The following is a 72,089-nucleotide window of genomic DNA, read 5'->3' as shown; positions in this document are numbered from 1 at the left end:
TCCTGGGCGGTGGTAGTTTTTCAGGTATTATAATTTCCCTTTCCCCATTTTTATTTCCTTTCCCTTAATCCTACTGATCCCGTTTGTGTTGTTTCTTTTTTAAGTTCATTCTTGTGAAAATAAATCTTGTTCTGTTTTGAGGGAGGCTGCCAGTCTCCTTCCTTGCCCCAATATTGCAGCAAGCCACTTAGCTAGCGCTCCCCAATTAAAAATTGATCCCCACAGGAGGAAGGCATAAATTGATATCACTGGAATTTTGTTCACTCCTTTCCAAAGGAGACATGATTCTTTGAAGGGATCCAGAGAAAGGGCCATAAGACTGGCTTTCTTTGAGGAGGAAGTATTCAACTAGAAATATATCTACTTTGCTTAAATAGTTTAGTTTGGGAAAATTATTTTTTAGGTTCAATTATTTCCCTCGGCACTATCTCTTAAAGTAGAAAGGGCATAGCTTGTATCTAAAGACTTGTTTCCTTTTTAACAAAATCATATCACAAATAGGGAAAAGAATAAGCCTATTTATCTGAGGTAGCAAATAGAAATCAAGGAAATTATATAGATTAAAATATACTGGATACCAGCTAGTGTGAATAATAATAACCAATGGAAAACAAAAGTTTTAGCAAACACTCCCACCGGAAGTGTTATAGCTCATCTGTTAGAGAGAGGGGGAAGCCTTATTTAAACTTAGAGAAACAATTTGGAAGTCAGAGATATGGCCAGATGACAGCACTTCTACATGTCTGCTACTTCACAAAGTTTTCTTATTCTCTCTCTCCCTTTCTCTCCTTCTGTCTCTCTTTCTCCCTGTCTCTCTGTCTCTCTGTCTGTCTCTCTCTGTCTCTTTCTTTCTTTCTTTCTTTCTTTCTTTCTTTCTTTCTTTCTTTCTTTCTTTCTTTTTTTCTTTCTTTCTATCTGTCTGTCTGTCTCTCTCTCTAGATTTTGAATCAGGAAAAATTTGAATTCAAATGCAGCATTTGAGACTCAGTTGTCTCATCTATAATGGTTTATAAAATTCAAAAGCCATATCTGTATGACTATAGATATATACACCCACATACATGTTATATGGCTATATGTATATGTATTTAGAAGTGTTTCTGTGTATATGTATGACACGTGCATCTATGTATAAGAATGCATATGTTTGTATACATGTATACATACACACACAAATATATACATATATACACATATATACATATATAAATATATGAGTAGGACACAATCTGCCTACTCATTCTAGTTTTCTAATTCTGTGGTTAAAAGTTAGAATGAACAGGGTGCTATTAGAAAAACCTGGAAATACATAAACTGAAGCAGAGTGAAATGTGCTTATACAAAATAACAGCAATAGTCTAAAATAATCTGCTGGGAAGCACGTGGTTATTTTCAGCAAGACAATGATCCAATATAACTCTGAAGGGATTATGAAAATTGTAATCCATCTACAGAGAAAGAACTGATGCTATCTGAAAAAAATAGAAAAAGTTTTTTTGATGATACCTTAATCTGAAATTTTCTTTTTAAATCTGTTTTCTTGCAAAACATAGCTAATGTGGAGATGTTTTCCATGACTACTCATGTATAACTTGTATTGAATTGCTTGAGTTCTTGGGGTTTGGGGTAGGAAGGGTGGGAGGAAGAGAAGTTGGAACACAAAGTTTTAAAAAATTAATGTCAAAATTTGTTTTTACAAATTTTGGTAAATAAATTTGGTATTTTGGTAATTTGGTAATTTGGTAAATAAAATTCTAAATTTGGTAATTTGGTAATTTGGTAAATAAAATTCTAAACAGAGGGAAAAAATAATACTTGAATACCATCAACTAAACTTGTAAATCATTGTGGAATTTAAATTTATCATGGATATCTCTTTGTTCTTTGTGCTTCATTTGGTTGGCTTTTCTATGACACTTAAAATGGGAAAAAAAAGAAAGAAAAGGTTTTAAATTAATGTCAAAAATACAAAATTCAGTTTGTTGTATTGTACATTTCATGTATGTAGTGAACTTTTTTTTTTCAGTGAAGAGTTTACTTTAACCTCTGGCTGAAGTAGTAATTTCTATCCTGGACACTTGGCAAATATGTCTGTCCCTGAATAGCTTCTCTGAATTGATTAATATAGAAGTCTGGCCTTTCTAAATAAGAAGCTTCCTTTCTTTAGATAGGTTTTTTGTTTTTGTTTTTTTTTGTTTTTTTGCCCTTCGGATCTACATCACCCTCTTCTAATGAAACTTGTTCTCTGATCTGCACTTGAATATGGGTTGACCTTTAGGTCTTGTAGGTGTATCTACCTCCACTGGGCATTGTCTTCTAGTATTATGGGACTTTTATCACTTTTTTTCATAAAAGTGTTAGTTTATCATCGTACTTTTCTCTGCTGAATGCTTTAGAACCTAGAAACATTTACCTGAAACAGTTTCTTTCACTGAATGCCTTCACTGCTGTCATCTCTGGAATGGGCATAACAAAGGAAATGTACAACATTTATTTAGGTTTACAGAAGGCAAATTAAGCCATTTTATTAGCACCAAGTGACCTTTTTTAAAAAAAAATAGATGTAATAAAAGTAGAATATAGGCAATATGCTTTAAAAATAATCATCCTTATTTCAAAAAGCAATAGAGAATGAGATCATTCATATGCTATTGAGAACCATTATAATAAGGTTACTCAGATAAGGAAATAAGTAGCTAAGTCCATATTTATGTAAAATAAGCACAATTGTATCCATAGATCAATTGCATTTCAAATGGTTCAGGAGTCAGGTTAACCAAACTGCCTCTGGCCATCCTAGTTATTTTCTTTAATAAAAATAAAAGTATTTGGGAGAAGCCATTGCACTTTAGATGGAAAAGTTTTTCAAGAGGTGAAATGTTTTATTAACATTGCTTAAACACGTGAAAACAGCTTTGCTTCAATTCCTTACATTTCCAGTCCTCCGGACAGATTGGTTATGATTCTTCTCCTCATGATCCTGCATATGGTGAAGAATTCTACCCTCTATGCCCTTCACATTATTTAACATCATGATTATCTAAAAGTCATCAGCCTACTGCATCAATAATAGAATTTTAGCTTTTTAACTTCCTGACAGTTTATTTTAAATATCTTTTCTGTGAAGCATAGACATTCATTGATTTTGTTGCAGAGTAATCATGAGTATAACATAAAATTCTATGGGAACATGGGAGGGGGGAGGAACTATGCAAAAATAAATAAATAAAAACAGCTATAAAATCTAGATTCTTATTTTTGGAAGAGAATTGAAAGGCCAACATATACCCCCACAGAGCATGTATTTTATATATACCAGTATTGGACAATACTGGAACTACCAGTTATAAGTACTTCAGAGTTTCAACATTAGATCATTACTTTAGATAACATTCCTGATTTTTTCAGATGTTTCTGTTGACTTTTATTTTCAGTTATTTCAATACCCTCTTGAAATTTCTCATCTGTGATGTTATACTAGGATTTAAGTAATTGCTGTGATAAAAATTGGGTACTGCAGGAAATTCGCAATGGTATAGGAAAAAAAAAAGTGGTGGTATCTATTATGATTCCAAGGTTTAAGAAGTTGTACAGGGCCCAACATGTATACACATTCCCTTAAGTAAATGTGGTTATTTAAGAATGAAATAAAATATCTTGGTTTTTTTTTTCAGTTTAGGTATATTTTTTCAAACATTTGCTAAGTTGTAAGGACATATATAATTATTTATATGTGTGGAGCTAATAACTTAATAATTAGACCTATTAGGTATTTCTTTTGGCCTGGAAGCTCTGTGAAAAAAAAAAAGCTGAGAAACTGAAGGCACCATGAATCAAGAAAGACTATGGATCTCTGCCCAAATATAAGCCCATTCTACTCTTAAGAAGCTCTATTTCTTAGCAAGCGTTTTCTTATACGAAGCTAAAATCTGATGCTATACAACTTCCACTCAATGTCCCTAGTTATTCTATCTGAGTATGAGCAGAACAATTCTAATCTCTATTCCACAGGACAGCCCTTCAAATATATGAAGACAGCTGTCAGGTTTACTCTGTCTTCTCTGGGACAAAAATGACTAATTCATCTTTTCTTCTTATAAGACATAGTTTACAATCTTTTCATCAAACTGGTCACCTTTCTCTAGATCCATTCAAATTTGTAGACTGCTTTCTTAAAATGTGGTACCTAGGACTGAATGCAATACAAAGAGTAGCTACTTAATTGATGCTTTCTGACTGATGATCAAGTAGTTAATGTGATCTGACCATTTTTTGAGTATAGCAGTAATTATAACTTCCCTTAATAAGGAAATCATGCCTCTATTGGTGTAACCTATTTGTACTGTGAATGATAGAGTGGTACAAAAGCTAAAAAAATGACCTTGGAGTCATTAAGGCATGAGTTCTAATCCTCATACTGATTCCTAACTGTGAAACTCTGAGCTTAAACTCTCTCTACTGAGGCAATTTCTAAAAATATAAGTTGCAGAGAAGCTACTAATCTGTACTGAGAGAGAGAGATTGCCAATTTACTTTGGTGGAATTGTCACTAGAAGCTCCCTAGACTCATGAAATTATAGATCTGTCCAGAAAAAAAACAAAAAAGAATTGTATTATATATTTTGGCGCACTTGTAACATCCTTAACTCCCATTGAACATGCAATCCTTTAACTTGTCTGGATCCCAAATGAACTAGCTATGACTGTCCTATCATATAACCATGCATAGAGCATCCTTGAAACTATACTTTGTTACATTTATCTTTAATAAACTTCATCTTGTCAAAGTTAACCTATTCTTCTTTTCTGTCATGATATTTGTGTTACCTGTCTTTGTCACTCAATGTATGAGCTTTATGATGCCTGAAAATTTGAAAACCATGAACTGGATACTTTCATCAAAGTCTTTAATAAAAAATTTACTTCAAAGGTTCATAGCAAGATCCCTGGAATACTACCTTTGAAGCCTGCTACCAGGATGACATTAATTCATTACTAACTGTTCTCTGGATCCAATCCTTCAATCATTTCCAAACCCACCTAACTAGTAACATCTAAACAGTATCCTCAGGGAAGTTAGGTAATGCAGTGGATAGAATACTGGCCCAAAGTCAGGAGGAACTGAGTTCAAATCTAGCCTTAGACACTTGACACTAGCTATGTGACCCTGGGTAAGTCACTTAACCCAATTGTCTCAAAATTTTGGTGCCATTTTCAGTCATCCTGATGTATATCTTGCCACTGAATCCAGATGGCTAAGGAGGAGAAGAGAGTGAGCATGGTGACTTTGCTCAGCCCACTCTCATTTAAATCCAATTCAATGCAAGTAATGACATCACCTGTTGATGTCATGTCCTCTTCAAGAATGAAAGACAAACAACAACACACTACATCATTTTATAATGTCCACATAAATAGAATGTGAGACATGGCTCAATTTCTTTTTTTTTTCAATTTTAATAGTACTTTATTTTTTCTAATCATATGTAAAGATAGTTTGCAACATTTTTTTTTATAAAATGAGTTCCAAATTTTTCTCCCTTCCTCCTTTCCTTCCCCATCCACAAGAGAGTAACCAATCTGATATAAGTTATATATGTACAATCATGTTAAACATATTCCTACCTTACTCATGATGTAAAAGAAGAATCAGAACAGGGAAAAACCTCAAGAAATTAAAAACAACAACAAAATGAAAATAATATAGTTCAATTCACATTAAGATTCCACAGTTCTTTTTCTGGATGTGGAGATCATTTTCCATCATGAGTCCTTTTGAATTGTCTTGGATCATTGTACTGCTGAGAAGTTAAGTCTATGTAAAGCCTAAAATTCTAGCTGTGATGTTTAAAATCTAATGTGTGGTCGCCTTAAATTAGAAAAGCTTTAGCACCAGTCTTTAGGCATTAAGCATTTATTAAAGTATATTAGGAGTTAGCAAAGAGAGAGGGAGAAGAAAAACAGCCTTCATCTAGCTATATAAGAGAAAGAGAGTGTTCTTCCTGCCAACAGCTGGTTCCTGCATGAAAGAACATGCTCTTTTGCCACTTCTCCCAGAAGCTCCCTGTGACATAGGAAGGCAGGCTATCCTCAAACACAGCTCCAAGCTAATTAGCTGGTAGCACTGATTGACTTGACTCACAGGTGGCAAACAACTTCCGGATGCCAATCTGACCTTCAAACCCCAGAAAGGTCACCTCATGCTTTCTCCTCAGGGTAGAGCTTCCCTGCAATGTCTTTCTCAGCAGGTTGGTGGTGCTCCAATTCCCACATCTATCACAGCTGATCATCACACAGTGGTTGCTGTTACTGTGTACAATGTTCTCTTAGTTTTGCTCACTGTGCTAAGGATCAGTCCATGTAAGTCTTTCCCGGATTTTCTGAAATCTGTCTGATCATCATTTCTTATAGCCCAATACTATTCCATTACATTCATTTACCACAACTTGTTTAGTCATTTCCCAATTGATGGGCAACGCCATAATTTCCAATTCTTTGCCACAACAAGAGCAGCTCTAAACATTTTTTGTACATATGGGTCCTTTTCTCCAATCGTTATCATTTTCCTTTTTTGTCTTATTAGTCAATCTCATGGGTTTGAGGTGGTTCCTGAGAGTTGTTTTCATTTGCATTTCTCTAATCAATAGTGATTTAGAACTATTTTTTTCATATGGCTATAGGTAGTTTAAATTTCATCTGATCATTTCTCACTTAGAGAATGTTGGTCAAATTTCTTGCTAAAATAATTCTACTATATTCTGTCTGTGGTATTCCTCCATCTCCCCTTATTTACTAGTCCAATGGACTAGTGGACAGTGATCTGGATTTGTAGTCAGAAAGACCTGAGTTCATATCCAGCCTCAGACTAGTTGTGTGATCCTGAAAAAAATCACTTAGCCATATTTGCTTCAGTTTCCTCATCTATGAAATGACGTAGAGAAGGAAATGGTAAACAAAAGGGTCACACAACTGAAATGACAGAACAGCAATAAAAACAAATCTTTCAAGAAAGAGACATGACCATGGAATAGTGGTCTGATTTTAGAATGAGAAGATTTCAGCTCAAATCCCAATCCTACTATACTAACTGTGTAACCTTTGAACAAGTTACTTAACCTCTCTTATACTCTGGTTCTTCCCCTTTAAAGTGAGGGGTCTGGCCTAAGTGACAGATGAGATCCTTTTTGACTTCTATGATAATATTACCTCTTTTTGATTAATTAATGCTGGCTCTCAGCAGTCATTAATTCCTTTTCTCATCTTTCTCTTTGCATTTTTGCTATGTGAAATAAACAAAATTATCATTTTTATTGCTTATGTTTTATGAATGAAGGGGGGTGCTTGGACTGAGAGACAAGATTTAAAATGCTGACTGGGGAGGGGGCAATAGAATTCTCTATTAGAAAAATACTTCTGAGCAAGAACAGGATATTATTATAAATACAGAATTCAGTCAATATGTGTTTTGACTGCCCAACGAAACAAAGCAGACTACAGTGGCATCAGAGGATTATGTATATATACTTCAGAGAAACTGTCTAGACCCCTTGGTTGATGGCATGGATATAGATACCCTGTGTCTATATATATTCCTTTATGTGTAATTAATAAAGCGACATGCTGCATTTCTATAGCTTTAAGGAAGACAGCAAATAAGCTGATGTAGATTACTACCACTAACATAGAACCATATATGACAAGGGATACCTTCCAATATAGACAATCAAAATATCAAACATAATGGGAATAAGTCAAGTGAATTTCTTATTCCTCAAAGAAAATATATACTTTTTCTGTCCAAAATGATATTGATATTATATTCTTAACAATTGTTTAAAGAAAAAATTTTATACTGTAGCTCAATGATTTTTAAGTCACAAAAGTATTTTATTATTTTCTAGTGACATGTAAAGATAGTTTTTCAATATTTGTTTTTTATTCTTTCCTTCTTTATTGAAAGTTTTGAGTTCCAAATTCTATCCTCCTCTTATTCCCTCCTGCCCTGTACTCGCCCTTCCTTGAGGCTGCAAGCAACCAGGCATAGGTTATACATGTGCAATTATGTAAAACATTACCATATTAGTTATTTTATACAAAATTACTCATTAAAAACAAAGAAAGTGCAAAATAGCATGCTTTATTCTGTGCTCAGTCAACATAAGTTCTTTCTCTGGAGATGGATAGTGAGCTTCATCAGTAGTCCTTTGAGATTGTCTTGGATCATTGTATTGCTGAAAGTAGTTAAGTCACTCACAATTGTTCATAGAACACTACTGCTTTCATTGTGCACAACGTTCTTCTGGTTCTGCTCACTTCACTGTACATTAGTTCATATGAGTCTTTCCAGGTTTATCTGAAATCATCCTGCTTGTCATTTCTTATAGCACAATAATATTCCATTACGATTATATAGCACAGCTTGTTTAGTCATTCCCCAATTAAAGAACATTCCTTCAATAGCCACCACAGTTACTATAAATATTTTTGTACATTTTTTCCTTCACTTTTTCAATTACAGTTGTTAACTGTTTCCCTCCATCCTATTCTCTTCCCCATGATATTTATTCTATTATCTATCTTCTTTCACCCTATCCCTCCTCAAAAGTGATTAACTTCTGACTAACCCCCTCCCCCAATATGTTCTCCCTTCTTTCACCCCTCCCTCCTTATCACCTTCCTTTCCTACTTAACTGCAGGTAAAATCAAAAAGCTCTCCATGGTGACTTATGAATGAAATGAAACAAAAATATGTTTACGAAGAAGCCTCAAAAATGGGCAAATAATATGGAAACAGGTTTATGACCACAATTCAGAATATATTCATTATCACCAGAAACTATATAATGGTTATCTTTTAAAAGTGCAGACTTAGCAATCAAATGGGAAAGGTGTAAGGAAATGGTGGAAACTGTGCAACACATTATAAAGGATGTAAATGTTTACTATCTACTAAATACTGAGCAAGATATGACCTGGTGAGAGGAACTTTTCACTGAAAATATATTATTCCCTTTCATTAACTTAGAGACATTTCCCTCTGCAATAAATTCAGACCTCAGATTAGTCTGAAGAATTCAAATAACTGCACTGGATCCCTAAAATTATCATACACTTTGCTTATAATTCATAATAGCATAACTGATTCATTTACAAAAAGAATAATGTTCTTAACAGATGTTACCATCCTTATACTCATGATCTCCAAGCTAATTTAAATAAAAAGTTTTCAAATTTTAAAGCCTGAAAAGATCAAAATAATGTGGGAAGAGGATGAAGCAAATTGAGTACCATCTTTGTCATGCTGTCTTCTACAGGAGTTATACTAGGAATCTTTTCAGTGAACCTACAGAAGATAAGTCTACATCATAATCATTTTTCTTAACTACAAAAAAACCAGTAATTTTACCCACCTATGCAATAGTCTTTCAAATAGTGAATATGAAGAAAGACTTATTTGTCCCAAGAATCTTTCTATCTAAATTCCTTTGAAACAATATGATGATGGTGATGATAACAAATAACAGTTAAATAATAGTTAGTATGTGGCAGAAATTGTGTTCACCACTTTAGAATGATTATCTCTTTTGATGCTCAAAACAACTTGACAGTATAGGGTAGGCCTTCATCAGTCGCTGTCGACCATGGATCAGTGCCTTGAAGAGCCACAGGCCACAGTGTGGCTGTGCAGTCCAATACGGGAGCCGCAGCTCCTGAGTGACTTAAACCGGTAACTGCTGTATCCCGTGTTGTATCTACCCCATGGGGAGTAGCTGGAGTGTTCTCTCCAGGGTGCAGGCCTGGGCAGATCAATTGGAAAACAAGCTGTTGCCCATTCAGCAGGTTTTCCCTCTCTGCGACATTAGTGGATCCAAAGGAGAGGCAGAGCCAATACAGTTTGGCACCAGTGCTGCTGCCGCAGGACTTTCCAGAGGGATGTGTTGTCCAACATCCAACTGCCTAAGGGACTCCGACTCCTGATTTTTCCTCAGGGTTAACTCCCAAAGCCTTTCCCATATATGGGTATAGCCACAAGAAAGCGGAGGTTTAAAATCAGGGTTTCCTTCCCCTAGCCCCACTTGGCAGAAGTGACTGGTTTTAAGGTGCCAGTGACTTGTCTTTGCCCCTTCTCCTGTTAGTGGAAACAGTTCCACCACAAGAAGGCCAGGAGTTGGGCTTCGGTTGTCAGAGGCTATTTGAGCCGCCCGCTATTGGAGCATTTTATAGAAAGTAGGAGCTTATCCCTACTCCCACCCTGGCATGACAAACCTTTGGAACCAAAGTTGACAGTATAAGTGCTATTATTATCCCTATTTTACAGATGAAGAAACTGAGGGAAACATAGGTTAAGTGATATACCCAGGGTCACATGGCTTAAATAAGTGTCTGAGTACAGATTTGAACTCAGGTCTTCTTGACTCAAGGCTGGGTGCTATATCTGTACCACCTAGCTTAATAATAATAAATAATATTTCGCAGGTATGCTGAAGCTTAGCAGTCACAAAGCTCTTTCATTATTTCTTCTTGAGAAGTAAGTAGCACATTGTCAATTTTTAGATGAAAAAAAGTGAAGTTAGTGCAGCCAACTTAGTGAAGCTAGTAAATGACAGTGCTAGGACTTGAACCTCTGTCATAAATCCAAATCATGTTTTTCTGGAGGATCAGGTAAAAGACTTTGCTGCAGGAGGATCCCTAAGGTCTCTAAAGAGTGATATGGTAGAAAGATCACTTGATATAGAGTAAGAGGACCTTGGATCGAACCCTCATTCTTACTTTTTGTGTGACCTTGAGTAAGTCATTTTACCAAGCCATATTTCAATTGTCTCATCCATAAAATGTAGAGATGACACTAGATGACCTATGAGGTCTCTTTCTGTTCTAGGTTTGTGATCAAATGAACCTTCCAGCAATAAGATTCTGAATGACTGCAAATGAGAAAAGCTGGGGGGCCGGAGTACATGATATTGATTATAAAGGCCGTAAAATATAAAGTTATAAGCAAGAATGGTGAGTTTAGGGGCATCTAGGTGGCACAGTGGATAAAGTACTGGCCCTGGATTCAAGAAGACCTGAGTTCAAATCTGACCTCAGACACTTGACCCTTACTAGCTATGTGACCCTGAGCAAGTCACTTAATCCTCATTGCCCCACCAAAAAAAAATGGTGAGTTTGATATTTACATAAATGTAACAAATTTCCTCTAATAGAAACTACTCGAATTGGCTTGTATAAGATTTTCTCCTTTGGAAATCTTTGGGGAAAAAAAACTCTTGTAAAATCAACTTTAAATAAAAAGAAAATTGAGAAGGTATATGAAATTGGCTCAATTACCTTGAAAGCTGAGGCAAACTCTACTATTCCCCAAATCAAGGGAAAAAATTCAATCTATCAATTTTTCCAGCACATGGAATTGAAATACAAAAAAAAAAAATTACTTCCTAAAATAAAAATTCATTCCTGTTCAGCAGCTATTGTTCTGTAATTAGTGGTAGAGAGTCTGTCGAACTGGAATAGATGTGTGTTTATGAAAAACCATCTCAGGCACTTCTTTAAAAATTCTTAATGCCTCTTTTCTTTTCATCAAAGTCATTCATGGAAAATGCCCCTCCTTAAGGTTTAACCCTTATTTACAATAAAGAAAAAAAGTAATAGCACTCAATATAATGATTGCATTGGGTGGGGGTGGGGGACCACTAACAGTATCAGCTGCTGAGTAAAAGTAACATTGCCAGGAAAGATGTGAGCCCTATGTAATGGAAGATTTGGGGAGAAACTTAGTACTCTGCCCTCCAGTAAGAGCGAAGTAACTGAGAGTTAGGTGAGAAGGTATAGTGTTGAAATCTAAGTTACTCCTTCTAGTGATGATATTTCAGGTGATCAGTTTATACTGAGGAGGTAGGGTAGGGGTGTTTTCCCCTAGAATCAAGCCAAGCAGTGATTTTTGATATGTTCCTTGAAAAATTCTAAAATGTATCATTAAAGAGATATTATGCTAACATCCAGATCCAGTGTGACTTCAAGAACAACCTCTCTCTCCTTTTTTGACAGGATTAATACTCTGGTGGATCAAGGGAATTCTGTAAATATAGTTGACTTTACTTTTCATCTCTTTCCCTAGAAAAGCTTAGGGGGAAAGCCTCAAGTAACTTGAATACCTCTGCCCAGCCTCCCCATAGGAGAAATACAGGGAATGGTAGATATTTGAGGAATGATTTGGGAAGCTCTCTTAAGAACTTAGACACCTGAGACTTGCTGAGATGGTACCTAGCAAACATCTTAGAATATGAGGCTTAGCACTACAGAAAATGTAAAAAAGGCTCTAAAATAGAGGCACCTAGAAACATGTTTTTGAAATATTTCACAGATGGGCCACAAAATCTGGAGATGGAGACTTGATCCCTTGGGAAAGAGAAAACTGAAATATTTTAGGAGCTAAGGATAACTGCAGGCAGGTGGGCTGTGAGCAGAATGTGAAAAGAGCAACAGAGAACAGTGAATGGGAACATCTGCAAGAGTTGCTAGCAACATGGGGTGTAGGAGGAAAAAAATCTGTGCAGCAGATATGGGAGCTTCAAAGGGAAGCACTGATTTGAAGGAATAACCCATGCCTGCTCTCTACTGAGGTACTCTTAGGAAAGAATTAGAAATGAGAGATTGGATAAGGTTCTTCGTGAAGTGAAGGGAAGAAGTGGAGAAGTTTGCTCATTAGGAGGCATGTGTCTATGGATTCCTCTTTGTTTTTTTTTAAATTTATTTATTTATTTATTTAAGTTTTCAACCTTTGTTTAGATAAGATTTCCAATTTCAAATTTTTCTCCCTCCCTCCTGTCCCTTCCCCCTACCCTAGACAGCAGGTAATCTGATATATAACATTAAACATATTTCTGCATTAGTCATGTTATACAAGAAGAATCAGAGCAAGAAGGAAAAACCTCCAAAAAGAAAAACAACAGCACCAAAAACAAAAGAGATAGTATGGTCCAGTCAGCATCCATATTCCACAGTTTCTCTTTCTTTCTTTCTCTCTTTCCTTCTTTCTTTCTTTCTCTCTTTCCTTCTTTCTTTCTTTCTTTCTTTCAAAATAATGGAATATTATTATTTCACTAGAAATAGCAAAAGAGATAGAAACTTAGAAGTATTTGTATAAACGAATGTAGAATGAAGTGAGTAGAACCAGAATAACAATTTATCAATGATTTATCATTGTATAGGAAAAGAAGTGTGAAGGGCTCAGTATAATGATAGATGTAATTATGGAACACAACTTCAGAAGATCAATAATTAAATAATCTTTCTAATTCTTACCTGAGAGGGAATAGAATAAAAGTGAAGAATTAGATGTGCATTTTTAAACATAGCTAACATATAGATTTGTTTACTCGATTTTATTGCTCAAAAGGGAAGGTTTTAATTTTAGGTGGTAGAGAAATTAAAGGCAATAGGTGATAGTAATACAAACAAAAGGAAGAAACAAAATTTTCAATGTATCAACAAAAAATACTAAAGAGAACACAAGAAAGTTCAGAAAAGGATTTAAACAAGTAGCATAGTGTTTGAACTAACATTAAATTTGAAATAGAGTTGCACAGAGTGGAGACTCATAGTTTCATATGAAGTTGTCTTTTTCTTTTCTTTGTATGGGGGATATTCATGTTTGTTGATATTTGTCACATTTATGATATGAAAAGGGAAAATTATTTTTAAATATATATATAAGAATTGGAAGATAACACCTCTAGAAATGGAAATAACTTAATCACCAAGTATTTTTTTATCTTGATATAGTCACCCTGTTTGATGTTTTCATTTTTCTCTTTTTATAACTTATAGAAAGTTGGATATTAGAAGAAAACTAAGTGAAAGATGCTGAAATTGGTGAGAAATCTGACAGTTTAACAGTAAGTTTTAAAAGCAGCAGAGCACTGTAATAACTCCTAAATGTAAATAGACAACAAAAATTTTGAAAACTGAGTTAGTTAAAAGGTCTTGAACAAGCCACTTGAAAGGACCTGTTAGGCTAATGTAAAATAACTGAGGTGAGTTAAAAAGTAGAATTGAACCCAATTAATCATATTTAAAATACAATATGAGGCTGAGAATAAACATTAATGGGTTTTTTTGGTTTTTTTTTTTTGTTGTTGTTGTTGTTTTTTGTTTTGTTTTGCAGGCAATGGGGGTTAAGTGACTTGCCCAGGGTCACACAGCTAGTAAGTGTTAAGTGTCTGAGGCCGGATTTGAACTCAGGTACTCCTGAATCCAGGGCCGGTGTTTTAACCACTGCGCCATCTAGCTGCCCCAACATTAATGTTTTTTTTTTATTATTTTTTTTATTTTTTGCAGGGCAATGACATTTAAGTGACTTGCTCAGGGTCACACAACTAGTAAGGGTCAAGTGTCTGAGGCTGGATTTGAACTCAGGTCCTTCTGAATACAGGACTGGTGCTTTATCCACTGTGACACCTAGCTTCCCCCCTAAACTTTAAATAGAAATTTTGCTTAATGCTACTTGCTTTTTGCTATTTTAAAAGTCATTTTAAGGAGAAAAGCGAACATATTTCTCCAAATTATTCAGTATAAAACCTGTACTTTTAAAAATTATGTTGGCAACCATTATTATGTAATGGCAGTATATGTAAATTTAGGGCTTTGTTTATTGTTGTTATTTTCTTTTTGGGGAAATGAGTACATTTAAACTGTAATTTAGAGAGGATCCCACTAGGAGATGATAGTATCCAGTATCATGATCCATTCATTTTGTGTTTTGCTTAAGATAAAAGCATATTTTAGCTAAATATTCAACTAAAAAGTTATGCTTTTTGAAGTATTACAAAATCAAATTATATTATTGAGGGGAAAATGTTTTGGTTATTTTTAGAAAGCTATGAACTCTTTCAGTTCACAAAATATGGTTTAATATACATAGTCCAAGTGGGAAGCATTAATCACTACAGCCTATTCCTCCCTAGTTTGTTATTCATGTGAGTAAGTACCTTTGGAATGGCAACGCTAAAGTCATTATATTCACTGAATAGGGAAAATTTTCTACAGCACATGATGATTCAGCATGATATTTCACAGCCCCTAGTTAAAAATCTCAGAAGAAATCAACAAGTAAGAATCATTTAGAATAAAAGAAATGTGTACACATGGATAACTACTGATACATGTATGCTTAAGATGTATTCATGTATGTGTGTACACATGTATGCATATTTCTGCATCTGAATAGTGGAAATATACCTCTGCTTGCAAATATTCTATGATACTTATCAAGGTATTTCCTTCAATTCTCATCCAAATATTTCATATAACCTATGTGTCTTTGGTATGAAGAGGAAGTAAATCACAGTAGAAAAACTGAACACTGGAAACAAAAAGTATTGTAATTTGGTTTCCTCTTATCATATTTTCAATTCATTCAAAAATTAGTTTATGGGGCAACTAGGTGGCGCAGTGGATAGAGCACCGGCCCTGGAGTCAGGAGTATCTGAGTTCAAATCCGGCCTCAGACACTTAACACTTACTAGCTGTGTGACCCTGGGCAAGTCACTTAACCCCAATTGCCTCACTAAAAAAAAAAAAAATAGTTTATGAGCCTACCATATATAAAGTGGTATGATAGGCTAAGGAAGAGATACAAAAATAAATAAATAAATTATGGTCATTGCTTCAAAGACCTTACAATCCATATCAATGTGTATTAAGTGCTATTATGTGAAAGGCTATTGGCTAAAATTCTGGAGATACAAAGAGGAAAATATTATAGGCCCTAATGAAATATAGAAGAGGAGATAAGATACAAATAATTATGATACAAATTGGGATGTTACAGATGCATTATAAAGAAATCTACAAGCAATGATTTTGTTTGTTTTGGTTTGGGGTTTGGTTTGGTTTGGTTTGGTTTGGTTTTGCTTTTGGTTTTTTTGTTTGTTTGTTTGTTTTTGTCAGAATCACAGAACAGAAGACTACCATTGATCAGAACTAACTGAAGCAAATCAACTATCTTCCCAAAGGGAAAACAATCTACACCATGCAGAAATCAGAAGACCAGTAGTTTCTCATTATTACTATCCCTAACCCAAATTCTCTCTTGTGTGTGTGTGTGTGTGTGTGTGTGTGTGTGTGTGTGTGTGTGTGTGTGTGTGTGTGTATAATTAGCAAGGAAGATACTAGGCTTTTTTTTTTCTTTTTGGTCTCTCATCTGGTTTCTTTCAAAATGTTTTTATGTTAGACTTATTCCCTGCATTTCATTAAATGGTTTTTAAAAAAATTCCAGCCACAGAAAATAAAGTTCTATTGTTAGGGGTTTTAATCTGGAGATAATAAAACTGATTTTGCCCAAACATGTCTGCAGGGAAGGATCATAGGTTTCCTACTCTAAGTGTTGAAGTCCACAGGAAAGAGCATTAACAAATGTCAAATAGCTGAAAATTTTACTTTGACTCAGTATGAATTTAGAATAAATATGATGTACTGAAAACTGTTAATGAAATCATGGTGACTTGTTAGCCAAACTAATCTAATCTATTTAAATTATATATGAAATCAGTTGTATACAAATTGAGTTCATGAGTTTCACTCTTCTCTCAGGGGAAAAAAAAACATATATATATGTGTATATATATATACACGCACATACAAATATATACACCCATACACACACACACACACACACACACACACACACACACACACACACACACACACACATATATATATATATCATCAGTAGACATCATTTTGATATAATAAAAATATGAGCAAATATTATCAATGCTAAGCTCGGAAGTTACATTTCTCATAATGAAAGAGAGCGAGGAGAGAAAAGACAGAAACTGAATTCCAGCTGAGTCCCTATATTTCTTTTTATTTTCTGGCTGGCTGTTGAACTGTCTGCAGAAAGTGAAAGAAAGCAAGCACCAAGAAGAAAAGGGACAGAAGCAAGGGCACATACATAACTCACAAAAGAGAAAAGGAAGAAAAGAATGATACTTGAGTCCTCAGGAACACTTCGGAGGTCAAAAACAGTCATTTATTTTCATTTGGGGGTTAACCTATTGAGAGGTTTTTATCTTCTATCCTAAGGTAACTGAGACAGAGCAGAGAAGAAAGAAAAAGAAAAGAGAAATTAATTCTATTCTTATGATCTGAGGCTTTGGTAGGATTGATTCACTTGAATATAGAGGGTAATAGTGACATATACAGTAATATCATAGAGGAAAAAATGTTAAGTTTGTAATATCATAAAGAAATTAAATCAAATTATAAAAGGTCTTCTTTTTATGGATATATTCCTTTGTTTTTTTTTCTTTCTACATATTCCCTTTTCCACACACCAGGACATTTGTACATCTCTTTCCTATGTATTTCCCTTAGACATTTTTGTCCTCATCTTAAAAAATGCTGCTACCCCCAAAAAACAAAGTTGGATTAAAGAAGTAATAAAACTGATGATTTTCATTAGTTTTGATGGTTAGGGAAAATTCTTGATAAAGTAGTCTACTTAGCCCAACTTGCCCAGGTTTAGATACTAAGGTCAGACAATTAAAAAGAGAGAAACTTTGTTTATGTCATTATTATTTTGGTATTATCATATTACAATTTTAATATTGAGTTAGGGACTGGAACTGGGATTTTATTCATATTTTTTACAATGTGAGAAAACTCCCTATACTAAAACTGGCATTTCTTTTGAAACTTAAAGTTTGAGAATTATAGGCATCTAAATTTTAATTGGTCCAACTGTTACCATGTGTCAGATGTGGAACTTCCTCACTTTGAGCACAGCTTTTTATGCAGATATGTTTGTATATAAAACCTGAGGTTACAAAGCAGCATGGTCAGGGGGCAGCTAGGTGGCACAGTGGATAGAGCACCAGCCCTGAATCAGGAGGACCTGAGTTCAAATTCAGCCTCAGACACTTGATACTAGCTGTGTGACCCTGGGCAAGTCACTTAAGCCCAATTGCCTCACCAAAACCAAAAACCAAAAGCCAAAAGCCAAAAACCAAAGTAACATGGTCAGAATCACTAAGCAAACTTTTATATGCATGTATATGTGTATATATGTGTGTGTATATGCATGTGTGCATCCACATATATAAATGTCAGTACATGCATGCATGTATTTGTATGTACACTCAAATTTGTGTATATATGTGTGTATGTATATATGCACATATATACATACACACATGCATACATGTGTATACACACATATACACATATTAACTAAATTATATTCTCAAACCTATCAATTGATCTTGGATCATTGGTCCTAGAATTATTCACAGTCTCCCAAATCTAAAGAGTCCATCTAATATGGCAACCATACATCTAAATATTTCCATGTATACATGTATATCTATATACATAAATGCATATGTATATATGCATACATAAAATACATATGTATGTGTGTACATATATAATAGATGCGTACCTGCACACATGAAGCAAGGCCCTTTCACAGCCAGTGAGAAACTGTGATGTTTGTCTTTATTTGTATCCTCAGCACTTACCATGTTGTTTGGCATATAGTAACACTTGTTAAATCCTTTGTTGACTGACTGACTGACTATCTGATCAAGGTCATTCTTTGAAGGAAAACTGAATGTAAGATAGGGAGGTAGAATTTCCTAGTAAGGGTTTATCAAGGTAAATCTTTTCACATGGCACCATTTTTGTTATAAATTCAACATTACAATTATTAATCCTTTAGCATGTGTCTTCTGAATGCATGAGTCAAGATTAAGGATTCCTTTCTCTACCTTTGATTATCCCTGGCATTGGAGGATCAAAGGAGACATCATGAATCCAAGGAGAAGTAGAAGAGGAAAAAGAAAAATAACCTTTTTATTGCTACTTGTTCTAATATAAATATGTTAAAGGGGAATTTTAAAAAGGAAAAAGGATAGAAATAATAGACATATATGGGAAGGTATCAACTACAACTCTCTTAAATAAATAAAGTAAACTTTTTAACATGCCTCAGCTAGGGTGGTCCCTACAGTGGCAGTTTTTGGCCTTTCAATCATAGCGGTTTATTTGGGGAATTAATTTTAACTGGAACAGTTCTGGATATTGGAATATGTTGGGTAAGTGACTGATCTGAGTCCATTCATTATATTCATTTGAATGATGATTTTTTTTGAGCATTAGATTTTTTTAAAGTAATTAATTTCCCATACCTATTTCATTGTCTATATTTGGTAGCAATAGTTACTTCATATGACTGATCATGTGTAAAATCAGCATCTGCATTAGGGAAGCAAAAAGGAGCAGATTGACAGATAAGACTTAAATGTCCAAATGAGATTTAGAGTTGTTCATTACAGCTTGTAAAAGATAGTAGAGATGTAAAGGTCCTCGAAGTCTACCTCAAGATTTGTAGGGTGGTATGGTAACATCCAAGATGGCTTCTAGCTCTTCCGTACATACCTTTTTATAGAAAATTATTTGTTTCTAATGAGTTTAATGACTACTCCTTCAGGTCCAAGTTGGTGATCATTGTAAAATAAATAGATGATCTGCTACTTCCACCTTCAGACCTACATTAGGATTTTTGAGACCTATAATCTGTTTAAGAGAAACAAGAGAAATAAAGACAAGTGGGGCAATAATATGACCCATTCCATAGCTGACTCTTAACCTATTCTCTGAATGTAGCTTGGAGTGCTCCTCCTAGAACCTCCATATTTTATATTTTTTAAAGTAAAGTGATAAATATTTACTGACATTAATAAATATTTAATAAATGATATGTTTATTGACTGTTACAACAACTCAAGAGTATTATTTTGAAAGCATGAAGAAGGATATACAAAAATTTATCATCAGGTAAAATCCCACAGTTGTGAGGGCCCACAAAATCCAAAATAAACTAAACCCTTGTGTTTGAAGAAGGGGATGGTAAAGTCATTAGCAATCTAGTAATGATATTTAAACAACCTCTCATATAACCACGATGTTAGGATATGTGAGTTCATTTAGGTACAATAGTCTCTTTATCTGTTTATTTTTATCTTTTCTCCCAAAGTCTCTAGGAGAGATTAGGCACATTTCTGTCATATGCTTGTTAAGATCCAAGATCAACATCATATAAATAATGTCCATGTAGTATTATAATTTTTAAGAGTTTCATGTTTCAGGATGAACACATTTTCATTCGAAAATTATAGCTAGATGCTCCAAAAGTAATTAGTGATATCCAAAGCAGATACAAAATTTTAGTTGAAAGGATAAACCTAAGAATCTCTGCATAGTTTATAACCTTAAGGACAAAGCTGAAGAAACCACTTTCAAGTTGTAGGATCAATGATACAAGTTAATGAATTAGGTAAATGACCTTGGAGTAGCCTAGAGAGCAGTCTTGAAGTACTAAGGACAAATACTTAATATTGGCTTCCTGTTCATTGGCCCTGTCCTTTTCAATGACAGGGTATTCTTTATGTGTAACTACAAAGTTTCTATTCTAATATCCCCTTTCACTAATCCTTCCTCATGTCTCTTCCTTGCCAAAATCTCCCTCAGGAAAAAGAAAAAAAAAATTGGGCTTAGTTTTCTTTATCATCATGCACACAACAGCCTCATCAAATAACAATGGCCATTAGACCCTACTGACAATGCATTATGTTAAATTCTAGCCCTAGACAATTGCCTGTTTGCTCTTTCATGGGTATAACAATCCCTATACATAAAGCACTGAACAAAAGTCCCAGAGTAATAGTAATGTATTCTTTGTTAGTTAATCACACAGTCAAATATTTATGTACCTACTACATGTGAAATATTGTGCTTTTGTATCTGTAGGGATACAAAAAAGAGGGGGAAAAAAACAGTCCCTGTCCTCAAGGAGTGTACTTCCTCTTGAATGATTAAAACAAGGAACAAATATCTACAGATAATATATGTACAAGGTAAAAAGGAAATAAGTAAGAGAAGAAAGTGCTAGAATTATGAGGAGTTGGGGAAATCTTCCAGTAGCATTTGGGATTTTGATTTGGACTTAAAGAAAGTCAGGGAAGTCATAGGCAGAGATCAGGAGGGAGAATGTTCCAGGTATGGGGGACAAAAAGAAAAAATTCTCAGAGCCGAAAGATAAGAATGTCTTTTCATAAAATACTCAGCCAGGAGGCCAGTGGAAATGGAATGAGGAGTATATCTTGGGTATTAAAGTACATGAATACTAGAAATGTAGGTAGTAGCTAGGTTTTGAAAGACTTTGAACACCAAACAGAAAATTTTGAATTTTATCCTAGAGGCAATAGGGAGCCAATGAACCTTATTGAGTAGGGAGGTGAAATTGTCAGATTTGTGCTTTAGGAAAATAATTTTGATGATTGGAATGGATTGGAGTAAGGAAAGACTAGAGGCAGGCAAACCTTCCAGCCAGCTAGTACAGTAGTCTAAGTATGTGTGAATGAGGGCCTCTACCATAGTGAGGGTGGAGTCAGAGGAGAGAAGGGGATAAATTTGAGATATGTTGAAAATGTGAGATTCACAAGCCTTATTAACACATTGGATATGAGAGGTGAGAAATAGCAAGAAATCAAGGATAAAACATAGGTTATGAGCAGAGGGACTGAGAAAATATCCTCTACAGTAATAGGAAAGGTAAGAGGTAGGTTGGCTTATTATGGAAAGAAATATATTATACGCTGGTCAAGTAAAACATCATGCTTAGTTCATTTGCCTGAGATTGTCTTACCTTTCAAAGCTAGGGGTCATGACTACTGGGAAGTTGAGAGTTCTACATCTGACTCTAAAAGACTCACATCTAACAAGAATATCAATTCTTGTAATAGAAGAGTTCTCTCTCTCTCCAACTGTCATTGGGAGGAATAATGATGAGGATAATGATAATATCTAGAATGTATATAGTGCATTCTATGTACCAGGTACTGTGCTAAGTCCTTCACCATTAGTATTTCATTTGATCCTCAACACAATCCAGGGAAGTATTAACTATTGCTATCCTCATTTTATATATGAAGAAGCTGAAACAAACAGAGTTTAAGTGACTTACCCAGGGTCACATTACCATTTAGTGTCTGAGTTTGGATTTGAACTGAGATCTTCCTGACTCTGTGCCCCTAGCTGCCTTTTCATCTTGTATATTGCCCCTCCTGTCACAGTTCCCAGCCCCCATGCAAAGGAAGAAAAAAAAAAAGAGTCAACTTTTTCCTAGTCCTGATTATTTTATTACCCCCCTTGCCCCTTTCTATTAGCTTTCTGCTAGTGTCTGATAACTTTCAAACGGAGAAGCAAACTGGTTTTGGTAAAAACTGTTCTAAATCTGGACACACGAGATGAGTCTTCCAATCCCAGTTCTAATAATGTTTAGCTGATTTAAACTCTTTGAACTTCAATTTCTCTATCTGGGTAAGAAGAATGATATTTATAATGCCTACCTTATAGTACTATTATGACGAAAGGGCTTTGTAAATCCTAAACTGAAATAGAAGTGGTTTGTTTTTGTTGTTCAGTCATTCGATAGTGTTTGACTTTTCATGAACCCATGGAACATAGAACTGCAAGCATTTCTATCCTTCCCTATCTCTCAAAGTCTGTCCAAGTTCATGTTTGTTGTTTAGTGATTATTATTAACTCATTACAGAAGAAACCTCACCTGGACAAGAACACAAAGGGAAACTAGATAGTTTGTTTTTACTTTTGTTTGAGGAGGGGTGCAGGTTTGTTGTCACACACTCTCTCTCTCTCTCTCTCTCTCTCTCTCTCTCTCTCTCTCTGTATATATATATATATATATATATATATATATATATATATATATATATATATATATACAGTGAGGCAATTGGGGTTAAGTGACTTGCCCAGGGTCACACAGCTAGTAAGTGTTAAGTGACTGAGGCCGGATTTGAACTCAGGTACTCCTGACTCCAGGGCTGGTGCTCTATCCACTGCGCCACCTAGCTGCCCCTGTTACTCTATATTTTTAAGACACATTGCTGATATTTTCCTTACAGATTGCACATATTCTCCACCAGAAGTGCCTGATGCAAGCAGATAATTTACATCTTGTTTCCTGTTGACCCTGAAACACCATGTTCTCTGCTCTATAGAAAATTGAATGATGTCTACAGTGATTTTCTGAAGTTCAGTGTGGATATGACTACGCTATTGAGTAGTTTCATTCAGGGTAGCAATTTTTGGCCTTCCTTAGTTGTTTCTTTTGATAAGAATTATTCCCCCTGTTTTCTCAAGGTCTATAACATTGGAGTTATGTTTGACTCTGAGTTGCCTCTTGAGAATCATATTAATCAAACAGTAAAGTTTCATATCACTTCGTAGAGAATCATCTTAGGTTGGGACCTCTGGGTACTTTGTGGGATGCTGAGATTTTATATCAGCTTTTTATCATGTGATACTTGCATTACCGTGACTTCTTGTTTCATATCTCCATTGTGGTTGTAAAGATTACTAGCATAGAATGATCTGGACACATTTCCCCAGCACATGCATTATTATATTAGCTGATTCTAGTCCCACATTTAGAATTGGCTTGGAACTGGTTTATCTTTTACTCTCTGAAACATACTAATTCTTCAAACACAGAAAGATTTTCAATAATGCAACATTTCTGCCTAGCCTGATGACTCTTTAAACAAAGTATTTCTTCCTATATTCTTCATTCAGGAAGAGTAGACTGTATTTCAAAATAAGGAAATGAAAATGTACAAATAAAATATATACAAGGTAAAAAGGAAATAAAAAAGAAAGGCAAAATGCTAGAAAAATGAAGGGTTGGGACAATCTTCCTATAGCATATGGGATTTTAACTGGGACTTAAAGAATGTCAGGGAAGCCAGTAGGCAGAGATGAGGAAGTAGAATGTTCATAGCTCCAGTTTTGTGACTTTGAATAAGTCACTCAACTTCTGCAAGATTTAGAGTTTTTCATGAACCTCAAATGTGAAGGAAGAGTCTTGTAAAACTCTAAATTTGAACTTTTTTATTGTGAAAAATAAAGGTTAATTTTTGAAATGCTTATTCTAAAATAGTTTTATCATTCCTTTGCTATTGTTGAAGTCATTTTTCAGTTGTGCCTGACTCATTGTGGCTACATTTGGAGTTTTCTTGGCAAAGATATTAGTGTGGCTTAAGGCAAACAGGATTAAGTGATTTGCCCATGTTAAACACAACTAGAAAGAGTCTGAGGCAAGATTCGGACTCAGGAAGTTTTCTTGCTTCTAGGCTGGTACACTATCAACTGTGTCACTTAGTTTCCCAATCCTGAAGGGTGTCCAGTTGATGAGAATGCTGATGAAATACAAATGAAAAACAAGAGTATAACCACCAGTAAATAATACATTGTTTACTCTTTAGGATAATGTAAGGATTAAATCAAGTGAGAGTCAAGTCACCTTTTTTAAAGAGGAGGCGTAGAAAATATGTTCTCAGTTGGTAATAGAGAAAACAATCTGGTATCTTATTTTTTTTTGTTTTAACATTGAATTCTTTATTTACAGATCTTTTAAAAATAGCTAAGTACAGTTATTTTTCAGTAGAAATGTATGTTTTCCTATGTCTTTTGTGTCTTCAGAAAATACCACATTTTAGATGTCTTTTGTTACTCATTTTCTATTTTCTTCTTTACATGTCAATGGGTCTCCTTTAAGAATGGGAGTTCCTATAGGAAATACTTTATCTTTTATTAGGTTTTGTAATTCTGGTCTTAATGTTGTGCAAAGTTTCCCATGGACAATTAAAAATACATTTGATGATTCTATTGAGTAGAATTTTGTCATCTTAAATATAAATAAAACTGAGTATAACAATTGGAATAATGCCACCTGCTGGAGACTTACTGTAGAAGATCTCCGCCCATGAGGTGAAGGTCTTTGAGGGCAAGACCATGCGTCTTTGGCGTCAGGAAGTGACGTTTGCTGGTGGGAGGAAGAAGGGGGAGCCTGGGGCTCTGACTGGGGCTCTTTTTCCTGGGAGCTAGGAATGCGTTCTCCCTTTTAATAGATAGATGAATGTAGGTCTTTCTCTCTCTCTTTACTAAATTCTTATTCTCCTTAATAAATGCTTAAAAGTCTAACTCTTGCTAAAGCTTATAATTTATTGGCGACCACTCATTAGATATTTTAGACAGACTAGCTAGAATTTTAGTTTTAACAGACCACAAAGAGGAAAGCTGAACCTCACTCTTCTGATCTTCTGATTGGGTAATAAATTTCCCCTACCCTGTCCCTTTAAACTGCTAAGTACTGGCATACTGGCTGTTTTTTCCCTTTAAATTTTCAAATGGGTTTTTTCAATTCCCTAATTACTGTATGTTTGATTATAGTCTGTTTAACCAGGCAAATGGGAGATAAGATCATGTTAATGCTTTGTTTTTGTGGATTTTTTATTTTTATTTTTTTAGAAGAGCCAGCAAGGGAATATAAATATCCCCCCCCTCTCCCAGCCATGCCTTTTCAGAGAAGCCTCTTATTTCTGCAGCTTTTCCAAATTCTAACACTAATTGTTGTTCTAATTTTGCATGCCTGGAGGCAAGGACCCAAACTCTACAAGCTTGTAGTGCCCTAGCAGTGGGGGAAGGGCCTGAGTTCAAAATCAAGTCTGATTCAAATTGCCCTCGTCCCTCCCCTCCTCTCCAGACCCCACTTTCTACTCCTCCCTTGGCCAAGCCCCTTGATTCCCCTGTCCAGAAATCCAGAGATCTAATGCGCATGAGCACCTTTCTCTACCTGCATTTGCAGCTTCAGGCTCAGTCCTTCCCCAGCCTGGCTGTGCTTCTGACTCGACCTTAGAAAACCCTTTAAATTCCAGATATGCTCGTTTTGTTCATAATTTTGCTAATCTGCTTTTGTCTTTAGTTAGTAGCCTTATAAAGCATTTTTATGGTGAAAGACAATATAGAGGTGTTAAAGAAGAAAAACTTAAGCTGAATAGTTCAAGACTCCACTTTTTTTGCCATGGAAGGGTATATATTTTACAGAAATGTAGAAGTAAGCAGCAAGATATCGATATGAGTATTGGGGATTTTAGATATCAAAATCAAAAGTGTTCTAAATTCACTCAGAGTAATAGTATTAGTTCAGAGGTTACATAGGATTTCTATGCTATTACATCTACATTTTGAAATTAATGGTATGGGTTTATTTTCAGAGATTTTCATGCTTTTGAGATTGTGCTTTATCCTTAGTTTAAAAAAAGAGAATATTGGTAAAAGCTTTTATAGTCATGTGATCAAGTTTATATTTTATAATATGCTTATTAATATTAAGTTCATATTCATTTAGATTTCCCTAGTTTGAATTTCATTGTCTTTTATTGTTCCATATGTATTTTCTTCTATGCATTCATCTATCTAATTTTGAAACATTGCAAAATGGTTTTGATTTCATAATACAATGTTAATTCTAGGAGTATTGTGCTCCCATATTCTGAGTTTTTCTTTTTGCTATTTTTTTCTCTCAACTGATTATTTGATCAAACTCTTTAAAGCATTTCCCTGGCAAATTGGTTGCCATGGCAAGTGTAAATTGATTCTAGAAATATTATTTTTGATAAGCATATTCAAAAAAAAAAGAGGGGAATATTTGTAAAAGTTTTCTTTTTTCAAAAAAAGTTTTCTTTAGGATTGGCTTGTGTTTTAACTTGTATTTAAATATGTTCTGATTTTTCACAAAAGTAATTGTATACTTAGTAAAAAATGGGTATTATTTGAAATTGTTGCATAATTATATATTATATTCTGAGTCAAGATGTATTCACATTTTTTTGTGATCATGTATTATCCTCAATTATAAAATCCACATGAGACTTGGATTATGGGAACTTATCATTTAAGACATTAATTATCTTTATTCTGAGTTATCAGATGTCAGTTGGCCAAGATGCCATCCACTCACAAGAGGAATACATGCAAGAGCAGACATTGAACTGTCACATAAGGGGAGACATGCATGAAGTCAAGGTATGGCCAAGGGAATGACTTTTGACAAATGTTGAGATTGGATGTTCTTGGTTTAATATTTTATTTTCTTTTTCCCCACAATACTGTACAGATGGCTGGAAGTTTTGTTCCCACCCATCTTATTCTTCACCTGGCTTCTATGCTCCCTCCTATATGTCTGATGCCATGGACATTTCAATCCCATGCATCTGATTAAGTCTGACTCAGTTTCCTCCAATATGTTTGGTGGCATGGACATATATTCCATCCACCTATTTTAAGCCTGGCATACTGCATGGACAGTATATATTGCTCAAGTGTGGGAATGCAAGTATCCCATCATTTCTCTGTTCTTTTATGGTAACCCCCATAATTATCTCAAGTGTCATGATAAATACAGTGTTGAATTTGTCCTTGACATATGTTACCAATTATATTAGATTTTTTAATTTCTCATAATGGCATGAGGATAATTAGGCAGATGATGCAAAAAGTGATGAAACAAAGATAAAAATTATTTTTAAAAATTAATATTATAGCGATTATCTTCTCAATTTACCCTCCATCAGGAGGGACTATAGTAATATTAATTTTAAAGAATGTTTCAATTTTTGTTTTATTATATGTTTCATGTGTAACAACTAAGATTCTGAATTCCCTTAGACATGTTTTTGAGAACTTTCATTGTTTGATTTGATGATTGACAAAGCTATTTTAAAGTTTTATTAAGCTCAATTTTGTAGGAAAGATTCCTGGCTTATTATCAGCATCCATACATCAACCCCTGAAAAGACTTCCATTCCACGACTACACCTAGAGGACATCTGAGAAAAGATTTTCAGAGACTTTAAATGAACAGTTTTGTTTTGTTGTTTTTTTTTTCTTTTCTCTTTCTGTTATAATATACACCATCTGTAACATGTACTCTCTGCAGAGGCCCTCCCTTTGCAAGACCAATGTCAAAGTGCCTGTTCATGAGGACAAAAATTCGCCCCTCTGGACAAAACTTTCCTCTCTCCCTTTTATATATTGATATCAGCATATTGTTGGTTAGCATAGGTTATTATATTCTGTTATTTTTGATTGTTTCATCAAGGAAACACCCCATTTTTTGAAGAAACAAAGCAGGGACTGTAACGATTAGAATGACGCCACCTGCTGGAAACTTACTGTAGAAGAGCTCCACCCATGAGGTGAAGGTCTTTGAGGGCAAGACCATGCGTCTTTTCTTTGCCATCAGGAAGTGACGTTTGCTGGTGGGAGGAAGAAGGGGGAGCCTGGCGTGCTAACTGGGGCTCTCTTTCCTGGGGACTCTGGCAGAGAGGGGACATAGAAATGTAGGCCTTTCTCTCTCTCTTTACCAAATTCTTATTCTCCTTAATAAATGCTTAAAAGTCTAACTCTTGCTAAAGCTTATAATTTATTGGCGACCACTCATTAGATATTTTAGATAGACTAACTAGAATTTTAGCCTTTAACATAAGGAAAAAAGCAAATATTTAAAACGTACTATGTACCAGGCACTATGCTAAGTGATTTATAAATATCTCATTTGATACTCAAAACAATCCCATGGTGTTATTTTGATCTCTAATTTACAACTGCGGAAAGTGAGGGAGATAGAAGTTAAGTGAATTGCCCCATGGCACACAAACAGTAAGTATTGGATTAATGTCTTGACTCTACACCTACTACTCTATCAACTGCCATACATAACAGGAATTAATTGCTCAAAACCTATGCAAAAGCTATCTTTGCATTTAAAAGACAGAAAAAATGAAAAAATGTAGGAATTTCAGTTGTCTTCATTATTGTTATATTAGTTTTATACAATTTAGGTTAGTTATCCTGTGAATTAAAAAAAAAACTAAGAGAAATCAGTAATATTAGTTCATATTTGGGGAAGAAATTAAGAACATATTCTTCTCTCTGATCCTCACTATCTACATATGTAAATATTAAATAATTGCCAAGGTCCCTTCAAGATCTGTTATGCCATAAACATGAGTATCTATGTTTTATTGCACTTTTATGTCTTTTTAAAAGTATTTCTCCTTGAATGAGGAATATAGAGAGTGATGTGGGCTATAAATCTGATTCCTCTATTTGGCCATTACTTAAGTTTATAGTATAACTTCTTGCTTTTCTTTTCTAGCTGATGTTCAGTCAGTATCTAAAACATAGTAATTCCACCCCCCCCAAAAAAAAAAAAAACAACCTTCATTATCTCCCCCAATGCCCCAACCAACCATATTTCTACTCTACTTTTTTTCTTTTTCTCATAGGCCATTATCATCCTACAAATCACTCAGGTTCACAACCTCAGAGTTATCTTTGACCATTTCATTTATTTTACCTTTCATAGCCAACTCTTAATTCTAACTTCATAGCATCTGACATACCTGTCTCCTTTGCTCTACTCACCTGACCACCAACCTACTCCAGACTTTCATCAGCTCTCACCTGGACTATTGTAATAACCACCGAATGATTATGCATGCATCTAGTTTCTCCTCTCTTCAACACATACTCCACTTTGCTACCAAAGTTATATTCCTTCAGCACATTTCTGATTATGTCACTCCTCTTTTCAAGATGCTCAACTGTCTCCCAATGGAAATTCAATGGTCTGGATATTTCAACTAATTATTTATGAAGATAGCTTAGAGAAAAATAAAAAAATGGCTCTATGGTTCGGGATTTGGATGGATGAGTTAATAGTTTAATACTACACACAAATAGAAACATTTGGAAGAGGAGTATGTAGTGATCATGTTAAGATTGATGCTTCCATGGGAGATGTTCATTTGCCAGTTCAAAATGTGGGGACTGGAGTTCAGGAAAAATTTGAGATAAACATATAAACCACACAAATATACATATGTACAAACACACATATGTATGCATGCATAGATACATAAACCTGGTTATATACAGATACATATTTCCATGCACATGTGCTTTGTATGTACATGTGTTTATGTATATGTATAGATCAACAGATATATCTATATATTATTCTGTGTTTCTCCCATTAAGTTTTATTTTCCTAAATTACATGTAAATACGAATTGTGACAACAATTTTAAAAAAAATTTTGTGTTCCAAATTCTCTTCCTCCCTCCACCACCCTACCAAGAACTCAAGCAATTCAATATAAACTATACTTGAGTACTCATGCAAAAATTTTCCACATTATCCAGGTGGTAAAACAAAGCAGACAAAAACAAACCTTCTGATAAAGGAACTAACAAACAAACAAACAAAAATTATGCTTCAATGTATATTCAGACACCATCAGTTCTCTGTCAGTACATGGACTGCATTTTTCATAGGATATTCAGAGTTGTTGTGGATCGATCATTGCATTGCTCAAAATAAGGAAGTAATTCACAGCAGATCATCTTACAGTATTGCTGTTATTCTGTATACAGTACATTTCACATTGCATCAGCTCATGTAGGTCTTTCTGGGGTTTTCTGATAGCATACTACTCATCATTTTTTAATATTAAACTACATTTATATAGTACTTTAGAGAGAAATTTCCTTACAACAAACTCATGAGGTTGATTCTTGCAATAACAGTAATAGATAACATTTATATAGTACCTTATACCTGACAAAGAATTTTCTTCAAAATAGTATCATACATTTTATCATCATCGTCAACCCATTCTCATCATCATCAATCCATCCTAATTGTCAGCAATCAGTCCCCATCTTCATTCAATCATCATAAATCCATCAATCAATTGATCAATCATCATCTTACATTACTCTTGCCTCTGCTTCAATATTTTTTTCACAGTTAGAATTGCTAACTGTTGCCCTCCATCCTATTCCCTTACCCATGACCTTCTTTCACCCAATTGCTCCTCAAAAGGGATTTGCTTCTGACTTCCCCCCCTCCCCCAATCTGCCCTCCCTTTTTCACCCTTCCCTCCTTATCTACTTCCCCTCATACTTTCCTGCAGGGTTAAATAGATTACTCTACCAAAGTCAGTATGTATCTTATTCTCTCCTTGAGCCAACTCTGATAAGATTAAGGTCTTTGTGCCAATTCTGATAAGTGTAAGGCTCATTCACTGCCCCCACTCCTCCCCCATCTCTCCCCCTCCACCACTCCATAAACCCTTGCCTGTTTCTTTTATGTGGGATTATACCTCCATTCTACCTCTCCTCTTCCCCCTCACCCCATTCTTCTCACCTCTCAATTTTACCCTAAAGATGTCATCATGGGGCAGTTAGGTGTCACAGCAAAAAACCACCCACCCTGGACTCAGGAGGACCCAAACTCAAATCCAGATTCAGACATAAGATACCCACTGCATGAACCCAAGCATGTCACCCCAATCCAACCACCCAACAAAAAAATAAACAAAAAATAAATGCTTTACAGAAAATATCTCTTCATAATCAATTAATTCCCACCTATGTCCTCTGTCTAAATTTATTTCTATCATCTGCCCTAATACTGAGAAAGTCCTTATGATTTAGATGAATCATTTTCCAATGTAGGAATGTAAAAAGTTTAACCTTTTAACATTCCTCTTAATTTCTTTTTCCTGTTTACCATTTTATGTTTCTCTGGCGTCTTGTATTTGAAAGTAAAATTTTCTATTCAGTTCAGGCCTTTTCATTACAAATACATGAAAGTCCTCTTTTTCATTGAAGTCCCACTTTTTCCCCTGAAAGATTACACACACTTTTGCTGTATAGTTTGTTCTTGGTTGTAAGCCCAAATTTTTCGCCCTCTGGAATATCATATTACATGCCCTCCAGTCCTTTAATGTTGAAGCTGCTATATCTTGTGCTATCCTGACTGTGGCTTCACAGTACTTGAATTTTTTCTTTCTGGATACTTGCAATATTTTCTCCTTGACCTGGGAGCTCTGGAATTTGGCTCTTATATTCCTGGGAGTTTTCATTTTGGGATCGCTTTCAGGAGGTGATCAGTGGATTCTTTCAATTTCTATTTTACTTTCTGCTTCTAGAATATCAGGGCAATTTTCCCTGACAATTTCCTGGAAGATGATGTCTGAACTCTTTTTTTATCATGGTTTCCAGCTAGCCCAATAATTTTCAAATTATCTCTCCTGGATCTATTTTCCAGGTCAGCTGTTTTTCCAAGGAGACATTTCACATTGCCCTCCTTTTTTTTTATTCATTTGGATTTGCTTTATTTATGTCTTGATTCCTCATAAAGTCATTAGCTTCTATTTGCTCAATCCTAATTTTTAAGTAATGATTTTTTTCAGAGAGCTTTTGTACCTTTTTTTTCCATTTGGCCCATTTGGTTTTTTCAAGCTAATGACTTTTTTCATTAATCTCTTGCATCACTCTCATTTCTCTTTCCATTTGTTTCCTCTACTTCTCTTACTTTATCTTCAAAGTCCTTTTTGAGCACCTTTATAATCTGAGAACCATTCATATTTTTCTTCAAAACGTTGGATCTATATCCAAAATAGGAGCCCTGATATTGCTATCCTCTTCTGAGGGTGCACCTCGATCTTCCTTGTCACTAAGGAAACTTTCCATGTCTGCTTATCTTGTCTGTCTTTCACTTGACATTTAACTCCTTCTTAAAGTGCAACATTGCTTCCAGGATGTACTGTCCCAAGCTTCAGGGGGTCCCAGGTGGTACGATTTAAGTTTGGGATGGTTCTTCACTCACCTGGCTTCTTCTCTGTTCCTTATATAAACCCAAACCAATTTCTAATTAACCAAGCACATGTGCTGTGTTTGTTAGCTCAAGGGCAAACCTGTACCCCTCCCCCACCTGGGTCACTTCCAGTCAAGCCTACTTCCTGGTTCCCATCAGGGGTGAAACATCCAAGTTCCACCTTAGTGCTAGCAAAGACGCCTGCAATCTCCCCCCCCCTTTTTTTTTTTTTTTTAGTGAGGCAATTGGGGTTAAGTGACTTGCCCAGGGTCACACAGCTAGTAAGTGTTAAGTATCTGAGGCCGGATTTGAACTCAGGTACTCCTGACTCCAGGGCAGGTGCTCTATCCACTGCACCACCTAGCTGCCCCACTCTCACTATATCTTGAGTTTAGTTCCAGAAGATGCTGGTACTACAGCTGATTCAGAGGCTCCAGGGTTCTCTTTCTCTGTCTCGGCTTGCCCAGGACTAGATCTGTGTCAGCTTGACTGAAGGGTTGGGCTGTACTTCTACCCAGTACAGCAGCCCCCTCCCACAAACCTTTGAAGCTTTCTTTGGCTGAAAAATGATCTCAGCCTGTTCTTTTGTGTAAACTGCTGCTCTAGGAATTGTCCTATGGCATTATTTGGACTTCTTTTGCAGCAATTTTGGTGTGAGTTCCGGGAGCTTACTGTCTTTCCTACACTCTATTGCCTCTGCCCTGGAAATCTGTTATTTTCAATAGGTGAAATCAAGAAGAAGGGGAAAAAAGGAGACTTTGGAGCTGAGCTCTTTAGGATATCCAATGAGTTATGTAGACTTGTAAAATAAAGTTATTTTGATTGAATTTAACATGAAAACTGTAAGGTGTATGTAACCAGGGTTTTAACATATTACCAATATTTGCTGGGGCCTAAAATCTGACACTAAAGCTATTATTAAGGGTATATAAGCCCGAATATACATTCTCTATCACCATAATTTCCAATTTAAATCTTAAAAGAAACCTTGATTAACTCTTTTGGTGCAGCTCACATTCCCTCTATTCTCTAATTCTATGTGCTTCTTGTCCATTGACTTTCCATAAGTTATAAGAAGATCCACATTCTATCAATTCTTTTAATATATTGTGCATACAAAAATATCACTCAAGCTATTTATCAATTACTCCTCATTCTTATTACATAATCAGTCCATCTCCTATTTTAGTTACTTATGTACTTAATGATGTAGTTCACAGCTAAGCATAATTGTTCCTATAGGGTGACATGATATCCATCATGCATCTTCCCTTAGAACTATACGTCTAATTTAACTGTTTTTCCTTCTGAAATTTTTATGTTGCATAATTTGAAGGAGTTGTTTTTCAGTTGGGTCTGACTCTTAAATAATAAAGTGGATTGCTGTTTCCTTCTCCAATGGAATAAGGTAAATATAAATTAAATGACCTTCCCAGGTTTACACAGCTAGTCAGTGTCTGAGGCCAAAATTAAAGTCAGGTTTTCCTGACTCCAGGCCCAGCACTTTATCTATTGAGCCACTTAGCTATGTAATTTCAAGCAGTACACTAAGAATACTGGTGTTAAAAAAAATGCTTTCTTTGTCAACATGCAGATTGAAATCATTACTTGAATTGTGTGGTTACAGTTTCCAAAATGTGATTGCCCTCAACTCTTCTTCCTTTGTATCTCTGAGCTCAGTTCAGTGGCCCTTTGTAGAACATGTAGATGCAGTAAGTACAAATGGAATTATTCAGTGATTTGACCTAAACACGTCATCATGGATAAAACATACTTAGATGTACTTATTACAAGATTTCTGAGGTCCCTGGACTTGATCAAATCCCATGGTGGGATAAAGAATAGTCTACAGATAGAATGGATAAAAATATACAGAATTATTAATATCCACTACCTCAACCAAAAATACTTGTTGCAAGATCCACCCTGATGTACTGAGATACCTGTGTCCCAGATCAAAGGATTGTTTAAATGAACTTACATTTTATGTATCCAATCATATCTGTCCCTTCACTTTCTGCTTCCTAATCCGAAATTGTTAAGAACATCAAACAATGTACCAATTTGTCTTCATGGCAGCATGAAATAGACAAATACATCTAGTATAGAATAGAAAGACAACTAAAAAGAAAAAAAAATACACAGCTAGATTGTGTCAGAGGCAAGACTTGAACTCTGATGTTCCTGATTCCAAGGATTCATTCCAATCACCAGATTGTTTCTCAACAGGTCTGTGATATTGTAGAAAGCATTTTGTAAACTTCAATGCACTAAGTAAATATGTGTGTGTGTGTGCGTGTGTGTGTGTGTGTGTGTGTGTGTGTGTGTGTGTGTGACAAACAAGCTTGGTGTGTATATATTCACTTTTTCCAGGCTTGAGAAAATACTCTAAGCCCACAAGCATCCATGTTGTACTGTCTTCTAGGTGTTCAGGCATCCAGTCTAATATTCCATCTGTACTCTTTGTCAAAGAGTACGTACTCTCTACATTTTCTATTCTTCTCCCCATTTCCAATGGAAAAAAGCAGTTCTTAGCAATGTATTAGGCCAACACAGAATATCTATGAATGTTCCAGTCCTCCATTCTCCTGAAAGCAGTCCCCTAGTGTCTTCAATATGGATGAGAACATTTTAAGTGGTCTAGGTGTATGCCAAACCTCCACTACACAAGTAAATCTCATTTTTAAGATAGGTATGTAAAAGAGACAAGTGTTCTATATTTACTTGGAAATTATTCTTTAATTTAAAGAGATTTTCTAGAGATACATCAGCTTATTCCAATACCTCAAGGTTCTGTGATTTTCCTCAGTATTTCCTTCACCAAACCTTCTACAATTTAATTGACTTGAAAAATGTTGGAACATAAACAAAGAAAACAACTTCATGTCCCTACAAGGCTTCAAAATAGGACTATATCATTATCCAAAGAAAATAATAATAAAAAATGATAAAAAGATCTATGAGTAAGTAATACAAGGATTATTACCCTGTTTTGTGGCTAAGAAAAGTGAAACCCAGAGAAAGTTTAAGGGACTTGTTGAAGGACATATAGCTATTAAGAGCCAAAGTAAATAATTGAACTAAATCATGGTAAGAACCTAAGGCTCCATCAGTCTATTTAGTAGAGTATACCCATTAGACAGAGAGCCCTTTTCATATTTCTCAAATCACAACAAACACACTTCCTTTTGAGGATTTTTGGTCTCATATTTATGAGGCAGCATATATACAAATGTCTACTCATTACTCTAAACATATACTTGCAACTCCATATATATATATATATATATATATATATATATATATATATATATATATATATATATATATATGTGGTTGTGTAACAACAGGTAAAGTTCCCCTATCAGAGCTCTCCCTCCTGCATACTACAGAGAGAATCAGATTCACTATACAATGTTGATTATCATTTTGGGGGAGTAGAAGGCTAGGATCATTTTGTTAGGCCACAAAGCATCTTCTCTGTCAATTTTATGTAAGAAATCCTACATGATAAGGTGACAGAGTTTGACAACCTATTTAACTTTATGGTTATGATCACTCATTCTCCTGAATACTGTATCTTTATTTTGGAGATATACAACTGATTTCCTCTTTCTTGCAGATATTGCAAGATAATCTCACAGATATTGAATAAAAATTCACAAATGAGAATCTTATTCGCTACCACCTGCTCTCTCAGTATCACTTCACAATAATCCCAAGTATAAATACAGCATCTATTTTTTTTCGTTTCTTTTTTTTTAATTTCTACAAGCAGTTGCTGACTAGCAGATGAGCTCTTCACAAAAATTATAGGAAACTTAACCAATTAGCTTGAATTCTTGAATTCTAAAAAAATCAAAGGAATCAGTAGCTTTAACAACTTGGCAGACTGCATCAAACTTTATCGTCATCATGCCATTTCCTTGGAAGTTCCAAAATGATAGATCACATAATTTCTTAACATTTGTTAAATTTCCATATGATTTAAAAGCTAACTTTCAGCACTTGTGTGACCTTCTGTGACCTTGGGAATATTACTTTTGGGTCTCTCCTAATGTGTAAAAAGGAGATAGATCATAATACTTGATCTATCTTCCTTGTAGGCTTGTAGTGAAGAACTTTTTTTAAGTTGTAAAAGGCTGTATAATTGTGAGTTATTAGTATACATTGAAGTTATTAAGCATACTTTCCCACTTAGATACCATAGACATTGTCTATGTGGCAACAGATAGCCCAAAATGGAAAGCAGTATCTTTGCTTCCCCTAAAATCCTCTCCACTTTCAAAATCCTCCCTGACAAGCACCTTTGAAACTTGGATATTGTCTTCAATTCCTCTCTCTTTTTCACCACCCTCCTCCATCTCTCCTCTGACACATTAAAATTATCCTGGTATAGGCCCTGCTTACCTCATTCCTGGATTATTTCAGGCAGCTAGATGACCTCCCTGATGCAAGTCTCTCTCCATACCAGTCCATCCTCTACACAGTCAACAAATTGCTCTTCCTAAATCCATTCAATAAATTACAGTCACTCTCTATTACCTCCAGAATAAAATTTAACATTTTTATTTGTCTTTTAAAACATTTTATAATCTGACCTGCTCCTACCTACCTTTCCCTTCTTCTTTTACCTTATTTTCCTGTACTTTTTAGTCAAGTGACACTGGCCTCCTTGTTATTCCTTAAACACAATACTTCATCTCCAAACCCTGAGAATGTTCCCAGGCTGTCCTGCATTCCTGGAACTCTTCCTCCTCAACGCTTCCTCCTAGTTTCTCTGACGTTCATGAAATTTTAACTTCTTCAAGGAACCATTTCTAGTCTGTCTTAATCTCAGTGTCTTCCCTAAAATATTAACCCCAAATTATATGTGGATGTTTGCATGTTGTCTTACCCATTTAAGGCAGGAATTCCTCCTTGAAAGCAGAAACTGTTTTGGTTAAATTATTGGGCTTTTTTGCCATTCTTTAAGCATCATATTTGTGTCTAATCATAGCCAAATCTAGTGTGGGCAAGGGAAGAAAAAGGGGGGGAAATAAAGATGCATAATAACTTTAGTATATATTTAAAAGGAATAGTAAGTTGTTCATAATTGATTTGCAATTTCATGTACATTCAATATTTTTTCTATTTTGTTCTGTTATGGATCTGAATGTTTTATTTGTTTAAGTTCAGAATAAAATAAACAAAAAATTTTAAAATAATACACAGAAAGAATACATACAAAAATATTGCAAATATTAAAATATGTGTAGATATATTCTTTTATATGTATATGTGAATATATGTATTTCTTTATATATTTATATGTGTGTGTGTACGCGTGTGTATGTTCTTTGAAGTAGCATTTATCTGGGACAGTTAGGTGGTGCAGTGGATAAAGCAACAGCGCTGGATTCAGGAGGATCTTATTTCAAATCCCAGCTCAGACACTTGACACTTACTAGTGATGTGATCCTGGGCAAATCACTTAACTTTCATTGCCCCACAAAAAAAAAAAAATTGCATTTATCTGGGGTGAAGGAAAGATGGTGGAGGACAGGTTGTGACTCTCCCAAGCTCCTGACAAACCCATCCGTACATTCCAAAAATGATGCCATAAGACAACTGCTAGAGCAGCCCAACACACAAAAGAACAGAGTGAGATTATTTTTCAGCCAAAGACATCTTCATTGGGAAAATGGGATCACCTGCTGTTCAGGCTGAGAGAGACCCTGGAACAGAACATGCCTTCAGGACCTTGGAGTCTTTGGCTCCATTGACTTCTTCTGAGGCTCAGCTCACAGACTGGTGAGAGGGTTTGGCAGTTGGATGGGGTGAAGTGGAAGCAGTCTCTGCTCTAGATAAGGTTGAGCACCCATATTCTAAACCAGTGGGCTGACTCGAGTGGTGGATGCCCAGTGGGGAAGGGACACAAGCACACCAAGCTTGTGACCATAGAGAATCAGATATTAATCAGACATCTGCTTCCTGGTCAATATGACTAGGGAGAGAATGCAGTGGACCATAGAAAGTTTCTTTGGGGAAATGGTAGACTAGAATAAACCCTCAGAAGAAGATAATAACAAAATTAAAGCTCCAGTATCCAAAGCTTCCAAGAAAAATATGAATTGGTCTCAGGACATGGACGTGCTCAAAAGGGACTTTGAAGAGAAAATAGGAGAGATAGAAGGAAGATTTAGAGAGATGGAGGAAAGAATGGAAAGAGAAATGAGAGTGATGCAGGAGAGTCATGAGAAAAAAGCCACCAGCTTGAAAAGCCAAATGGAAAAGGAGATACAAAAGCTCTCTGAAGAAAACAATTGCCCAAGAATTAGGATTGAACAAATGGAAGTTTGTGACTCTATGAGAAACCAAGACACAACAAAGCAAATCCGAATAAATAAATAAAATTAAAAATAGAGGGCAATATAAACTATCTTCTTGGAAAAACAGCTGACCTGGAAAATAGATCTGGGAGAGATAATTTGAAAATCATTGGACTACCTGAAAAAAAGGATCAAAATAAGAGTTTAGACATCATCTTCCAAGAAATTGTCAGGGGAAATTTCCCTGATATTCTAGAAGCAGAAGGTAAAATAGAAATTGAAAGAATACACTGATCACCTCCTGAAAGAGATCTCAAAAGGAAAACTTCCAGGAATATTATAGCCAAATTCCAGAGATCCCAGGTCAATTAGAAAATATTGCAAGCAGCTAGAAAAAAGCAATTCAATTACTGTGGAGCTACAGTAAGCATAAAACAAGAACTAGCATCAAAGGATTGCAGGGCATGGAATATGATATTCCAGAGGGCAAAGGAATTGGGATGACAATCAGAAATCACTTCCCCAAGAAAACTGAGTATAATCTTTCAAGGGAACAATAGGACTTTAATTTAAAAAAGAGGTCTTTCAGTCATTGGAGATAAAAAGACCTAAACTGAATAGAAAATTTGACGTTAAAATACAAGAACCTAGAGAAGCATAAAAAGGTATATAAGAAAAAGAAATCATGAGGGATATTAAAAAGTTAAACAGTTTACATTCCAACATGAGAAGATAATACTTCTGACTCATAAGAACTTTTTTCAGTATTAGGGCAGCTAAAACAAATATACTTAGAGGGCACAGGTATGAATTGAATATTAAGGGATAATATCTGTAAAGCATTTATTTTTTGTTTATCCTTGTTTTGTGTGGAGCAAGTATGGTGGGGTGGCTTATGTTTGGGGCCAGATTTGGGCTCAGAGTCTCCTGGGTCCAGGGCTGGTGCTTTGTCCACTGTGTCACCTAGCTGACCCGTAATGACATTTTAAAAATAAAGTTAAGAGGGGGTGGAGCCAAGATGGTGGAGGAAAGACATTAAAACCACAGGGCTCCTGATACAATCACCCCAAAAATAGCAATAACAGAACCCTTGGAGCAGAAAAACACACAAAAATACAGGCTGAAAGTTTTCTCCAGCTATAAATAGATTTCAGGGGGCCATGCTGGGCCACAAATAAAGCCTAACCCTGTAATCGGGCAAACACAACAGACATCCACCAGAGGAATTTGCCCCAGTGCCTCTGAATCAGCTGCTGCACCGGCATCTTCTGAAACCTAGCACGGGGTCAGGCTGAACGGCTGGCCTGGGGGGGGGGGGTGTAAGTGCAGGGGTAGCAGTGAACTGGGGGGAAGAATTCAACTGTCCCACCCCAGCGCAGAACCAGAAAGAAATCCTGAGTGGCGGGAGGCTCAGGTGGGGGAAGGGAGCAGGGAAGCAGTCTCATCAGAAGCTGAGAACCACACCTGAGAAAGCTTTGCTGGTTGGTTGCTTAGTAAGTAGGCCTGAGGTTATCTCTGGACCTGAGAATAGGCCAGGTGAGATTAAAACCTGCCCCCCCTCAACCCAAAACACCTGGGACCCTCTGAAGCTGAGAACAGGAGTGGAGCCGAGAAGCAGCTCTGCACCCCCCACACCCCAGGAGAGAGTTTAAAATCAACTGAAAGCTAGGCCAGGCAGGCTGAGAAGAAGCCCAATCATCCTCCGGGCCATGCTGTATCTTGAACAGTGTGTCCTGGAAGCAGTGCTACACTTTAAGAAGGAGTTAAAAGCCAAGAAATAGTAAGCCAGGATGAGTAGGCAGAGAAAACAGAAGATGATCAAAAACTTCTTTGGGGGTAAGGTAGACCACAGTACAGCCTCAGAAGAAGAACAAAGTAACAGGGTCAAAGCTCCAACATCCAAAGCTTCCAAGAAAAATATGAACTGATCTCAGGCCATGGAAGCTCTCAAAATGGACTTTGAAGAGAAATTAGGAGAAATAGAAAGAAGATGTAGAGAAAAGGAGGAAAGAACGGAAAGGAAAATGAGAGTGATGCAGGAGAGTCATGAGAAAGTCAACAGTTTGAAAAGCCAAATGGAAAAGGAGATTAAAAAACTGTCTGATAAAAATAACTGCCTAAGAAGTAGGATTGAACAAATGGAAGCTAGTGACCTTATGAAAAACCAAGACACAGTAAAGCAAATCCAATTGAATGAAAAAATAGAGGGCAATGTGAAATATCTCCTTGGAAAAACAGCTGACCTAGAAAATAAATCTAGGAGAGATGATTTGAAAATCATTCAACTACCTGAAAACCATGACCAAAACAAAAGCTTAGACACCATCCTCCAAGAGATTGTGAGGGAAAATTGCCCTGATATTCTAGAAGCAGAAGTTAAAATAGAAATTGAAAGAATCCCCCGATCACCTCATGAAAGAGATCCCAAAAGGAAAACCTCCAGGAATACTATAGCCAAATTCCAGAACTCCCAGGTGAAGGAGAAAATACTGCAAGCAGCTAGAAAAAAGGAATTCAAATACTGTGGAGCTCCAATAAGGATAAATCAAGATCTAGCAGCTTCTACATTAAAGGGCCAAAGGGCATGGAATATGATATTCCAGAGGGCAAAGGAACCAGGACTTCAGCCAAAAATCACATACACAGCAAAACTGAGTATGATCTTCAGAGGCAAAACTGGGATTTCAATGAGAAAGAGGTCTTTCAAGTCTTTGTGATGAAAAGACCTGAACTGAATAGAAAATTTGACTTTCAAATACAAGACCCTGGAGAAGCATAAAAAGGTAAACAGGAAAAAGACTTCATGAGGGATATTAAAAGATCAAACCATTTACATTCCTACATGGGAAGATAATACTTTGAAATCATTAGAACTATCTCAGTAAGCAATTCCTAGAAGACAGGGTTGAACTGAATATGAAGGGATGATATCTGTAAAGCATTTATGTTTTGTTCTTTGTAGGGTAGACAGGGTGGGGTGTATTATATCTGGGGCTGGATTTGGGCTTGGGGCCCCTGGGTTCAGGTCTGGTGCTTTGTCCACTGTGCCACCTAACTCATCCATGATGATATCATTAAAATAGGGTTGAAGTGTAGGAGGAATAAACTGGGTGAGGGAGAAGGGGAAAGATGATCTGGGGAGAGGTAGTTCACATGAAGGAAACAAGAAAAAAGCTTATGGAGGAGAGTAGAAGAGGGAGAAGGAGTTGGGGAGTGAGTGAACCTTAATATCATCAGAATTGGCTCAAAGAAGAACTAACATACATACTCAAGTAGGTATAGTAATATATTTTTGCCCTGGGTGGGGGGGAGGGAGAAAAAGGAAGGGGGTAAGAAGGGAAGGAGGAAAGGGCAGATTGGGGGAGAGAGCAGTAAAAAGCAAAACACTTTCAAGGAGGATGAAGATATTCTGCATTACTGCACCAGTATGACATATTGAATGGCTTGATCTCATAGGAAGGGTTGAGGAGGGAGGGAGGAAGAAAAATTTAGAACACAGAATTAGCTCAGGGACTCTGATCTCATTGAAGTGGGTTCAAGGCGGGAATAGCTTTCATACCCAATTGGGAGGAGCAATCTATTTAACCCTGCAGGAAAATAGGAGGGGAAGAGGGGAAGGAAGGAACTGTGCAAAAAGGGAGTCCAGAGTGAGGGAGAGGATAGTCAGAAGTAAAACACTTCTGAGGAGGAATAGGTAAAAAGAAGTGTGATGTTTAAAATCTAAATTGTGGTTGCCTTAAATTAAAAAGTTTCAGTACCAGTCTTTGGTCATTAAACATTTATTAAAGCATACAGATATTTACAAGGAGTTCAGAAAGTTAAGAAAAAGAAGTCCTACCTAGCCTAGAGTTCCAGCCTGGTTGGGTTCTTCCTCTTCCCTTTCACCGATTTTAATGGCAGTAGGAGTTGTCAATAATACCTGAAAAGGTCCCTCCCAAGCAGGCTGTGTTCCACTGGTTCTCTGAAAATTCTTTACATATATTTTGTCTCCTGGATTTAAATCATGCAAGGAAAAATTTAAAGGACCAGTCTGGACCACAGCTCCTGCCTCATGGAGTTAACGTAGTCTAGTCTGTAATTCCTGTATATAGGAGGCAACAGAAGTATACCAAAGCCATAAGCTTTGGCCTTAAAAGCATGCTGATTATAGGATTGACATGTGGAGCAACTCGAGTAGATTCGAGATGCTGTCACACCTGGTGCTATCCAGGTTCTCTTAATAGAGTCCATAATGCCTTGTGTACCAAAATGGCCTTTTTTGTGAACAGATAGGCATACCTGGTGGTTCATCACAAAAGATAGAGTAAATGTCATGCGAAGGGAGTGGGATGGAGAGAAATAGTTATGATGATTGATTATAATGGCAAAACGTATGGTACCTACTTTGCGGGGCTTTTATGAAGAAAATTCTCTGTCAAGCTTAAGGTACTATATACACGTTATGATGAAGAGGGTACTATCAGAAAAACCTGGAAAGACCTACATGAACTGAAGAAGAGTAAAATGTACTGTACAAAAAATAACAGCAATAGTGGGGGGTGATCTGCTGGGAAGCATGTATTTATTTTCAGCAAGGCAATGATCCAATATATCCCTGAAAGACTTGTAAAGATTGTAGCCCATCTGCAGAGAAAGAACTGATAGTATCTGAAAACAGAGGGAAACACATTTTATTTTTTTTTCTTTTCCTCATTGACACTTCCTTAAAGTTTTGCGTTTTTTGACTGTTTTCTCTCACAACTAGCTAATATGGGGATTTTTCCATGACTACTGATGTATAACTTATTTTGAATTGCTTGAGCTCTTGTGGGTTGGGGGTGTGAATGGAGGGGGGCGGGAAGAGAAGTTGGAACACAAAGTTTTTAAAAAATTGACTTTAAAATTTTGTTTTTACATATATTTTGGAAAATAAAATTCTATTAAAAAATAAAGTTAAGAAGTAAGAGGAATGCACTGGAAGAAAGGTAAAGGGAGAGATGGACTGGGGCAAAAGAGCTCACTTAAAAGAAGCAAGAAAATGCTTATGGAGTAGAATGGAAGGTGGGGAAGAAGCAGGGAAGTGAGTGAACCTTACTCTCATCAGATTTGGCTCAATGAGGGAATAAAATACACAATCAAATGAGTATAATTTTTCCCTGAGGGAAAGTGGGAGGGTAAGGGGATAAGTGGGGTGGGAGAAGTGAAGGAATGGGGGAGGGGGCAGTAAAAAGCAAAACACTTTCAAGGAGGAATAGGGTAAAGGAAGATAGAAAATAGAGTAAATATCAAGGGGAGGTAATAGGATGGAGAATAATAAAGTTAGAAATAGTAACTGTGAAAGCAATGATGAGCAGGATGCTATCAAAAGGAATTATGAAAAATGCAAGCCATCAACAGAGGAAGAACTTATGGTATCTGAACAAAGATTGAAATATAATTTTATTTGTTAGCTCCTCTTTCTAAAGTTATTTTGTCTATTTTCTTTTATAACCTAATATGAAGATCTTTTGCATAACTGCACATATATGACTTATGCTGAATTGCTTGATTTCATAGGGAAGGTTGAGGATGGAGGGAGGAAGAACATTTAGAACACAAAGTTTTAAAAAATCAATGTGAAAAAAATCTGTTTTTGTACATGTACCTTGGGGAAATTCTAAATAAAAATTTAAAAAATTAAAGTTGAAAAATGTTAAAAATAAATAAATATAAATAAGGAAAAAATAAGAGCATTTATCACATTTCCTCTGGCCTTAGACCTTCAACCTGGAGGCTAAGGGAAAATTACTTAAAATTTAACTATTACACGTCTAGGGTCTCCACCAAAAGACATTAACAGAGTCCCTTCTAGAAAATTAATCAATAACATGTAGAAGATTAGATATAATACAGCTCTTAATTTATTGCAACACAAAATAAATTGTTTAGTCAATTATTCATGTCCATTTCTTTGTGACCCCATTTGGGGTTTTCATGGCAAAAATAGTGGAGTGGTTTGCCATTTCCTTTTCCAGCTCATTTTACAAATAAGGAATTGAGGCTAACAGGGTTCTGTGAGTTGCCTAAGGCCACACAGTTAGTAAATGTCTGAGGATGGATGGGATTTCTGAGGATGTATCTGACTCCAGGACAGGCACTCTATGCACTGTGTCACCTAGCTGCCCCCTTATTTTATTTCTTAAGCATTTATTTTGTGGTAGGGACAGCTAGGTGACACAATGGATAAAGCACTGGTCCTGGATTCAGGAGGAACTGAATTCAAATCCACCCTCAAACACTTGACATTTACTAGCTGTGTGACCCTGGGCAAGTCATTTAACCTTCATTGTTCTACCAAAAAAAAAAAGGAAAGAAAGAAAGGAAAAGAAATAAAAAGAAAAGACACATAAGTAAGCATTGATAAAAGACTTAGAGCAGAAAATAGTAACTTTTAAGCTACTTTACCTTTGTCTTCCTCAGTTTCCTCAAATGTAAAATCAAGATAACTGTAGCACCTACCTCCCAGGGTTGTTATGGAAATAAAATGTAATAATATTTGTAAAGTACTTATTGCATTACCTAGAACATACTAGGTGCTTAATAAATCCTTGTTTACCCTTATTTCCCCTCATAAATCCTTTTGAACTCTCGCAGAAAGTTGATACTTAAGACATCAAATCATGAAATATTTTTGGTACTGGCTTATAAGTAGTCATTTCATATTTCGTTCAGTCTTCACTGAACAAATTTTTCAAGGCTCATTCTCTCACAACTTGGGCTCATCCTCCTGGTGGTGATCATTTTCTCCCTCAAGAAGCATTTTAGTAACTTCAGGGAAGATATCCCTGTTACCAGTCATTCAGGCCTATCAATAACAGTAGAACTTTTAAGTCCATGGGGTAAGCCATCAAGGCTGAAAATGTTCATTTCAGGATCCCAGTGTGATCAAGGAAAGAAACACATAGCACAGGAGGCTGTCAGAATCTTGAAATCCAGAGTCAGGCTTACCTATACTAGTGTGCACATGCTTTCATTGCAATGTTCAAGCAGGTGCCCCATGGAAAGCTCAAGAAGGAGCTAATTCATAAGAGAGGAAGAAGAGAATGAGAACAATTGTTTTTCCCTTTAAAATCCACTAAGTGGGCATCTCTTGATCATCAATGGCCAATCCTGAGGTGGTATATGGCAAATAACCAAAAGCTCTTGTTGGACTTCTCTTTTCTCAAGAGGCCCAGAAGAAAGGGCTAGGGCAAATGTGTCAGTTGAAGGAGCCCACCTCCAGAAAATAAATTTATATACACACATATACATATATGTATATACATATACACCAATATGTATATATGTATACATTCTGTATATATACATATATTTATGCATATACACACAAATACAACTCAGGTATGCCCAGTTATACGTGTGTAGTCTTATAAGCTTTATATTAGTATGACATAGATAGGAGATATATATATATATATGTATATATATATGGAAGAACAAGGCAGACAGAGACAGACACAGAGTATAGAGAGTTGAGAAGTATCTTTTATATAGTAAGAACATTAATCTGGGTTTAGTGATGAGACTTTCATTTCCTTAATTATTTCTTTAAACATTACCACAACCAAAAGTTATGTCATGTGTTGAAATATTTTTGAATTGACTAGCCTAATTTGGGGGGCTAATCTGACTGGAGGACTAATCTGGGGACTTTTGACTATGTGGCTATCTGACTGCGTTTAATTTAATATGGGCCGTTTATAAAGTTCCACCATACTGCTCCATTCCCAAGTTAATAAGCAAAATATTAAGAAGCCTCTTAACTAAATAATCAAAGCAGAGTTTATTTATGAGATACTATTTAAAATTAAGAATACAGGGAAATAAAATGTGCAACCTGACTGCTTTCCTGGGTCTCTTTCCCACCTGCTCTCATTTGAACTTCTTGAATACAATAAGGGCCTTAGCCACCTCCTGCCTCAGGGCATGCTACACTTTCCCTGCTCAGCTCCTTTCTTCTAAGTCCTCTTAATCTTCACTTTCTCCAACCTGTACCCTGTGCTGACCACTTCTGTACTCTCTGCTGCCTCCTGTTCTGTCTGTCTGCTCCGTCCTTGTCCGCGCTCCCCTCTAGTCACCCCTCTAGTCTGTCCTCGCTCCACTTTTCTAGTCACTCCCAGGTCTATATATACCTTTTCTTCTCTCCACTCAAATCTCGGGGCTTCCTTCGCCCCCACAGACAAAGCTAATCCGCCAGCCAGGGCTGTGGCTGGTTGGGGAGGGGGGGTGCACTCCCACTTCAGTACCTCAGCACAGGCTATCTGGGATCTTTCGGATAGCTCTGCTCAGGTCGGAAGGAGCTGTGGCTTTTTTTTCCCCCCAGCAGTCTGACCTGACGTCTTGTACAGCCCAAGGGGCTTTTTCGGTCAGCTGAAGCTGAGAAGGAGGGGGAGAGACCCTGAGGGCCTAAGGGTTTTTAATCTCAGCCTAAAGGTAGGGTCCCCAAATCAAAATAAATTTCCACACATGCACTGGATTGGATATAGTCAAATGGAAAGTATCATGGAGTGAATAAAGTTTGAGGCTGTAAGACGCTCTGCAGAGTAGTAAAGAGGTCAGATGATGTATCTTTAGTCCTTCCTCTACTAGTGATTAATGATATGGTGAGGCACATCCCTTCATCTACTACTCCATTTCTGAAATTTTCTTCATCTGTAAAATGGGGATAATAATATTTGCCATTCCTCACAGGCATATTGTGAGGAGAGTCACTGCAAAGAATTGTATAAATATGTGCTATTATAAATTCTGTATAAGCTTTTCTTCTGACATGCCCATTGTAACTTTAATATAGCATCTGCTACAGAACAGAACAAATAGGTAATTACCTGTGCCTTTCCAGAAAACCTCAATATAAAAATCACTTTCAAATATACTGCTTTTTCTGTGGCATATCAGCTGCACAGTACATTGCAGGGCCAAAAGAGCAACCTATGATGTGCTCAGACAAAGACTCAAGAGTCTGGAGCATGAAAGCAGGAGAGGCTGAGCATAGAGTGATTTCTTAGTTAGGTATCTGGGGGCCATTACAACAGAAGCAGCTGCAATGCTGCTAAGCAGAGCAGGCACTGAACATGCAAAGTCTGTTGTATTAGAAGTCAGTCTGTCATAGCAGCTTGTTCTGATCTGTTTTCATGTTTAAAAACATGGTTTCTTGCTCTGAAAATAAGGAGGAAATCAAAGAAAAATGCTATTTCTGCAAAATCAAGTGGGAAAACAGTCTTCAGGGAATTTATTGCAATACAGAAAGTGTTTTCTTCTTTATTTTTTAATTTGAATTTTCCTCATACATTCAGGAGATTGTATACACTTAATTATCTAGTAAGGCAAAATGTGTTTTAATACTTATTAGGGGGGAAGGTATTGACATGCCTGTTACTTTTCTTAATTAGATACCAAGTCAAAGTATCTTTTTTAACATACAGTAGAATAAAAGCATCCATCATTCCAGTCTTAAACCTGTCTCACCATGGATTTTTAGATTCCTTGCTTTGCTTGATTTTTCATGTGCTGTTCTTTTTGGGGTTTTCTCCTATTTTCAACTTTTTCCATTTTCTGTCACGATATTTCAGAAGCTGAATTTCCTCCAACTTGTCCTTTGTCCTAACCAAAGTTTTTGCATTCACCTTTGTTCAAATTACTACCAAATTTACCTCTCCTCCTTGACCTGTTTCTTCTCTGCAGGTTCATCGCTCCAATTGTCACTGCAAGATTTGCTCTTGGCTGACTCATCCCTAATTGAAACTCAGTCCATGCCACAGGCTTCTAAGATGTCTCTTCTCTCGCCTTTTCATTACTTGTTAATGCCATCATCCTCTATAACTTCCATTAAGATTATTGAATCTAAACCAGATCTAAACTGTCATCATCTCCTACAGTTTCTTCTTTTTACAATGCCTCTAAAAATATTCCTTCTTTCCATCTGAAAATATAAAATCATTTTCTCTGAAATGTCCACTTTTCATTTCTTCTTGCCATCATTCAGCAACTCTTGTAAAATACTAGATGAAACTTCTCTATGAAGTAATCTATTGTAGTTGGTAATTTAGTATTCTAAAGGTATCACTTTCCTGTTCCGCCACACCAGGGAGTGGTGAAGTTTGAATGATGAATGGAAGAGACTGAGAAAGAAAAGAAATAAATTTTGGCCACTAGGTACTTGAACTCAAAGTCCGATATAAGAGGTTAGAATGGTGATTAGCTTTCCTTGTCTAGAAAACTGCCTATAATCCCCACTCCCTGATCCACAAGTAATTGACTATCCACAGAAAGAAGCACTAAGAGACTGCCAGCAACATGTTTTCAAATGGAAGAGTACCAATCTCAGGAGATGATGAGAAAAACTATAGCACCCAAATAGACTAGACTGAAGTTGTAGCAGTCAGTGGTTGAGATCAATGTGGCACTAGCTGCTTTGGGAAGATTTACTAATTCTGCATTTAAGAGCACTTTCCACTCCAATTCTTAGGAACCTAGAAATGCATTTTAAAATTTCCTTTTGACAGGAGCCAGTAGGGTTGAAGTAACCTGAAGAGTCTTAAAAATCTTAGGTTCATAGGAGGTAGTTTGACTCTAAGAGAAGCTATAATAATAATAATGCATAAATATTATCTTGTTCCATTTTACCTATGCAAAAAGAAAACAAAATAAAAACTACATATGTGTGTGTATGTCTATGTGTGTATGCCCATGTCTGTGTATGTGATATTTGCCTGTTATATATTAAGTCCGTATTAAACTTTATCCCTATAGTTGTAGTTATTGGATGGTCACTAACAGGAAAAAAATAAAAGTATATCATGGGGGGAGGGCAGCTAGGTGGCACAGTGGATAAAGCACCGGCCCTGGATTCAGGAGGACCTGAGTTCAAATCCAGCCTCAGACACTTTACACTTACTAGCTGTGTGACCCTGAGCAAGTCACTTAACCCCCATGGCCCCACAAAAAAAAAAAAAAAAAGCATATCATAGGAGTAAGAGTGTTAGACGAAGTCTGTAGAACTGGTTTCTAATCTTGGATTAGAAACACTTAGCAACACTTTTGTAACACTATTACATAATCTCTCTTCATTTTAGTGTCTTCACTTGCAAAATAGGAAGAGACGTATCTGCCTTAATTCACTCACAAGATTGGTGACAAGATGAAATGACATACTGTATGTAAAAGTGCTTTGTAAACTCTAAAGAGCTATATAAGTTAACATTTTATTATAATTTGTTCACACATAATCAGAAAACAGTACTGAGGCATGAAGCCAGGAGACAGCTTTAAAAAGTGGTGTCATTATTAAAATTCATCATTAAAGATCCATTATAGCCAATTTGTCATCATGTCTATTCTGTGTCTCTTTCCTTGTTTTTTCCTTCTCATTATCTTACTCCTTTTACTATAACCATACTTCACCCAGAAAACTCCTGTTTGCATCATTAACTTCTGTTTTTCATACATTATTCCCTTAGTTTTCCAATAATTTAATTACCACCATTTTTTTTTACACATAATCAATTATTTATAGGAAAATTTTCACTTACATATCACAGCAGTGACTAATGGCTATTTCATCCAATACCACACATGGTGATAGCACTCTATAACTTTTTATATTGTTTATCTCTGTATTAATTAAATTAATAATTACAAAAATAAAACAAAGAAATTATCGCTAATGTGAGAAATTGTTTTTTTTATTCTCTTTTCGACAATGTTTATATTGTCCAATGAATTTAAAATCCTGTATTGTACTATACTGATTATGCTGTGAGCATTCTATAAAAATTAAAGGATATATTTAAAGTTGAACAATTTGCAAAGGAAATATTAACAAAGGTAACTGTGTGATGCCTATAAAAATTAGCTAGCCTGTCCACTACGACACGTAATTTATCATTATCCTTCCTGGGAATTTACATGTATTAAAGGCTCTCACATTGTTCTTTAAATGCTTCATTCCAAATGTCGTAAAGAAGAAAATCAATTTTAAAAATTGAATGCAAAATTTATGAGGTTCATACAAAGTGTGTCTCCCTAGGTTTCTGTCTTGAGCTACAGGCATGAAAAATTTTCATCACCAGTAGACAGGATTTTATGATGCTGTTTTGTTTTTCTTTTTTAAATAACATGATGACAAAATGAGATTCTTTTTTTATCCCATTTTCAGCAACTACATATATGTATGTGTGTATGTATGTGTGTATGTGTATATATATATATATATATATATATATATATATATATATAGAGAGAGAGAGAGAGAGAGAGAGAGAGAGAGAGAGAGAGAGAGAGAGAGAGAGAGAGAGAGAGAGAGAGAACCCAGTTAAATGATTTTTGGTAAGCACTAAGTCAGCATCAAATCATTAGAGTAAAGCTCCAGTGCTCAGTATTGTCATCATAATACCCCAGATTCCTACCAAGTGAGCCCTGTGTTCATACTAATAAATGGTAGTGCTCTTTTCCAAGTCATTTCAAGCTACCACAGTGGACTCTCAAACGTGAGATTGTGTTAAATGTAATAGAGAAGCTATCATTTCTAAAAATATCATTTTGTCCCTCTGCAAAGATTATTTGTTATATGCTCACTGTTATAAAGGAAACAATGATTAGATTGTTTTACATTTATTTAAATCCTACTGAGAGACTTATTTTGACTGTAATGCTTCCTTGTAAGTCATTATTTGATGGTGTGATTGTGATATTGGAGTTTACTGAGCTAATCAACATAAAGATGTCTTGAATTCATTCACACTCTATACTCCTACTGTTTTAAAATGTCATTAAAATTATTTGCTAAAGGGTAAGGAATTATTTTTTACAAGTAATAATAATGCTTAGCACTCTATAAAACTTTCCTTAAATAATTTCTCAAGATTTCCTCTCCATCCAGTGACTATGAATATGTGCCCTGTGTATACAGGATTATGCTTGGCACTGGAAATTTAATTAATTAAATGTCATCATTATTGTCCCATCTCATAGATGGTGAAATTATAGTACATAAATATTCACTAATCAAATCAAAGTCCCTTCTAATCCAGAAAAAGAACTGAAGATTATCATGCTTGAGAAGAAATCCATTGGTATACTCTCCAATGCTCACAGAGCCAGAAAGAGGAAACAGTGACAGTCTTTACTCCTCACTTACATGAAAGGACATTTGTTATGCCATCATCATTCAACACTTTTCCCTCCTATTAAAGTTCAATCCACCTTGGTGTCTTCTATGTCATTGGCATCTTTAAACGTCTAAAGTACTCTTCTACCTTCTTCAAAGACTTCAACATCTGATTTACATTTTTTCTTTCTCTTTCAACTCCTACTATCCTTCTTAGGGACTTGGAACAACTTACCTTCTCATTTTATAAACCTCCTCAATTTCCAAGACTTTCATGTTTACCACATCTTAGCCTTCCAAAAGAGAGGATCACAACTTAGTCCTCATTATTGTCTAAAACTGTTTCTCCTCTGCAGTTTTCTTCTCGGATCATAGTCTTTTAATTGTTCAGTCATTTTAGTCAAGCCCAACTCTTCATGATTTTATTTGATATTTCCTTGGCAAAAATACTGGATTACTTTGCCATTTCCTTCTCCAATTCCTTATACAGATTAGAAAACTGAGGCAAACAGGGTTAAATGACTTGTCCAGGTCACACAGATAATAAGTTTCTGGGGTCATATTTGAACTCATGAAGATGAGTCTTCTGGACTCCAGGCCCAGCACTCTATCCACTGTGTTCATGAGTAAGATCCTAATGTTACTCTTCCCAAATTGCTCTTTATCTTCATAAGGAGACTATCATTCTGGACATTATGTTTCTATTAAAGAGACAGATGTAATTACATTTGTAGGCTAACATATCACAGTACAACCAACACTCCAGATCATTTTCTCTTAACTATTGTTTAATCACGTCTACCCGATCATTCATTTGTAGAATTGACTTTATGATTGGTATTTCACAATTATTCCTCTTAAATTTCATCTTTTCGGATGTAACCCATGATAAGCTATAGAGCATAGAGACAGATAAAAGACAATAAAGATCATCTATTACAAAGTCGTCCTTCTAAAGAGGAGGGACCCAGGAACCAGAGAGGTTAAGTAATATGCCCAAGGTCATGCATTTAATCCCTTTGTAAAGGTTATTTGTTATATTCTTGATGTTATGATAAATTTGGGATTTTAATGTTCTCTCACTCAAAAACACAGTGTTCTTTCCACTATAATGTGCTGACTCTTACAGAAGTGATCTTTTTTATTTACTTATTTTGTTCTGAACTTAATAAAAAAAGCATTTCCACAACACAGTATAATAGTTGTGGTATATGATTGTTATTGGATGCTACTGTGCTATAAGAAATGATGAGTTTCAGCATTTATATATATGACCAATCAAGTAGAGCAGCAAGAGATAGAAAGAGAAATCTCATTTAAAATAACTGTAGACAATATAAAATACTTGGGAGTCTATCTGCCAATACAAACCTAGGAACTATATGAACACAACTACAAAACACTTTTCACACAAATAAAATAAGATCTAAACAAATGGAAATATATAAATTGCTCATGGATGGGTAGGCCAAGCTAATATAATAAAAATTACAATTATACCCAAATTAACTTACTTATTCAGTGCCATACCAATCAAACTACCAAAAAAGTACTTCACGCAGCTTGAAAAAACAATAAAAAATTCATATGGAAGAACAAATGGTGAAGAATATCAAGGGAATTAATGAAAAAAAATGCAAAGGAAAAATGCAAAGGTGGCCTAGCTGTACCAGATTTAAAGCTATATTATAAAGCAGCAATCATGAAAACTATTTGGTACTGGCTAATAAATAGAGTATCAGTGGAATAAGCTAGTCACACAAAACACAGCAGTAAATGAATATAGCAATCTCCTTTTTTATAAACCCAAAGACTCTAGGCTCCAGGATAAGAACTCACTATTTGACAAAAACTGCTGAGAAAACTGGAAAATAGTATGACAGAAACTAGGCATGGACCAACATCTTACACCATAAATCAAAGTAAAGGCAAAATGGGTACAAAATCTAGACATAAAGGGTGATACCATAGAAAAATTACTAAAGGAAGGAATAGTATACGTGTCACAACTCTGGAGAGGGGATCATTTTGACTACATTAAATTAAAAGGGTTTTGCACAAACAAAACTAATGCAAACAAGTTTAGAAGGAAAGCAAAAAGCTAGGAAACAGTTTTTATAGTGTTTTAGATAAAGGTCTCAAAATATAGAGAACTGAATAAAATATATAAGAATACAAGTCACTCCCCAATTGAGAAATGATCAGAGGATATGAACAAGCAGTTTTCAGATGATGAAATTAAAGCTATCTAAAACCATATGAAAAAATGTTCTCAAACACTATTGATTAGAGAAATGCAAATTAAAACTACTCAGAGGTACCACTTCGAACCTATCAAATTGGGCAATATGACCCGAAAAAAAAGGAGAATGATAAATGTTGGAGAATATGTGGTAAAATTGGAACACTAATGCACTGCTGGTGGAGTTGTGAATTGATCTAATCATTCTACAGGGCAATTTAGAATCATGCCTAAAAGGCTTTCAAACTGTGCATAACCTTTGAACCAGAAATACCACTACTATGTCTGTATCCCAAAGAGACCTTGGAAAAGAAAAAAGTCACCCACATGTACAAAAATATTTATAGCTGCTCTTTTTGTGGTAGCAAAGAATTAGAAATTGAAGGGATGCCTATCAGTTGAGGAATGCAGCTTTTTCCATCATTTCTCAATTGATGGACATTCCCTAGATTCTCTATTCTTAGCCTCCACCAAGAGTTGCTATAAATATTTTTTTGTACCACTTTAACTTTCCCTTCCATCCCATTCCCTTCCCCATGATTTTTATTAGCCATCTTCTTTCATCCTATCACTCTTCAAAAGGGATTTGCTTCTCTCTGTCCCTTTCCCCACTCTGCCCTTCCTTCTTTTGCCCCTCTCTCTTTATCCCCTTCCCCTCCTATTTTCATGCAAGGTTAGGGAGATTACTCCACCCAATTCAGTGTGTACATTATTTCCTCCTTGAGCCCATTCTAATGAGATTGAGGTCTTTGAGCCAACTCTGATAAGTGTTAGGCTCATTTACTGCCCAGATTAAATAGAGTACTCCACCCAGTTGGGTGTGTCTGTTAGTCCCTCCTTGAGGCAGCTCTGATGAGTTTAAGGTCTTTGAGCCTTTTCTGATGAGTGTAAAATTCATTTACAGCCCTGCTCCTCTTAGATCTCTTCTTTTTCACTTGGCCAATTTGAGTTTTCAAGCTGTTGCCTTTTTTCTCATGTCTTTCCTGCATCACCCTCATTTTTCTTTCTATTTTTTTCCTCTACCTCTCTAACTTTATCTTCAAAGTCCTTTTTGAGCACCTCTATGGCCTGAGACCAATTCATATTTTTCTTGGAAGCTTTAGATATAGGGGCCCTGATGTTGACATCTTCCTCTGAGGGTGCACTTCTATCTTCCTTGTTACTGAAGAAACTTTCTGTGGTCCTCACCTTTCTCTGTCTGCTCTTCTTGCCTTTCTTTTACTTGACTTTTACCTCCTTAATGTGGGGAACTGTTTCCAGGCTGCAGTATTCCAAGCTTCAAAAGTCCCAGGTGGTATGATTTAAGGAGGATCAGGTTCTTCACTCACCTGGCCTGTTTTCTGGTCCATAGATGACCCCCAGACCAACTTGCTAATCAACCAGTTTTGTGCGTGTGTGCCCCTCCCCCACCTAGGCCTCTGCTACTCACCTCCTGGTTCTCAGCAGGGGTGAAAATCCCAAGTTCTACCTCAGCACCAGCATAGACCCCTGTAGTCTCCCCCCTGCCCAGGGCTCAGCCCTTTCACCATACTGTGAGCTTAGTTCCAGACGACACTGCTGTTGCAGCAGATTCAGAGGCTCTGGGGGGGGGGGGGGTCTCCTTCTCTGGTGAGGCATTCCTGGGACTTGATATGTATCAGGGTGACTGTGGGGGTGGGTTTGACTCCTGTATCAGCACAGCAACTCCCTCCTAATGACTTTCCAAGCCATCCTTGGTTAGAAGATGATTTCAGCACATTCTTCTGTGAGTTTTGCTGTTCCGGGCATTTTCCTATGGCATTATTTGGATGTTTTTTGGAGCAATTGTGTCATGAGTTCTAGAGCTCACTCTGTTGAGTGTCTTATGCCTGAGGCTGACTGGGTCCAAGGTGGGTGCTTTGTACACTGTATCGCCTGGCTACCCCCATGATGACATCTTTAAAATAAAATTAAGGGCTTAGAGGATTGCACTGGGAGAAAGGGAAATGGAGAGATGGAATGGAGTAAAGTATCTCACATAAAAGACCCAAGAAAATGCTAATGGAGTGGAGGGAAATATGGGGTGGAGCAGGGGAGTGAATGAGACGTATTCTCATCAGAGTTGGCTCAAAGAGGGTATAACACACACTCTCAAGTGGGTATAGTAATAAACATGCCCTGCAGGGAGGTGGAAGGGGAAGGGGATAAGGGGTAAAGGGTGAATGAAGTGAAGGCAGATTGGGGGTGGGGCAGCCAGAAGTAAAACAGTTTTGAGGAGTGAAAAGGTAAAAAGAAGATAGAAAATAGAGTAAATATCATGGGGAGAAAATAAGATGGAGGGAAACACAGTTAGCACTAGTTACTAGGGAAAAAAATTGAAGAGAGGCAAGAGCAATGTAAGATGAGGATGATGTTGATAATGCTGATGACAATTATGGTACTTCCTTTGCTGGGCTCCTGTGAAGAAAATTCTTTGTCAGGTATAAGGTACTATATAAATCTTAGCTATTATTGTGGAATATTCAACCTCATGGGTGTTTTGTATGGAAATCTCCCTTTAAAGTACTATATAAATGTAGTTTATTATAAAAGAAAAAAAAAAGATGAGCAGGATGTTATCAGAAAAACCTTGAAAGACTTGCATGAGCTGTTGCAAAGTTAAATGTACTGTATACAAAATAACAGCAATATTGTAAGATGATCTGCTGTGAACGACAGTTATTTTCATCAATTTAATGATCCAAGACAACCCTGAAGAATTTATGAAAAATGCAATCCATCTACAGAGAAAGAACGGATAGTATTTGAATACAGATGAAAATATTAAAAAACCCACAATGTTCCACCTAACACCTCTGTTTTTGTTGAGGGTACCAATGTCCATGTTTGTGACCTCAGAGTCATTCTCAACTTTTTCTCTTTCCTGGTTAAGATCATCAATTCTAAACTCATCACAATGTTTCTAACTTAGTCTTTGATTGCTACTACCTCCCTCAGCATCCTCTCTCTTCTGATTAGAGGGCTGGAGGGCACAGCAACAAATTTTCCCTAATGCTTTCCTTTATAGAGAGGGGAAACTGGACTTAGTTTTTCATCAGCTGCCCTGATTGGTTTCAACTCCATGGAACAACATGACCTTTTTCTGGGTACCCCTTGATGTTTCATATTCCCTATCTTCCCTACCTCCATTGTAGTATTGTCTCCACCTTTTAATTGTAAGCTCCTTAAGGGTAGGAACTATTTTATTGTTTTCCCAGCACTTAGCACTGTGCTTGGCACATAGTAGGTAGTTAATAAATGTTTATTAGATTGGAAAAATATGAATAGCAGACATATATATAGTATTTCAGGTTTTTCAAAGTATTTTATATGCATTATATCATTTCTTCCTGATGATGCATCTGTATGGTAAATTCTATGAACATTATTATTCCCATTTTCAGATGATGAAATGGACACAAAGAGATTAAATGGTTGTCCAGCTACTAAATGTCCGAGGTAACATTTAAACTTTGGTCTTTTGTGATTATCTCTGTTGCTTCCCTCCACCTCCCACTATGTTATTAGCTCTCTTTTCCGCCAGAGGTTAGAACATATCTTTATCCTAGAAAGATGTATAACTAGTACATTTCTTTTTTTTTTTTAATTAATAACATATTTTTTCCTGTTACATGTAAAGATAGTTCTCAACTTTTGTTTATACAAGCTTTCCAATTTCAGATTTTTCTCCCTCCCCCCCCTCCCTCCCCCCTCCCCTAGAAAGCAGGTAATCTGATATAGGATATATATATATATATATATATATGTATGTATGTATGTATATGTATATATGTATATATGTGTATATGTATATATGTATATATGTGTATATGTATATATGTATATATATATATATACATAATAGCATTAAACATATTTCTGCATTAGTCATGTTATAAGAGAAAAATCAGAGCAATGACGAAAAACCTCAAAATAGAAAAACATCAGCACCCAAACCAAAAGAAATAGTGTGGTTCATTCAGCATCTACTCCACAGTTCTTTTTTATTTTTTTTCCTGGATTTGGAGATCCTCTTCTATCATGAGTTCCCTGGAACTCTTCTGTATCATTGCATTGGTGAGAAGAATATAGTCCATCACAGTAGATCAACACTCAATGTTGATGTTACTGTGTACAATGTTCTTCTGGTTCTGCTCATCTCACTCATCATCAGCTCACGTAAGACCCTCCAGGTTTCTCTGAACTCCTCCTGCTCATCGTTTCTTACAGCACAATAGTATTCCATTGTATTCATATACCACAACTTGTCCAGCCATTCCCCAATTGATGGGCATCCCCTCAACTTCCAATTCCTTGCCACCACATAAAGAGCAGCTATAAATATTTTTGTACATGTGGGTCCCTTTCCCCTTTCCATGATTTCTTTGGGAAAAAGACCCAAAAGTGGTATTGCTGGGTCAAAGGGTATGCACAACTTTATCGCCCTTTGGGCATAATTCCAAATTGCTCTCCAGAATGGTTGGATCAGTTCACAGCTCCACCAACAATGCATTAGTGTCCCAATTTTCCCACAGCTTTTCCAACATTTATTATTTTCCTTTTTTGTAATTTTGGCCAATCTGATAGGTGTCAGGTGGTACCTCAGAGTTGTTTTAATTTGAATCTTTCTAATCATTAGAGATTTAGAGCATTTTTTCATATGGGAATAGCTTTGGTTTCTTCATCAGAAAACTGCCTGTTCATAACTTTTGACCATTTCTCAATTGGGGAATGACTTGGATTCTTATAAATTTGATTTTAACTTGTATATTTCTTGACTCACAAGGAAGCATAAGCCTTTTGTTTTCATAATGACAATGGTCTTTATAAGTCAGTCAATAGTATTCCCAGAGAGGAAAATTAAAAACTATAATTAATGAAGGGGGTGATCATTTAACTTCATATTTTGTACAATCCACATATTTTTATTTCATTTCTTAATCATGCATTTTTATCACTCAATTTGATGTTTCAGGAACTAATTTCATATAATCATAAAATATTCCATTCATAAATCAGACCTAAACCTGTCACTATAGATGGTTGAGTATAAGTGCCTCATATTATAAGTGAATAGGTCACTTAAAAGATATGGAATCATTTAGAATTTTTTTTTAAATGTCACTGTTGGGCAGTTAAGTGGTACAATGGATAAAGCACCAGCCCTGGATTCAGGAAGACCTGAGTTCAAATCCAGCCTCAGACAGTTGACACTTACTAGCTGTGTGACACTAGGCAAGTCACTTAACCCTCATTGTTCCGCCAAAAAAAAACGCCCAAAAAAACAAAAACCAAAAAAGTCACTGTTATTAACAAAAACATGAAAATAATTTGGAAACATGGATATCTACAGTACTCTTGAACTAGAATATAAATTCCTAGATGGTACATTCCTACTATTTTTACAACATGCTCGATTTGAAGATGATCAAGTCGAAACTTCTCAATTAACACATAAGGAGGTTTGTAGAAATTAAGTGACTTGTTCAAGGCCACACACATATCCCACACATATCCCAAGTAACCATGCAAATATTTGAATCCAGCTCCTTTGACACCAAAGCTAGTGATTTTTTTTCACAACACTGTAATATTTCACTTCTCTGCATTCAAATGTTTACCATAGTGCCTTGTATAGTAGTAATTAAAATGTTTGTTGAATTAAAGTTTCTAATTTGACCATGTACCCTAATGTGATAAAGTTATTTTCCTTGTCTTGCTTAAATATCTATTTCTAGAAACAATAAGTCACTATATTTAGTTTTGAAGTTTAAATCTAGAAATGTAACTTTCCTAGGTATTGCAGTTGTCAATAATGATTTAGTGATCCACAGGAAATCTGAAATTTCTTATTGGTAGAAAAGAATAATGGCCCTATTAGATTTCCATAATTTTAATGCTAAGGGTTTTTAGGAGTAATTAGTGTATGGTTGATTTATGGTAATAGTCAACTTTCTCTTTTTCATTAGCATTGACTTTCCATTTGATGGTCTGTAAGGAACAATCAAATGAAACTAAATGATAATCAATTAATTTCATTAATTAGGAGGCAGTACTATCTTGTCCTTGGTCATTTTAGAAATCACATATATAATTTTCTTTGCTGCTCTGCAAATTTGAAAAAGATAAGCATATAATAAATCCAAATTCAATATTTGAGATATATACCAAATGCACCACACGCATATGTTAAATTGCTTTCACAAATCTCCCAGGGCTTTTTCTAAAAATCTATAAAGATGTCATCTCTGTTTGAGACAACTTCATATCGACATGCTGAGTGACACTGTCACTTAGGTCCATTAAAGCAGCTCTGAGATACTAAATTTGTCTGATAATAACTTTAAGCTCTGCACCAGGCAGAGAGATGTTTTATAGCCAGAGGGTTCAAGATTGTATGTCTCATCTAAATCATGATATGATTTGACCTCTTGCTCCTTATATTCAGAAATCTCCCAAATGTTTAAAGTGAAATGAAAGCACAACAATAAAAGGATAGGGAATATATTGACAAAGAGAGCTTTCTTTAAACAATAAATAACACCATTCTTCTCACAATGCCTAATTAAACTATGCAAACCAACAGCAAAGGAAATTATATTTAAAAGGGTAACAACAAAAGAAATGCATTGTCAAAGTTCATTTCCTTCTTTTGGACATTAAAAAAATTAGACTCCTTATTAGGCAATGTTATTGTTTTTAGAAGGAAGAAGGAAACAGCAGGGGATGCATGGAATTTGTTGGTAAAATTCTAATTAAATCTCAAATTTTAAGTTCCTTGTTAAACCAACTCATACAACCTGTCAGTATTTTAAAGTATTTCTTTTATAAAATGTTTGAGGAAAAATCAGAGATAAATTATGTTAAGGAAGCACAGGGAAAAGTAATTACCATTATTTATGCTAAAGAAGTTGAAAGAAAATAAATGAAAACTTTTTTAAATGTATGAAAATAGATAACTTGAATTTGGGAGAAATAAATAAATTGGAAGTGAGAACTGAATTTTCTTTTTTCCAAACTTTCCTTGCTTGCATTTGTTTCCAATCATATATGTCTACTTATATCTAGTACTTAATTCTTAATTTGTTTTTATATTCCTTAATTGGTTGGCATCATTAAGAAGACAATTTAAAATTACAATGACAGAAGAAAAATATTTTTCCCATTTTGCAAATAAGGACAAAAAGAAAAGTATTTTTTAATGACAGGTCTTAAATAAATATTTGAAGAACATGACAGTCAAAAGAGGAAGAACACAAACACATGACTCCTAATTCAAAGCTTTGCCATTGGGTACTATTACGACTATTATGTTATTAATATTCACTTTAAGTTTTATTTTGGTACTGAACTTCTCCTCCACCAAGTCCTAACTAGCCTTATGTTTCATTGTAGTGAAGAAGGGATCCTAGTGTCTTGAAGGTCATTCTAGGACAGTGTTCTGTCACACTGATAAGGTGTCAAGTAAGGATCTAGAATCCATTTCTAGGGACCAAATCAAGTATGAAGAGATCTCTGTTGCCTCAGTCCTACAGTTATAGTGAATGCTATGCTCCTCTTCCATCCTCTTCCTTTTGAGTTTTGTTTTCTGCATTCAGGAAAGTAAGCATCAAAATTGAATTATAGGCCAAATAGGATGCCGAACTATTGTCCTCATTCATTGGTTTTCTTTTGATTTGAATAACAATTCAGACTTGATCATAATGTTTTTTATTTTGTTTAATAATGATTTCCCCCCCTTCAAAACTTTATAAGTCTTGGACAATGGAACCACATTTAAGACTGGACAGGTTTTTTCTTCTTGTTTGTTGTTTCAATGTAGACAAGAAAGAAACTGGGAAAGAAAGTACCCAAGATTTTGTAAATTTTTATGTTCTCCCTTAAGTCTGAATCTAACCCCTCACCCTAGGTAGGCATAGATATGTTCTCCTTATTATGAAGGTCTGTTGAAAAGCAGTGATTTTTAATGATACGTGTGGTCACTTAATTATTAGTGTTAATGTAAAGACTTTGTAATTATTCTTTGCCAACCTTCGCCACGACCTTCATCTGACCACCACTACCAACCACAATCATCACCCCCTACTTTAATGAAAGGGCAGAGGAAAGTGATTAATTTCTGCAATCCTGTGGCTATTTGTCAGAGGTTTAAGCTACTGATGTTAGCCAGGGTCATTGGCTGTTTGAAAAATCCAGGTTTCCTGCTACTTGAGGATTTCAGTAGCACTTCTGGGAACTTTCTATTTGGCTTGTTACTTAAAAAGGACCAGTGGGAGTTTTCAATTATCTCAAACAATGATGAAAGCAAAATGCCTGTACTAACATAGGTAAACATCAATTTCAATCTTCAGTTCCACCAGAGAACTATTCCCCTGGCAGGTCTCTAACTGTCTTGGTCCAACAGTTAGAAGGGAATGCTATGACAACATGTCATTTTGGCATAATAGTTGCCAAACTTTTATGAGGGGCATCAATCACCCTAGAGAGGGTATTAATATATAATGGTAGACACATTTCCCTCTCCTAGGAATTCCTTATATAAATGAGATCATGGGAATAGTCTCTATCTTTATCAATGTGGATACTTCCTCCGTTGCTGCAGATTACAACTCATCCATGCCTTTGCATACTGTGTGATTAAGTTAGAGAACCTTGAACAGGATGGTTTTCAAAGAGAATAAATCTAAATTTTGTTTTGGATTGGAATTTTGCCTAGGGTTGCCATTGTGCAATATTTTAAACCAAAGTAAATTTAATTCCCTTTTATTAAATTAAATTTCAGCAGTTTTTCTCCAGAATAAAGCATATGGTAGTTAGTTGTATAGCCAGAGAAGGGCATACATTAAAAACTGTATTTCTATTCTGTGGGTGGTGCTCCTATTTATGTTATCCATAAGGCATTGTGGCATGGTGAAAAGAATACTGAATTTAGCTGAAATCAAGTGACAAACTAAATAACAAAAAAAGAAAATTGGGTTCCATATGGGATAAAAATTTAAAAAGGATGTTTTTGTTTTTCTTTTAAAAGTAAATAATGCTTCCTTTAATGCAATGATTCATCATTAGTAGACCTCCCAAATGCTAAGGACTCTGCCAGGCTGGGATGAAGTGAAGATGAAGTAAATATAGGATCTACCTTCAAAAGATTATAATCTTGGAAGTTATCAATAGGGGACTAAGATGGTAGATTAGAGTGAACCCAGATGAACTCTCTCAACATTCTCCTCCAAATAACTTTAAAATAATGCCTCAAAATAAATCTTTGAAAGGGCAGAGCCAAAAAAGGGTCAGGATGAGATATTTTTCTAACCTAAGAAAATTTAGGAGGTTGGTAGGAGAATTTAATGAGACCATGGTGGAAGCCTTTCTAGAATCCACACATGTGATGGCACTAACCAAGGTCATAGCAGCTTTGAGAGCTCTCAGCCCAAAGATCATAAGGGTATTGGGCAGCTGGTTAGAAGGAAATTACAAGGGGGGCTTTTCTGGCAGTGGGTTCAGTTGGCATGTATTGACTATTCTATTGCCCATATGCAGTTCTGGGTCACAGTTTGAGTATGGAAAAGAGTAGTAGGCGTCCCTAACAAGAAAAAAAACAGGGGTCCTGGTTACAAAAACAAGGTAAAGAGGAGTTCTAAAACTTGTGGCTGCAGAAAAACAAAGGCCTTTGCTTGATAAAGAGCAGAGCATGGGCTAGGGCCATAGAGATCACAGGTCACAGAGGTGATTATACTTCTCCTTGCATAATATCACTGTGGAAGCCCTCAAAACTTGCAGACCCCCAGAACTAGCTCTGAACATATCAGCATAAAAGTAAAAAAAAAAAACAAAAAAAACAAAAAACAAAATCCTGAAGCTTAGGGGGAAAAAAAATAAAACAAAACAAAACAAAACCAAAACCAAAATCCTGAAGCTTAGGGGAAAAAAAATAATAAAACAAAACAAAACAAATCAAAAACCTGAAGCTTCCTTAAGCCCAGGTGAGTAGAACCAAAATTTAACATAAAGTTCAAAGTCAAAAAATAAGCTCAAAAAAATGAGCAAACAATGATAAAAAAGAATTTGATCATAGAAAGCCACTATGGTGACAGGGAAGGCTAAGACACAAACTCAGAAGAAGACAACAATGTGCAAACAGTTACAAACTTTAAGAACAATTCTAATTAGAACCATACCTAACAAGAATTCCTAGAAATTTGAAGAAAGAAATAGGAGTAATAGAGGAAAAAATTGGGTAAATACATCAGAATGATGCAAGACTATTCTGAAGAGAGAATTAACAGCTTGGTAAAATAAAAAAGGAACAATAAACATTGAAGAAAATGAGACCTTTAGAATACATAATTGGCCTATTGTGGCGCAGAAATTAACTGAAGAAAAGAACTTAAAAAGCAGAATAAACCAAATAAAAGGGAGGTAAAAAAATTCACTGAAGACAAGAAATCCTTAAAAAAAAACTGGCCCCAATAGAAAAAGAGGTACAAAATCTCATTAAAGAAAACAATTGCTTAAATAGAATTGGGCAAGTAAAAGGTAATGATTCCATGAGATATGAAGAAACAATAAAACAAAGTCAAAAGAATGAAAAAAGCAAAAAAAAAAGTGTAAAATATCTCATCAGAAAAAAAAATCAATCTAGAAAATAGATCAAGGAGAGATAATTTAAGAATTTTTAAACTACCTAAAAACTGAGATCAAAGAAAGAGCCTAGACATCATATTTGAAGTAATTATAAAAGACAATTCTTCTAATATCATAGATCCCAAGGATAAAATAGAAATTGAAACAAAAAATCTACCAATCACTTCCTAAAAGAGATCCCAAAATAAAACCTGGTATAGTATAGCCAAATTCCAGGACTACCAGATCAAAAAGAAAATATGCCATGCATCCAGAAAGAAACCATTCAAATATTATGAAGCCACAGTCAGGATAACAGAAGATTTAGTGCTTTCCATGTTAAAGGAGGAAGGAGCTTGAAATATAATATTCTGGGAGTTGAATAAATGAGGATTTCAATGAAGAATATCCTACCTAGCAAGATCGAGTATAATCCTTCAGGAAGAAAAATAAACCTTTAAGGAAATAGAGAAATTTCAAGTATTCCTGATGAAAAGACTAGAGCTGAATAGAACAATTGACATTGAAACTGAAGACTTGAGCATAAAAAGGTAAAAATGAAAGAGTAATCATAAGTAACAAATAAAGCTGGACTGCATAAAATAAATACAATTGTTAAAAATAATTAATAAATGAAGTTAAACTGTTTACATTCCTATATTAGAAGATGGTTCATGTAATTACTAGGAAATTTATCATTAATCTATTAATTAAAAGGCATTTACACAGACAGAGGACATGAGTGTGAATCAATTATGTTGGAATGATTTCCAAATCAAATGAAGGAGGGAGGGAAAGAGTAGGGAACTAGAAGAAGGGAGAACTAGAATGGGTTAACTTTTCATTTAAAGAGGGACACAAGGAAGCCTTTTTTCAGTGGAGGGTAAAAATGGAGGGATAGACAATGCTTGCACTTCATTCTCATTAGAAATGTTTCAAAGAGGGAAGCATGTATACATGTGTGTGTGTATACACACACACCATCATCCATGCATGTATTTATATATGCATATATGCAGATTCATATTTGCAAACATTAATGAATCGGTTTATGCACATGTTTACATATGTGCATGTATGCTATATGCATATTTGTGTGCATGCATGCATTTGTATATGTATGTTGTAACGATTGGAATGACGCCACCTGCTGGATACTTACTGTAGAGGAGTTCTGCCCATGAAGGGAAGGTCTTTGAGGGCAAGACCAGGAGTCAGGAAGTGACGCGGGCTAGTGGGAGGAGGAAGGAAGAGACTGGCGCTCAGTCTCGCGCTCTTTCCTCTGGACTCTGGTCTGGATTCTGGATTCTGGTCTGGATTCTGGACTCTGGACTCTGGTCTGGAAAGCTGGATTATCTTCTTTAACTGTTTGAATTGCTGTATTTTTAAAACCTTAGCATAGCATTGTCAATGATCAAATTAATAAATTCTATTACAATGTGCATATGTGTTCACACACAGACACATTCAGTTTTGTGTAGAAACAAACCTTAATCAATAGGGAAATAGGAACAAAGGGGGATAAAGCTGGGGGTGATAAAAGGGAGATCATTTTAAGGGAGGCTGTGGTTAGAAGCAAAGTAGACTTTTGAAGGAGAGGATAAAAAGAGGGAGAAAAAGAACAGAAAATGGATGGGGGAAAACACAGTTAGTTATCCTAACTATGAATGATATTGCAATGAGCACACCCATAAAACAGAAGTGGATAGCATAATGAATTAGAAACCAGAATCTAAAAATATGTTGTTTACAAGACGCACATGGGCATTAGAAAACACACAGAGAATTAAAATAAACTACCAGAGAGCATAATGTAATATGCTATAGCTAAACATAAAAAAAGAAGGGTAACAATCATGATCTCAGACAAAGCAAAAACAAAAATAGACAATTAAAATAGACAATTGGTAAAAATACCTTTTGCTAAAAGGTACCATAGACAATGAAGTAATATGAAGAATAACAGCAAATTTCTCCAATGATTGATTCATTTCTCAAATTTATAATGAGTATAGAATCAAATCAAATTTATAAAAATAAGACACATTCTCCAACTGAAAAATGGCCAAAGGATTGAAACAGGCAGTTTTCAGAAGAAATCAAAGTCATCTAATATATAAAAATGCTCTAAATCACTATTAATTAGAGACAGGTAAATTAAAAAAAAAAACAGGGTTCCACCTAAGACCCTTTAGAAATGACAAATGCTGGGGAGAATAAGGGAAATATAGGTACACCAATGAACAGTTGGTGGAGAAGTGAACTGATTCAATTCTTTTGGAGAGCAATTTGAAACCAGTCCCAAAGGGCCATAAAACTGTACATTTCCTTTGACCCAACAATACCACTACCAGGTCTATATTCCAAAGAGATAAAAAATTAAAAAATAAAAGGAAAAAGGCCTAAATGTACAAAAATATTTATGGCAGCTCTTTTTGTGGTGGCAAAGGATTAGAAATTGAGGGGATTCTCATCATTTGGGGAATGGGTGAACAAGTTGTATTATATGATTATGATGGAAAACTATTGTGCTGTGGGAAATAACAAGGGGATTGGTTTCAGAAAAACATAGAAAGACTTATATGAACTCATAAAGTGAAGTTAGAAGAACTGGGAGATCATCATGCACAGTAATAACAATGTACTGATGATCAACTATCAAAAGTTCCTTTATGGTACTTTTTTTTTGGGGGGGGGGGGTGGCGCAATGAGGGTTAAGTGACTTGACTAGGGTCACATAGCTAGTAAATGTCATGTCTGATGCCGGACTTGCATTCAGGTCCATCTGAAGCTAGGGCTGGTGCTCTATCCACTGTGCCACCTAGCTGACCCCCTTCAGAGTACTTTGAGATAAGAATAACAGATTAAAAATTACTCATAAGGGGGGCAGCTAGGTGGCACAGTGGAGAGAGCACTGCCCCTGGAGTCAGGAAGACCTGAATTCAAATCTGGCCTCAGACACTTAACACTTTACTAGCTGTGTGACCCTGGGCAAGTCACTTAACCCCAATTGCCTCACAAAAAAAAAAATTACTCATAAGGGCACAAAGAAATGAAAATGAAAGAAATTCTTCAACCAAACACACACATACACATACACACCCTATTAGATTAAACATATTACACTTCCAAAATAATTTCTTGAGGTTGAAAAAATATAAGCTAGAAAAATTGTTCCAATCACAAATGTTGGTGTAAAACCTTAGGAAAATACTTTCTGGAGGAAAGTAACTGTTTACTTTCCTGAACTAAACTTTTGAAGGGAAGTAACTTTTGAAGGGAAAAATATCCTACTCTATATAAGCATTTCTCATTTCACTAGATATTTTACAATCAAAGAGAAAAGAAGGATTGTACTTGTAATTTAATTAATAGAGTGTAATGATTGGAATGATGCCACCTGCTGGAGACTTACTGTAGAAGAGTTCTGCCCATGAAGAGAAGGTCTTTGAGGGCAAGACCAGGAGTCTTTTCTTTGGCGTCAGGAAGTGACGCAGGCTAGTGGGAGGAGGAAGGAAGAGACTGGCGCTCACTCTCGCTCTCTTTCCTGGGGACTCTGGTGGAGAGCAGAGCTAGAAATGTGCTCTCCCTTTAATAGATAGGAATCTAGGCCTTTCTCTCTCTTTACCAAACTTTTATTCTCCATAATAAATGCTTAAAAGTCTAACTCTTGCTAAAGCTTATAATTTATTGGCGACCACTCATTGGATATTTTAGACAGTTTAGCTAGAATTTTAGCCCTTAACAGATGGCTGACCACGAAGACGAAAGCTAAACCTCAGTCTTCTGATCTTCTGGTTGGGAAAGAAATTTCCCCTACCCTCTCCCTTTAACTGCTAAGTACTGGCGTACTGGCTGCGTTTTCCCTTTAAATTTTTTCAAATGGACCTTTTAAACTCCCTAATTACCCTATTTTTTATTTTAGTCTGTTTCACCAGACAAATGGGAGATAAGATCATGTTAATGCTTTGTTTTTGTGGATTTTCTATTTTTCTTTTTTATTTTTGTTAAAAGAGCCAGCAACTTACTCACACAAGGAAATATCTCTCCCTCTCCCAACCATGCTTTTTCAGAGAAACCTGAAGAGATTCCTGCAGCTTTTCCCAGTTCTAACACTAATTGTTGCTCTAATTTTGCATGCCTGGAGGCAGTGACCCACCCTCCAGAAGCTTTTAATCCCCTAGCACCTGGAGGCAAAGTGGGGGAAGAGGAATCCAGGCCTGAGTTCAAAATCAAGTCTGATTCAAATTGTGCTGGTCCCTCCCCTCCTCTCCAGACCCCACCCTCTACTCCTCCCATGGCCAAGCCCATTGCTTCCCCTGCCTGGGAAGTCCAGAGATCTGATGCACATGCTCAACTTTCTCTAACTACATTTGCAGCTTCAGGCTCAGCCCTTCCCCAGCCTGGGTGTGCTTCTGAGACAACCTTAGAAAACCCTTTAAATTCCAGATATGCTCATTTTGTTCATGATTTTGCTAACCTACTTTTGTCTTTAATTAGTAATTTTATAAAGCATTTGTATGGTGAAAAGACTGACAGACAATATAGAGGGGTTAAAGAAGAAAAACTTATGCTGAATAAGAATGACCATCATCAACATAGTCCAAGATTCTGCTTCTTTTGCCATGGAAGGTTATATATTTTAGAGAAATGTAGAAGTAAGCAGCAAGGTATTGATATGAGTATTGGGGATTTTAGATACCGGAATCAAAAGTGTTCTGAATTTACTCAGAGTATTAATGTCAGTTCAGAGGTTACATAGGATTTCTATGCTATTACATCTACATTTTGAAATTAATGGTAATGGGTTTATTTTCATAGAGATTTTCATGCTTTTGAGATTGTGTTTTATACTTAAGCTTTTACAATAGTCATGTGATCAAGTTTATATTTTATAATACTCTTATTAATATTAAGTTCACATTCATTTAGACTTCCTTAGTTTGAATTTCATTGTCTTTTATTGTTCCATGTGTATTTTCTTCTATTCATTTATCTATCTAATTTTGAAAAATTGCAAGATGGTTTTGATTTCATAATACAATGTTAATTCTAGGAGTATTGTGCTCCCATATTCTGAGTTGTTTGTTTTTGTTATTTTTTTCCTCAACTGATTATTTGATCAAACTCTTTAAAGCATTTCCCTGGCAAATTGGTTGCCATGGCAAGTGTAAATTGATTCTAGAAGTATTATTTTTGATAAGCATATTCAAAAAAAAAAGAGGGAAATGTTTGTAAAAGTTTTCTTTTTTTCAAAAAAAGTTTTCTTTGGGATTGTGTTGTGCTTTAACTTGTATTTAAATATGTTCTGATTTTTCACAAAAGTAATTTTATACTAAGTAAAAAAAAAGGTATTATTTGAAATTGTTGCATAATTTTATATTCTGAGTCAAAATGTATTCACATTTTTTGTGATCATTTATTATCCTCAATTTTTAAATCCATATGAGACTTGGATTATGGGAACTTATCATTTAAGACATTAATTGCCTTTATTCTGAGTTATCAGATGCCAGTTGGCCAAGATGCCATCCAATCACAAGAGGAATACATGCAAGAGCAGACACTGAACTGTCACATGAGGGGAGACATGCATGAAGTCAAGGTATGGCCGAGGGAACGGCTTTTGACAAATGTTGAGGTTGGATTCTCTTGGTTTAATATTTTATTCTCTTTTTCCCCACAATATTGTACAGATGGCTGGAAGTTTTGATCCCACCCATCTCACTTCTACACCTGGCTTCTATGCTCCCTCCTATATGCCTGATGCCATGGACATCTCAATCCCATGCATCTGATTAAGTCTGACTCAGTTTCCTCCAATATGTTCGGTGGCATGGACATATATTCCATCCACCTATTTTAAGCCTGGCATACTGCATGGGCAGTACATATTGCTCAAGTGTGGGAATGCTCATATCCCATCATTTCTCTGTTCTTTTAAGGTAACCCCCATAATTATCTCAGGTGTCATGATAAATAACAGTGTTGAATTTGGCCTTGACACCTGTTACCAATTATATTAGATTTTTAAATTTCTCATAATGGCATGAGGATAATTAGGCATATCATGCAAAAAGTGATGAAACAAATTATTTTTAAAAATTAATATCACAGCAATTGTCTTCTCAATTACTCTCCATAAGGGGGGACTATAATAATAATATAATTTTAAAGAATGGTTCAATTTTTGTTTTATTGTATGTTTCATGTGTTAACAACTAAGATTCTGTATTCCCTTAGACATGTTTTTGAGAACTTTCATTGTTTGATTTGATTATTGACAAAGCTATTTTAAAGTTGTGTTAAGCTCAATTTTGTAGGAAATTTTCCTGGCTGATTACCAGCATCCACACATCAACCCCTGAAAAGACTTCCATTCCACGATTACACCTAGAGGACATCTGAGAAAAGACTTTCAGAGACTTTAAATGAACAGTTTTGTTTTGTTGTTGTTGTTGTTGTTTTCTCTTTCTGTTATAATATACACCATCTGTAATATGTACTCTCTGCAGAGGCTCTCCCTTTGCAAGACCAATGTCAAAGCATCAGTTCATGAGGACAAAAAAAATTGCCCCTCTGGACAAAACTTTCCTCTCTCCCTTTTCTATATTGTTATTAACATATTATTAGTTAGCATAGGTTATTATATTCTGTTATTTTTGACTGTTTCATCAAGGAAACGTACCGTTTCTTGAGGAAACAAAGCAGGGAACTGTAACGATTGGAATGACGCCACCTGCTGGAGACTTACTGTAGAAGAGTTCTGCCCATGAAGAGAAGGTCTTTGAGGGCAAGACCAGGAGTCTTTTCTTTGGCGTCAGGAAGTGACACGGGCTAGTGGGAGGAGGAAGGAAGAGACTGGCGCTCGCTCTCAGTCCCTTTCCTGGGGACTCTGGTGGAGAGCGGAGCTAGAAATGTGCTTTCCCTTTAATAGGTAGGAATCTAGGCCTTTCTCTCTCTTTACCAAACTCTTATTCTCCATAATAAATGCTTAAAAGTCTAACTCTTGCTAAAGCTTATAATGGGACACAGAGAAAGTTCAGCTTGGGGTGCAAACAACAAATTATGTCGCTCAGTTTTGGGGCCTCATCCTTCATACATTCAGGGCATCTTGTGTACTCTGGGTCCAGAGTTCCTGGAAAACATGGGCAACTCAAAAGGACAAGATTAGAGGACCCTCTAACACATACTACTA

This window comes from Dromiciops gliroides, chromosome 3 (genome assembly GCF_019393635.1).
Source record: "Dromiciops gliroides isolate mDroGli1 chromosome 3, mDroGli1.pri, whole genome shotgun sequence".
In the NCBI taxonomy this organism is placed as follows: Eukaryota; Metazoa; Chordata; class Mammalia; order Microbiotheria; family Microbiotheriidae; genus Dromiciops; species Dromiciops gliroides.
The sequence above is the reverse complement of the archived record's forward strand: the minus strand, read 5'-3'. Positions refer to the sequence as shown.